The sequence below is a fragment of the Lathyrus oleraceus genome, chromosome 7, assembly GCF_024323335.1.
Source record: "Lathyrus oleraceus cultivar Zhongwan6 chromosome 7, CAAS_Psat_ZW6_1.0, whole genome shotgun sequence".
NCBI classification, from domain to species: Eukaryota; Viridiplantae; Streptophyta; class Magnoliopsida; order Fabales; family Fabaceae; genus Lathyrus; species Lathyrus oleraceus.
In genome coordinates, this window is record NC_066585.1 from 113,130,914 (window position 1) to 113,203,002 (window position 72,089).

At 35.0% G+C, this 72,089-nt stretch overlaps 3 protein-coding genes across 5 annotated transcripts; 1 reads left to right on the forward strand and 2 right to left on the reverse strand.

The window, feature by feature from the left end:
* Positions 1–6,319: 6,319 nt before the first annotated feature.
* LOC127106634 (sulfite exporter TauE/SafE family protein 3) lies at positions 6,320–23,983 on the forward strand. Its single transcript, XM_051043935.1, has 9 exons — positions 6,320–6,747; positions 6,880–7,039; positions 21,997–22,197; positions 22,287–22,351; positions 22,447–22,614; positions 22,696–22,968; positions 23,040–23,133; positions 23,209–23,349; positions 23,658–23,983. The coding sequence occupies exons 1-9, from the start codon at positions 6,523–6,525 to the stop codon at positions 23,747–23,749; spliced, it is 1,419 nt and encodes a 472-aa protein (XP_050899892.1). The 5' UTR covers positions 6,320–6,522; the 3' UTR covers positions 23,750–23,983.
* A 560-nt stretch (positions 23,984–24,543) lies between these two features.
* Positions 24,544–25,229, reverse strand: LOC127106635 (ubiquitin-40S ribosomal protein S27a). Its single transcript, XM_051043936.1, has one exon. It carries the CDS (start codon positions 25,149–25,151, stop codon positions 24,684–24,686), a length of 468 nt encoding a protein of 155 aa, XP_050899893.1. The 5' UTR covers positions 25,152–25,229; the 3' UTR covers positions 24,544–24,683.
* A 13,128-nt stretch (positions 25,230–38,357) lies between these two features.
* LOC127101435 (pre-mRNA-processing factor 39-2) lies at positions 38,358–49,275 on the reverse strand. Of its 3 annotated transcripts, none has more exons than XM_051038867.1 (13): positions 49,149–49,275; positions 48,932–49,029; positions 48,595–48,824; positions 48,246–48,413; positions 47,078–47,450; positions 46,823–46,966; positions 43,134–43,286; positions 42,913–43,029; positions 42,141–42,221; positions 41,183–41,332; positions 39,061–40,755; positions 38,921–38,971; positions 38,358–38,773 (listed from the first exon to the last, which is right to left on the reverse strand). In XM_051038867.1, the coding sequence occupies exons 1-13, from the start codon at positions 49,177–49,179 to the stop codon at positions 38,681–38,683; spliced, it is 3,384 nt and encodes a 1,127-aa protein (XP_050894824.1). In that variant the 5' UTR covers positions 49,180–49,275; the 3' UTR covers positions 38,358–38,680. The 3 variants fall into 3 exon arrangements, with proteins under 3 accessions (XP_050894824.1, XP_050894823.1, XP_050894825.1); XM_051038866.1 differs by having other exon boundaries at positions 38,358–38,782; XM_051038868.1 differs by lacking the exons at positions 48,595–48,824; positions 48,932–49,029; positions 49,149–49,275 and having other exon boundaries at positions 38,358–38,782; positions 47,078–47,466; positions 48,246–48,409.
* Positions 49,276–72,089: the final 22,814 nt, after the last annotated feature.

Genomic DNA, 72,089 nt, shown 5'->3' on the forward strand with positions numbered 1-72,089 from the left:
AATTTTTCTCCTCGACTATTTGAATACAAGTTTTCTTACTTGGTTAGTCAAATAATTGTCGTTCCTCCACAAACTTCTAAACCCGATTAAATCAAATTATTTTCATAATAAGCTAAATGAAAAGGGATATGACTTTGAGTTTTCAACTTCTCTCCTCAATTGTTTGAATACGAGTTCTCTTACTCGGTCAGTCGAACAATTGTCATTTTTTTCACAAACATACAATTTAATCAAATCATTTTCTTAACAAACTATACGAAAAAGGAGATGGTTTTGAGCTTTCAACTCCTCTTCTCAAATGCTTGGATATGAGTTGTTTTACTCAGTCATTCAGGTATTTGTCGTTCATACTAAAATACGTCAACCATATACCATCTTATTTTCATAAATATTCAGATAAAACAGAAAACGGTCTAGAGTCTTCTATTTCTTTTCCCGATTATTAGGATACGAGTTGTCTCACTCGATCATCCGAGTAATTGTCATCCATTCAAAACACCTTAATTATTATCCAATCCTTTTCATAATTACTCAGATGAAACAGAAAGCGGTCTAGAGTCTTCTATTCCCTTTCCCGACTATTGGGATACGAGTTGTCTTACTCGACTATCCGAGTAATCGTCATCCAACCAAAATATCTTAACCTATCAAGTTTATCCTTTCTCACCCTCGTGTGATCAAAACTATTTTAAAAAAAGAACACCATTTAATCTTTTCTAATGCGTATAACAAACCAATGCTTAAGCCTCCGCCGAGAGTAGACAGGCCAACGTTTAGCCTTTAGAATGCGATATAAACAGTTGTTCACTAAAAACACCAACCAACCGTAGTTCCCCGAACTACGAATGCTCTGATTTCCTTATTTAAGGATACGTAGGCAGGAGATTGTTGTATCTTCACGAGCACACTAATAAAAAACCTCCCCTTTCTCCTTTCTGAGGTTCTCATCCATTTCTATTTTCAATATTTTATAACTCAAAGATAACAAACAAACATAAATTAACACTTAAAATGCAAAGTAGAACTAAAAGGTTCCCGTTGAGTACAACGGACGTAAGGGGTGCTAATACCTTCTCCTTACGTAATCCACTCTCGAACCCGAATATGGTTGCGACGACCATTATTCTATTTCATAAAGGTTTTATCGATATTTTCCTATCCTTTTATTAGGATAAATAAAGTTCGGTGGCGACTCTGTTCGAACGTAAATTTTTCCGCGACCATCGCGAGGAATCGTATTTTTCGATATGCGACAAGTGGCATCAAAGGTCTTTGTCTGCTTCTTTTTCTTTTTGGCTTGTTTTCAGGTATATGGTGAGATATTACCATCATCTTATTCGACTACTGAACCTGAGGTTCCATGAGTTTTCGTTTCTTTGGTGCTGGTGGTGGATTTTGACTTTCCTAAAAAGAAATATATCAAATATTAAAATATGAAGAAATACATCAAGTGAAATAATAACAATATACGAAGTATACCTTTGTTGTTGTTGTTGTTGTTGTTGTTGTTGTTGTTTTTGTAGGTGCTTCTTCTTCTTCTTCGACTGCATCTTTGGTTGCAGTGGCTTTCTTTGCAGTACCTTTTGTTAGTGGTTTCCTTTCAACAACTGAAAGGAAAAAATAAGCCAAAACAATTACCACAGATAAAAAGGGGAGTCGAGAATTTGTTGGGAGAACAAGTAAATCGAAAAACCTACCATTCCACACCTTCATATATTGGATACCCTATGCCAATATGAAGATGTCATTTGAAACTGTCCAGAGTATGCTTAATAGGAACCACCCGTTTCGCAAGCTTTTGAGAGTCTTGTCGAAGATTTTTCATAAAATCCCCACAGACAAACTAGTATAGAAACGGAGGGCTGAAGGCCAACCGAAATCAGCAGATGGTAGTCGAGGGAATTTTCGTTTGTGAAGATTGAAAGCCAACTCATACTTGTGTTCCGGTTTAACATACGGAGGCAATTTTAAATCAGGGAGTTTCTTCATGAATTTTTCTCTCAAAGTAATTGCTGCTTCGTGGATGGTTCGACTAAGATCATCAGGTCTGTAGGCAGTTTCAAAGTATTTTTGGAATGCTTGGATTTCCTTGATATGAGTCTAAGTACCTTTCTTGGTTTTTTCCTGTACATAAGCAAACACATTTGTTAGATGTTGAGTAAAAGTTGTCACATCAAACATCTATGTGGATTAGTATTTCTTCCACCATGTATCATATTCTCGAGTACAAAAGAATGATGGATTAATGGGGACAGGGGTAAATTGTGTGATGCCAGAATATCTTTCCATTTCCTCGATGCATTCAGCTTCAGTATGGACCATGTTGTAGAGGATGACAACATTTTTCTTGGCGAAAATTGGTTTGGATAGGATCTAATTAATACCAAACTATCGAGAGACAAGATTCGGTTGATAACTGAGAAGAACAAACTGGTTCTTCGACGGTCTGAGTCTTGTGGTGATCATCTTGGGTGTGAGGAACACATCCCATATGGCTAGAGATTATGCCTCTTGATCTTTCGAATGAGGGGGAAATTTTCTAGTGAACCACTCTGGACCATGAATCATGTTGGAGAAGGGGGCCATAGAAGAGGTGAAGTTGTAGTGCTTGGCATACATCATCACGTATCCAGTGAAGGTTTTCTGCAAGCTAAGCCATTCGTCATTGGGAGTCAGTTGGGCGAGGCGTGTTCCTTCGACCCTCTTGTTCTTAATTTCATTAGCTTCTTCATTAATGGGATTGCGTATTAGCAATGACGCTTTGAAAGTGGTATTAAGCCACAGTTAAAGTAACCAGTATGGGCCAGAGAGTAGCAGATTCGACCTAGGTTGAAATCTCTTTAGGGTGTCGACATCTTCTCCTAAGGATTCATAAAGACAAGCCAGGATCATCTGGCTAAGGCAAAGTTTGTGCCCAACATGCAACTGGTTCGCCATAGGCAGATATTTATTTTCTACTTGAAGATACTTCGAGCAAAAAACACACCAGGATAGCAAGAGTGTAAGGAATTCAATATGCTTTATGTCAGAGACTTCTTTAGCGTCCTTCTTGTGGTAGTCTGCGATGTAGTTTGTGAAAGTGGCTCGATTGCCATCAAAGCCAACAGTGTCTTCATCCATGAAGTGGGGGTCATAGGTTTCTCTTGTTGGTCTAAGACCGGTAATTGAAGCCATGTCGAAGAGGGTTGGGGTCATCATCCCAAAAGGGAGGTGAAAGATATTGTGAGTATTATCCCAAAAATACAAGGAAGCTATTAACATAGCTTGACTATATCCAGGCCCAACCTTCGATAGTTGAATCATGTCGAAGACTCCCATATCCTTCCAGACTTGGTTTTTCCTTTTCTCTACTTTGGCTAGTCAGGCTAGGTAATCTTTGGGATCTTTGAATAAAAGGCAAGAGAGAAATACCCTAAAATTATTCATATAGTCTAAGTTTATGAGATTCTCTATATGCTCAGTCAAAGACTTGGCCTGGTTATCAGTTGGGGCATTCGGCTTAGAAGTAGTAACCTCAGTATTATCCCTAGGCTTCTTCCTATTTGCTATGGGTTTGTTACGATGATATTTTGGGGGAAATTCCTTAAGTTTGCAGGATTAACATTTACATCTGGTAAAGGACATAGAATTGTATGTTTCATACCAGAGATAGAGATAGGGATTAATACCTGGGATTGATAAATACAGTGTTTCTCCTCTTCAAGAGGAGGTTATGGGGTGTATTGTTGATTTCCCACTATTGTTGGACCAAGAATTATGTGAACTAGAGCAATGGTTGATTGTTTCTTGGAGTCTTTTGAGCTTTTTGTTGTTATTGACGCTGTTGATGGAGATTTGTTGAAGAAAATCTGGGTTTGAAATGAGAGAAATGAAGAGTTTTTCTTGTTTGAGAGTGTGAGAAAGTCAGAAGAGTGAAAAAGTGGAAAAGAAGTTGAAAAAGGTTATTTATAATGGAGTAAAGAGGGAACGTTTCACTTCAAGCATTAATGGTTGATGATGATCGTGGGACACATGTTCGATTAGAAGATGATTGAGAGGACGGTGACAGTTGGTGTGGCCCATGATCTCCTAGGAAATAGGAGTGTGATGATTAAAGTGGATTTTGTGCATGTCTGGATGAGACGTTTGAGAAAAGGTGGTCATGATGACCATGACGTCATAGTAGTAAAAGATGTTGTTGTGTCGAAACATTCTCAACAAATGCATTTTTCTTCATTCAGTCGAAAACAACATTTTGTGGGGCAATTTGTTAGCTGGAATTTCGACGCTAAGGAAATGTTTGAGATGAACTAGACAAGCTAAAGGAAATATTCTGAAAAGAATACATGAATATGATTCTTTCAACAGAAAGAGTTTTTAGTCGAAGAAACCCCCTTGCATAGAGGGAAATGTTGGTTTGGGACTTAGAAATGTTTTTAGGTTTAAACTGCAATTTGACAGAGCCATTTTGTTGGAGTTGTGTTCGACGAAGCGTAAATTCAAATAAGGCTCATAACTGTTTTTTGGTCTTATCTGTTTCTTTGGAAGAACACCTGGAAAGTTATGGATAGCGAAGTGCATGCAGATGAAAACGTGTCATCTTTTGGAGAAGAGATTGTTTGTTATAGTTATTTCGAATTAGTATAAATAGGGGTCTTGGTGTTAAGAATTTAGGGTGTTTCATCATGTACAAAACTCACAAATTTACTCTAAGTATTTGTGTATTGAGAAACGAGTTGCTGAGAAAATGTACGTGTGATCACCATACTTTTACATTTTTATGAACTCATTTACATTTCCGCCATTTATCTTCATTGCAATTTTACTTTGAAGTCTTCTTTACATTGTCTCTTTATATTTATTCATTTACTCTTAAATTTTGAATGTTATTTTCTAACCAAGAGCATTGTCGAAATGTTCATCATTTACAAAATCTAAATTAACAAAAGCATGTGTCTTAGGATCAATCTAGTCGATCCTGTGAGTAACCAAAGTATTTTCGAATTTGGAAGACCAGCGTTTGTTTACCAATTTTGACGGTAAACACATATTCCTCTCTTCAAGAACTGGTCTTGAGAGTATCTAATCATCATTGAGAGCTTTTAGAAGGTTAATCTCATGAACTCCTTTATACAAGGAAAAGAAGTCTCATGCTAACTTTCAACCGAATGGCAAACAGAGGAATGAATGAGTTGGTTTTCACTCTGAACAACGAGTAGAGCTTTGAGTGGTTAGTGTCTAAGTCAAACTAGGATTCTGCACAATATAATATCGATCCAAATTGTAGTTTTGATCACGAATCGAATCGAGATTTTTATCAGGCTGATCTTGAACCTACTTAGTTTTCACATTGTTTGAACTCATAAACTGAGTGAGATTTTATACCAGGTTGATCTTGAATCGATAGAGCTTTAAATCGGGCTGAGCTCAAGAACCCTTGTGAAAGTTTTTCTCTGGTTATTCTTTACAAACCAAAAGAGAGCTTTTCTTTAATGGTGGAGATCACAAACCAAACGGAGACTTGGACTAATCTGCAAAAGAGCTTTTACACTAGTTTGACTCCAAACCATGACTACTGCCTAAGGAAGAATGATTTACTCAAGCGGAAAAAGAAATCAAAAAATTTAAAATAAATTCCTCACCCAGAACCATTTCTTCACTAAACTCAAGAACCCTCTCAAAGCGATGTGATTAAAATATGTGAGAGAAAGAGAAATAATTTAGAGAGGTTGTGAGAAAGGAAAAGTAAAGTATTTCACGTAATTTGAAATGTTTTATGGTGTATTTTTTAAAATAATCCATGGTCAAATAAATGACCTAATCGATTAGATATTTATAACAATCGATTATTATTGTCCAAAATGGAAGGTTTTGATATAGATATGTTATCATTGATTAAGACTCAATCATAATTAATTATAGATTCGATTATCCTTATCTAATTGATTAGAGATCCGTTTTGCCCCACGTTCACCTTGTTCTTCCATTCTCTCACAATATTTTTTACTTAGAACATGGCTCTGCATCAATAGTTATTTCAGCTACGGCACTATAAATAAGGAACATGGGTAAAATGTTAAATTATATAGTTCCATCTGGCCTCAAGTGAGTCTAATGTCTCCCAGGCTCTTATGGACCTTAATAGACTTGAGAAAGGTCACTCACTCGTATTCAATTGCTTTCATATTCACTTAACCTTCTTTTGGCAATCAAAAAATTATATATGAACAATTTCATGTGATTAAATGTACATTGGTACATGTAAAAAAAAACTTAGAGAGAGTACAATTAATTTGAGTAATTTATTTGTATATAATAAGGTTTGCCTTGCGAAAGGCATACAAAGCATTTACTTAGATATTTGTTTTCTTACTCGAAACATTTACCAAGCAACTTTATAACATTTGACGTGAAAGTTTTGAAAATCTCTACATGCATAGTGTGGTTGTTTTAATCTTATCGAGTTATCCTTGAAGCAAAATATAGAAAACTACTCTTCATCTAACGATCTAGATCAGCTACAGCAGTATCTATATCTACAACATGATGATGGCTGTGCATGGATCAAAAAGAAGGGTCATGAAATGGTTAATTCCAGGAAGATCTAGGGTTCTGATAATTTCTTTTCTTCTTCTTCTTTCAGCTTATGTTACTTCTTCTCAGCAACACACCGACCAAAAAACAGCACCAGCTTCAACTTTAAGTAATGAAACCAAAGGAGTTGATGCTAATCACCATGCTAAAGTATTTTATAAACACACTTGGCCGGTAAGAGTGTTCAATATTCACAAATACTTCATAAAATTTCACATGTCTATGAGATTATTTTTTAGGGTTATGTATATATATATATAAGCATGTGGATATATACTGAATTGATAATCTTTGTGGTGCATGCAGGTGATGAAATTTGGGTGGAGAATAATAGTTGGTACCATAATTGGATTTCTAGGATCATCATTTGGAACTGTGGGAGGTGTTGGTGGAGGTGGCATATTTGTTCCCATGCTTACTCTTATTATTGGATTCGATGCAAAATCAGCAACAGCAATATCAAAATGTGAGTATAGGTTGCTTCTTTTGCCTCATGATGAATGCTTATATTTTTATATATTATAAAATAAATAAAAAGTTGTGAAAAAAAAGTAAATAATTGGCAATAAAAGATAATTCTATTTCATGCAAGTAGTATAAATTTGTTTTCCTTTTTTCTTCTTCTAAGTATTGCAACATCTTAAGTAACTACGTACTACTTTGTTGTCATGTTGTACCAGCATGAAATACAACATTGTTAAGTAACTTTTTTTCTTTAGGTAGTTTCCATTTTATTTGGTAGAATATCTTTGTTCCTTTTTATAACGTAACTGTCTTTGATCAAGAATAATAATATTTTTTATCTATTTAGTAGACTTCCTCTCTAAGCTGAGTTTACAATGTTTCATGTTGAACCTCTTTAGTACATTCCATGCATACTTTCTTTGATCACTAGCACTCTTTCTTTTTCCATTTCAAACTTTACTCCCAAGAAATAGCATAAAGCTATGAGATTAGATATATTAAATTCATTCATCATGCGTCTCTTGCATTTATCCATCTAAGATTCATCAATGGATCATGTCATCAACATACAAGCATGCAATCAACTTGTGCTTGTTTGTTGAATTCATGCCATATATGCATTGTGTTCATTTGTATATTCCACAAACCTTGAATTATGAATCATTCAATTCAATCTTATTTTTTCCATACTTTAGATGTTTGTTTCAAACCATATAGTCTTCCTCAACCTATCTGTGCTTTCGTTGCCTTTTATTTCAAAACCTAGTGGTTAACTTGCATATACCTCTTATTCTAATTCTCATTTGAGAAAAGTTGATTTCCCATCTACCAGTCGGTACATTGACAATCCCATCTACCAGTCGGTACATTGACAATCCCATCTACAAGCAATTGTAACAATTATTCTATTCATTTCAAATGTATCCACGTGTGCATATACTTCATTATAGTTTAGGCCATGTCTTTGCAGGAAAACCCTTTTCACTATTTTCCTACACCTCACCATTTGGCTTTAGTATTATAGACCGACTACATATCTATACACTTCTTATCACTAAGGAAATTTTGCCAGTTTCAAAGTATTATTCCCTTATATGGACTTCAACTCTTCTAAGATAACTTCCTTCAAATGTGACTCTTCTATTGCTTGCTCTAAACATATCATTTCTTTATTTCTTTCTTTGTGAGATTAAAAGGTTCAATGACATTAAAAAAAAATATATGTGTGAGGATAAAGAATAACGACAATTAAATAAATGGTCTTCGACAAAAATAATTTTCTATATAATAAGACATCAATTTAATTTGATAAAAGAAGAAATAAAATCAAAAAACGCAATAACTTATTTATCTCGTTCGATCAAACAATCTATTTACGAGGATATGGTAGTTCTCTGATTTACTATACTTCCAAGAATTATAACAAAAGATTACAAATGAGTTGTAAAAATATAGTCAATCAAGTTTTCAAGAACAACCTCTATTTTATATTCAAATGTCATTCAATCTCTCCAACTCTCTATATATGAATCATACAAACACAAGATATTTAGATGTCTTTCTCAATCTCCTTTAGATATCTCCAAAATTTTCTCAAATTTCATGAACACACTCTTAAAAATTTATTGTTGTCTCTTTAAGATTATTACTAGGATTCTCAAACTTATCTCTTTATCCTCCGCTCAAAAGTTCTAAATATTGTGATAACAAGAATGCAAGAGATACACATATTTATAATTATTGAAACGCAACGGATCCATAAAAGCTCCAAAACATAACATATTAAGGAACAGATCCATGGACCAATGGAGAAGACCAAAACACACGAACTGGGAAAAATCGAGTTGGATCACCGAAAACCTGAATCGCGGTCTGGACGAGCCTTCGTTGCCGATTGGAGCTCCCCCGCCGGTTGACTGACCAGCACCCTCCGTCGTGGTGGCCATACTGTTGTCGTGAGGTTCTGGTGCCTTTTGTCGACCTCCTGGCTGCTTTTACGGCTTTTTGAGTCATGTAATCTCGAAATATGTTTTCTTTCTCTTTATCACTTAAGGTTTTAAGACATACTTCAACAATCTCCACTTTGACTTGAAATTGTGGTGATGTCAATTTACCCATCAACCACCTTCTTGTTCTCTTCCAACTCAACATTTATTGAACAATTTTTATCAAGTTCAAACCTCGCTTAAACATTGATCTTTCCACTTGCATTCACTTGCTCTCAACCATATTTTTCTGCTTAAGTAGTCTAACAAACCCACGAGTATGGTTCTTCAACCATATTTGACTTCAATTTCTTTCTAATGCCTCCTTGAAGATCTATGTTTCTGATTTTTACAATCCTTCAACCATATTTAAAGCATAACATCTAAGGCTTTCATAATTGTCCATTTGACATGGTACAATATTCCTTCTTACCTTATCATGAGTCAAATGATAATCAAAGATCTATGTATTCATTCAATTACTACTACTAGTATTCATAGTATGAATCTCTCCCTCAAACTGAGTCTTCTCCACCATAGTTTCCTAAATCTTTATTCTTAGGTTTTTACTCTTCTTTCCCTGACGAATCTCACTAAAAGTAATACGTATTGATTGATTAAATTTGATCCTCCAGGTTCCACTCCCAACAACTCATAATCTTTCCTACCTCTTTGATAGTCATTGAAGACACAACCCACAACTTTACCATCAAGCTGAATTTTCTTAATTTGATCAATAAGTGAGTTTTAATGACCTTCAAAACATATTAGGTTACACTTTTCCTACTCCAAAGCTTCATAAGTGTTTGGCAGTCCATTCAAGTAAATGAATACCTATCGATCACGTAAGCTTATTTGGCATCAAGTTTATCCTAGAAACTCAATAAAAGCTCATCATTAACATGTGTTTTCATTCCCTGTCTTATGCAAAAATCATTAAAGTGATCCAGAATAATCTTCGAGCGTCCATCATGTCTTGACCTCAAATCCCACAGTTTTTTAATATCAAGAAAGTCTTCACTAGCTGATGATGAATGCACAACAACATTGGAACCTTCTAAGATATATAAACCATGTATTTTAGACCCTTTATCTATGATAACTTCACCATACAAGATCTTCAATACCCCAAGTTCAACTCTAGTGCAATAGACTAGAAGATTAGACATGCTTATGAATAAAAAATTCCGCCTGACCTCTAGACTGTATCAATACCATAGACCTTGTAAACCTTATTGTCACTAAGGATCACTATTCCACCTTGATCTAGCTTCAAAGTCTCAAAGTATTATTTTCTTGAACACATGTGATAGGAGGAACTTGATTCCATGACCCAACTCTCCTCAGTCTCGAAACTCAACACCACTGATGCATCAACACTCTCATTACTAGGCAGTTGTAATCTAAACAAAATCATCATTACTCATCTTTCGGGGATAATCCCTCATGAAGTGACTGGTTTTCAGATAAGTGGAGAATTTTACCCTTGACTTGTCAAACCTCTTTGATTTAGACATCCCTCTATGCTCACTAACTCCTCTTGAGACACTCAGGCCTTCACCATTATCATCCATCTTCAAATCTTTGACCATTGAAAATTCTTTGGATCTCACAGTCGTTTATACTTCATCTAAAGTAATAGTATTTTTCTTACCATAAAGAAAAGTATCCTTATAATGATAAAAATATATGGTTAATGAACTCATAAATAGTATAGTCTTTTCATATCATCATCATTAATCTCCACCTAATATTCTCAAGATCATAAATAATCTTATGAGATTTTGTCAACTGCTCCATTATGCATTTGTTTTCTACTATTTGGAATTATTATAGTTGTTGTTTCAAACATAACTTGTGAGACAAAGATTTAGTCATATATAGTGATTCAAGTTTTGACCACATCGAAGATGCAGTCTTCTCTTTATCGACTTCCCTTAGAAATTTATCCTCGTGGCACAAGATAATTGTACTTCACACCTAACTTTTGGAGACAACAATTTTAGATTATAGAATGTTAATATGAAAAAAATATTAATTCAAAAGAAATATATTGAAGTAATAAAGGGTGAGGGATCGATGTCTTCACACCTAACAGAAGCAGAGAAGGCCGAGATAGTGCATAAGGCTATAAATTTCATTATCTTGTGCCTCGAGAATTAAGTTATAAGAGAAGTCTCCATGAAGAAGACTATGGCTTCAATGTGGGAAAATTTTGAATTATTATATATGACCAAGTCTTTGCTTCATAGGTTGTGATTGAAACAACAACTTTACTCATTCCGAGTGGTATAGAACATATCCATTCTAGAGCAGTTGACCAAATTTCACAAGATTATTGATGATCTTGAAAATATTGAGGTCAAAATTGATGATGAGAACAAGGCTCTACTTTTGCTAAGCTCGTTATCCAGATCCTTTGATCACTTCAAAGATTCTCTTATTTATTGTAAGAAATATACTATTACTTTGAGTGAAATTCATACAGTTGTGAGATCCAAACAAAATTCAAAGGTGAAAGATTTGAATATTGACGATAGTGGTGAATGATTGAGTGTCTCAAGAGGAGGAAGTGAGCGTAAAGGGATGTCAAAATCAAATAGGTTTAACAAGTCAAGGGTAAAAAGTTTCACTTATCAGAAAATTTGTCACTTCATGAGGGATTGTCCCGGGAAAATGGGCACTAATGATTCTGTTCACAATGCAATTTCCTCTAATGAGGATAGTTATGAGTGTGATGGTGCATTAGTGGTGTCAAGTTGGAAGGTTGGAGAGGGTTCGGTCATTAATTCAAGTTGCTCTTATCACATGTGTCCAAGAAAAGAATACTTTGAGACTTTGAATTTGGAGCAAGGTGGAGTAGTTCTCCGTGGTGACAATAAAGCTTTCAAGGTTCATGGTATTGGTACGGAGCGTGAGTTTCTACTTCACAATGTGATGAATGTTTCAGAGCTTGGGAGAACTTTGTTATCCATAAACATGTTTGTTGATTTAGACTATTGCATTAGATTTGAACATTGGGGTGTTGAAGATTTTGCATTGTAAAGTGATTATAGCTAAATTGTCTAAAAGATGTGGTTTATATGTTTTAAAAGGCTCCAATGTTGTTGTTCATTCATCATCGGCTAATGAAGGCTTTCTTGACAAAAATAAATTATGGAATTTGAAGTCAGGAGATGATGGATCCCTGGAGGTTGTTTCATATCACTTTAATTAGTTTTGCAAAAGACAGGGGATAAAAACACATGTAAGAGTTATCTTTGAGTTTATGGGATAGCGTTGGTGCCAAAGCAGCTTACCTAGTTAGTGTTAAGAGTCCCACATCGGACAATATATGGCCTGAACATGTGTTTATAAATGGAGGCAGTCCTCACTCTACCAACCGGTTTTGTAGGGTTGAGTTAGGCCCAAATCACAAATTCTTAACATTTATTTCCACGCTCCAGATGTCCAGTCCTGGACGTGAGGGGGTGTGTTAAGAGTCCCACATCGGACAATATATGGCCTGAACATGTGTTTATAAATGGACAATATCGGGCCACCCACCATTTATTTCCACGCTCCAGATGTCCAGTCCTGGACGTGAGGGGGTCTGAACATGTGTTTATAAATGGAGGCAGTCCTCACTCTACCAACCGGTTTTGTAGGGTTGAGTTAGGCCCAAATCACACATTCTTAACAGTTAGCAAGTGTTCATTTACATGAATATACTTCTAAACATTTATGAATATTTATAGTAGGTAGACTGTAACCTACTCTGTTTTGAAAGTCGTCAAAACTTTGTCTATTATTTAAATTTAATTAATCCAACTTGATTGTAAAATTGTGGATTATGTCTTCTGTAACACCCTTCTAAAAATACCCCAATTATTTAATTAAAATAACAACATATATCAATCAGAGTAATTATGCAGTTAAGGGTGTCACACAAACAACTTCACGCATTTATCAAAATAGCTTGTCATGCTCATTTATTTATCAATTAAAACATTTGCATAATACGCAGCGGATAGAGATCAAATCGATCATTCAAAAACATGTAACTCATACATGTAAGATCATTCAACAACCAACAATGAAAATAAGACAAAACATCCCGTCCCGATGTTACATCTATCAGAGCATGACCCACTAAGGAAATTACACTAGACTCCGAACATTAGCTTCTACTCAAATCACTGCTCGTTACCTGAAAAAAATAGTTGTAAGGGTGAGTTCCTCAATCGATATAATAAGCATTATAAAACATCATGTAATGCTAAGTAATTTAACACATATCATCACCCTAATTAGATCACATATTCAGCAACGGCAATCATCAACTCATAATTATAATAATACTCAACACCAACACAAAACAACACGTATAATATTGGAATACATCCATTCATATTATACGCCATACATACATACATTATGCAATGAGACTCCATGCATGCGGTACCGACTATTTGTGAACATATAGTTCAACCTCACCGATCAAATCCAGATACGGCTACCAAGCTCACTAGTCCCACTCATTTGAGACCTAGTGACTCACTCACTAATTCCTCACCATGGGAATTAGCTACCACCCCCAAAGGGCTATGATATGCACGCTAATCACCTAGCATGCAAACATCAACAACAATCCACAACAACTCACTAATTCCTCACCATGGGAATTAGCTACCACCATAAAGGCCACAATATACATGCTAAATCACCTAGCATGCAAACATCAACAACAATTCAAAATAGACATATGCTCACACTCTAAGCCATAAACAGTCCATTTACAATTGCATACATAACAGATACATTCACAGCATTATGCATACAATCATACATCATCAGCATGTTTATCACATAATCATATCATGTCATACCACACAATCAATCACAGTATTAGCACACTCTACTAACACCTATACTGCTCAAAACAACGGGAAATGATCCCTACCATATCATACATCAGCTAAACTACATCACTCATCTGAAACGACCAAAACTGCACAACAACAGCTCAGGAAAACCAAAATTCTGCCCATACGCGTATGCCCCATGTCCATACGCGTATGGCCCATTTCCTGGCCAAGCCCATACGCGTATTGCCCATCTCATACGCGTATGCTACGCGTACTACTTCCTCATACGCGTACCAACAGAGACAAATTTACGTTGAAAACATCATCTTCTTCATCCATACGCGTATGGCCTCACCCCATACGCGTACCACCCACAGAATACGCGTAATGACGGCGTATGGCGCGTATCAACGCAAATCCCCTCCCTTCCAAGCCATCTCATACGCGTATTGCCTAGTGCCATACGCGTATGACCAGAACCAAAATTTCAGATCTGCAATGGGTTTTCTCTGCTACGAGATTCCTCAGATCCAACCTCCCACAGTCCAATTTTACACAGTATTCGTTCATATCATCTAACACGAATCATACCCTATCCAATTTCACAAATTCTAACATTTTTCCATCTAATTCTTACGAATTTCTTCAATTTCACAAATTCTAACATTCATCATTCTAATCAGGGACAATTCAATGGCTTATCACTACCCATTACATGTTAACCCATAATACCCATTAAACGACGATAAACCCCCCTTACCTGAGTTAATCCGGCAATCCCTCAGCTTCAAGCTCTTCCTCTCTTCAACCCTTGTTCTCTGGCTCTTTTTCCACTTTTCAGTCGCTTCTCTGTTTTCACGTGAAAACCTCTTTTTACCAAATGGGATATTTTCTAATTCCAACTTTTATATTCCAATAATAATAATTCCAAATAATAATAATCCAATTATTTAATTAAATTAATAAATATATTATTAACTTATTTTAAATAATTATCTTATTTTTATCGGGGTGTTACAACTCTCCCCCACTAAAAGAGTTTTCGTCCTCGAAAACATACCTCAAGCAAATAACTCTGGATAAGACTCTTTCATCTGACTCTCAAGTTCCCAAGTTACATTGCCACCTGCTGGTCCTCCCCAAGCTACCTTCACCAATGCAATCTCTTTACCCCGCAACTGCTTCAACTCTCGATCCTCGATCCTCATAGGTGATGTTTCAACAGTCAGGTTATCTCTCACCTGTACATCATCTACTTGGACTACATGCGACGGATCAGGAATGTACCTCCTCAACTGAGACACATGAAAAACCTCATGCAAATTCGCAAGTGATGGCGGTAAAGCGATACGATAGGCTACCTCCCCTATCCTCTCCAAAATCTGATAAGGACCAATAAATCGAGGTGTCAACTTCTTCGACTTCAAAGCTCGACCAACCCCAGTTATCGGAGTAACACGAAGAAACACATGATCTCCCTCTTGAAACTCAAGTGACTTCCTCCTCTTATCATGATAACTCTTCTGACGACTCTGAGCAATTCTCATCTTCTCCTGAATCATCTTAATCTTTTCCGTAGTTTGTTGAACAATCTCAGGTCCAACCACAGCACTCTCACCGGACTCATACCAACATAAAGGTGTCCGACATCTCCTACCATACAAAGCTTCAAACGGTGCCATACCAATGCTCGAATGAAAACTATTGTTGTAGGTAAACTCAATCAAAGGTAAGTAACAATCCCAAGCACCTCCCTTTTCCAAAACACAAGCCCTCAAAAGATCCTCTAGTGACTGAATCGTCCTCTCAGTCTGACCATCAGTCTGCGGATGATATGCAGAACTCAATCTCAGCTTAGTTCCCAAAGCCCTCTGCAAACCTTCCCAGAACTTCGATGTAAATCTAGGATCTCTGTCTGAAACAATACTCGACGGAATCCCATGCAAACTTACAATTTTCTCAATATACAACTCAGCTAATCTCTCTAACGGATAGTCCATTCTGATCGGAATGAAATGAGCCGATTTTGTCAATCTGTCAACAATCACCCAAATAGCTTCAAAATTCTTAATTGTCCTCGGTAAACCAGAAACAAAATCCATACTGATACTATCCCACTTCCACTCTGGAATAGTCAACGGTTGCATTAGCCCAGACGGCTTCTGATGCTCAATCTTTGACTTCTGACAAGTCAAACAAGAATAAACAAAACTCGCAATTTCCCTTTTCATTCCCGGCCACCAAAATAACTTTTTCAAATCATGATACATCTTCGTAGCCCCAGGATGAATACTCAGGCCACTACGATGTCCTTCCTCAAGAATACTCTTCTTAAGTTCGGTAACATCCGGAATACACACCCGATTACCAAATTTCAAAACACCATTCTCATCAACTCTGAATTCACCACCTTGACCTTGATTCACTAGATTCAACTTATCAACCAAAAGCACATCGGATTTCTGACCCTTTCTAATCTCGTCCAGAATACTACTCGTTAACTTCAACATTCCCAATTTAACACTATTGTGAGTACTCTCACACACCAAACTCAAGTCTCTAAACTGCTCAATTAAATCCAATTCCTTAACCATTAACATAGACATATGCAATGATTTCCGACTCAATGCATCAGCCACTACGTTTGCTTTACCCGGATGGTAATTCAAACCAAAGTCATAATCCTTCAGAAACTCTAACCATCTCCTCTGTCTCATATTCAGCTCTTTCTGATCAAACAAATACTTTAAACTTTTATGGTCACTGAAAACCTCAAACCTTGACCCGTACAAGTAATGCCTCCATAACTTCAGAACAAATACCACAGCTGCCAACTCTAAATCGTGTGTCGGATAGTTCCTCTCATGAACCCGCAGTTGTCTCGAAGCATAAGCTATAACCTGCTTATTCTGCATCAACACACCACCCAAACCCAACAATGAAGCATCACAGAAAACCTCAAATGGTTCCAACGAACTTGGTAATATCAGAATAGGAGCAGTAGTCAACCTTCTCTTTAACTCTTGGAAACCTTCTTCGCATTTTGAGTCCCAAACAAACGCTTGCCCCTTTCTAGTCAACATCGTCAACGGTAACGCCAACTTAGAAAATCCCTCAATGAACTTCCTATAATAACCTGCAAGTCCAAGAAAACTCCTTATCTCAGAAACTGACTTCGGAGCTTCCCACTTAGATACTGCTTCTATTTTAGAAGGATCAACAGCAACACCACCTCTTGAAATCACATGACCAAGGAAACTAACCTCTTCTAACCAAAATTCACACTTTGACAGTTTAGCAAATAACTTCTTTTCTCGCAGAACTCCTAGAACCACTCTCAAATGTTCAGCATGCTCTTCTTCAGATTTTGAATACACCAAAATATCGTCAATAAACACCACAACAAACTTGTCTAGGTACGGATGGAAAATTCTATTCATATACTCCATAAATACTCCAGGCGCATTAGTCACACCAAAAGGCATCACAGAATACTCATAATGTCCATACCTTGTTCTGAAGGCAGTCTTCTGAATATCCTCAGTTTTCACACGTATCTGATGATATCCCGATCTCAAATCTATCTTACTGAACACGCTCGCACCAACCAACTGATCCATTAAATCATCAATCCTCGGCAAAGGATACCGATTCTTGATCGTCACTTTATTCAGTTGCATGTAGTCCACACACAACCTCATAGTACCTTCTTTCTTCTTAACCAATAACACTGGTGCACCCCACGGTGACACACTCGGACGAATAAATTTCTTATCCAACAGATCTTCCAGCTGACTCTTCAATTCAGTTAACTCAACAGCAGACATACGGTACGGAGCCATCGATATCGGCCTAGTACCAGGTACCAAATCAATCGAGAACTCAACTTCACGCTCTGGCGGTAATTCATTCACTTCTTCAGGAAACACATCAGGGAAATCACACACCACGGCTAGATCGCAAATCACCAGTTTATCTTTAGCCCCCAAAGTCGCTAACAGCATAAACAACTCTGCCCCATCTACTACTGCCTCATTCACCTGCCTTGCTGATAGAAACAAACTCTTTCCTTCCTCGATCTCAGGAAAGATCACAGTCTTATCAAAGCAGTTGATATAAACTCGGTTACACACCAGCCAGTTCATACCCAGAATGACATCAATCTGCACTAGTGGAAGACACACAAGGTCCATCCCAAAGTCTCTACCAAAAATACTTAAAGGACAATTTAAACAAACTGAAGTAGTTGTTACTGAACCCTTCGCAGGAGTATCAATCACCATACTACCATGCATCTCAGATATCTCTAATTCAAGTTTCACAGCACAATCCAAAGATATAAAGGAATGAGTCGCACCTGTGTCAATAATAGCTACTAGAGGAAAGCCATTAATATAACACGTACCTCGGATCAAACGATCATCTGCAGAAGTCTCAGAACCCGATAAAGCAAAAACCTTGCCTCCCGACTGGTTCTCTTTCTTCGGCTTAGGACACTGTGGACTGATATGACCCACTTCTCCACAGTTGAAACAAGTCACAGTCTTCAACCGGCACTCTGCAGCCAAGTGACCACCTTTTCCACACTTGAAACATTTCTTCTCATTACTGGTACACTCATGGATACGATGTCCAGCCTGACCACATCTGAAACACTTAGCAGGGGCACTGGAGTCTCCCCCACTAGGCCTCTTCATCCCACTCTGTCTCTGGAAACCTTTGCCAACTGCATATGGTTTCCCACGATCATTCTGATTCTTGCCTTTCCTATCAATCCTCTGCTGATAGCTTTCCGCTCTGGCCTTGGTATCCTGTTCAAAAATCCTGCAACAGTCAACCAAGTCAGAAAACACTCTAATCCGCTGATACCCAATAGCCTGCTTGATCTCGGGACGTAACCCGTTCTCAAACTTCACACACTTTGAAAATTCCCCAGTAGCCTCATCATAGGGAGTGTAATACTTCGACAGCTCTGTGAACTTAGCAGCATACTCAGTAACAGACCGGTTGCCCTGCTTCAATTCCAAGAACTCTATCTCTTTCTTTCCTCTGACATCCTCTGGAAAGTACTTCCTCAGAAATCTCTCTCTGAACACAGCCCAAGTGATCTCAGCACTTCCAGCAGCTTCCAACTCAGTGCAGGTAGCAACCCACCAATCATCTGCTTCCTCTGACAGCATATGCGTACCGAACCTGACCTTCTGGTTATCGGCACACTCAGTCACTCGGAAGATCCTCTCGATCTCCTTCAACCACTTCTGAGCACCATCTGGATCGTATGCTCCCTTGAACATTGGAGGATTGTTCCTCTGGAACTCACTCAGTTGACGAGCAGCTCCCAGTCCCACAACATTCGGATTCCCTCCAAGTACTCCAGCTAGCATACCCAGAGCCTCAGCAATCGCAGCATCGTCTCTACCTCTTCCAGCCATCTCTATTCTGAAAACCCAACAAGCTAAAACAATAAGTACTGATAGGGTTACACAACACCTATCCCGTACAGGAAAACAGAATAATTACGACTCGACTCGACCGACTATGCTCTGATACCACTAATGTAACACCCTTCTAAAAATACCCCAATTATTTAATTAAAATAACAACATATATCAATCAGAGTAATTATGCAGTTAAGGGTGTCACACAAACAACTTCACGCATTTATCAAAATAGCTTGTCATGCTCATTTATTTATCAATTAAAACATTTGCATAATACGCAGCGGATAGAGATCAAATCGATCATTCAAAAACATGTAACTCATACATGTAAGATCATTCAACAACCAACAATGAAAATAAGACAAAACATCCTGTCCCGATGTTACATCTATCAGAGCATGACCCACTAAGGAAATTATACTAGACTCCGAACATTAGCTTCTACTCAAATCACTGCTCGTTACCTGAAAAAAATAGTTGTAAGGGTGAGTTCCTCAATCGATATAATAAGCATTATAAAACATCATGTAATGCTAAGTAATTTAACACATATCATCACCCTAATTAGATCACATATTCAGCAACGGCAATCATCAACTCATAATTATAATAATACTCAACACCAACACAAAACAACACGTATAATATTGGAATACATCCATTCATATTATACGCCATACATACATACATTATGCAATGAGACTCCATGCATGCGGTACCGACTATTTGTGAACATATAGTTCAACCTCACCGATCAAATCCAGATACGGCTACCAAGCTCACTAGTCCCACTCATTTGAGACCTAGTGACTCACTCACTAATTCCTCACCATGGGAATTAGCTACCACCCCCAAAGGGCTATGATATGCACGCTAATCACCTAGCATGCAAACATCAACAACAATCCACAACAACTCACTAATTCCTCACCATGGGAATTAGCTACCACCATAAAGGCCACAATATACATGCTAAATCACCTAGCATGCAAACATCAACAACAATTCAAAATAGACATATGCTCACACTCTAAGCCATAAACAGTCCATTTACAATTGCATACATAACAGATACATTCACAGCATTATGCATACAATCATACATCATCAGCATGTTTATCACATAATCATATCATGTCATACCACACAATCAATCACAGTATTAGCACACTCTACTAACACCTATACTGCTCAAAACAACGGGAAATGATCCCTACCATATCATACATCAGCTAAACTACATCACTCATCTGAAACGACCAAAACTGCACAACAACAGCTCAGGAAAACCAAAATTCTGCCCATACGCGTATGCCCCATGTCCATACGCGTATGGCCCATTTCCTGGCCAAGCCCATACGCGTATTGCCCATCTCATACGCGTATGCTACGCGTACTACTTCCTCATACGCGTACCAACAGAGACAAATTTACGTTGAAAACATCATCTTCTTCATCCATACGCGTATGGCCTCACCCCATACGCGTACCACCCACAGAATACGCGTAATGACGGCGTATGGCGCGTATCAACGCAAATCCCCTCCCTTCCAAGCCATCTCATACGCGTATTGCCTAGTGCCATACGCGTATGACCAGAACCAAAATTTCAGATCTGCAATGGGTTTTCTCTGCTACGAGATTCCTCATATCCAACCTCCCACAGTCCAATTTTACACAGTATTCGTTCATATCATCTAACACGAATCATACCCTATCCAATTTCACAAATTCTAACATTTTTCCATCTAATTCTTACGAATTTCTTCAATTTCACAAATTCTAACATTCATCATTCTAATCAGGGACAATTCAATGGCTTATCACTACCCATTACATGTTAACCCATAATACCCATTAAACGACGATAAACCCCCTTACCTGAGTTAATCCGGCAATCCCTCAGCTTCAAGCTCTTCCTCTCTTCAACCCTTGTTCTCTGGCTCTTTTTCCACTTTTCAGTCGCTTCTCTGTTTTCACGTGAAAACCTCTTTTTACCAAATGGGATATTTTCTAATTCCAACTTTTATATTCCAATAATAATAATTCCAAATAATAATAATCCAATTATTTAATTAAATTAATAAATATATTATTAACTTATTTTAAATAATTATCTTATTTTTATCGGGGTGTTACATCTTCAAATGGCTATCCAAGAGGTAGAAAGAATTATCAGTTGTTGGGAGTGAAATCTGGAGGGTCGAAGTTCATCGATCATAGATGTATTACTTTCACCATGTTTAGTTAGGGGAACAAGAGTAAGAACCTAGAGATGAAACTTTTAAAACCTATGGCGGAAAAAACTCATTTTGAAATGGAAATTTTTGAGATGGAAACTCCTACTATGAATATTAGTAGTAGTGAAGTAACAATTATAAAGGCCTTTTTTTGTCAAATTAAATTGATGTTTTATTTCATAGATAATTATTTTTGTTTAAGGCTATTTACTTTTGTTATAATTATTCTTTGTCCTTGTCCGTCAAAGTTTTTTAGTACGATTGAACTTTTCAATTTCACATCAATAACATCAATGACAATTACGGAACCAAACTCTATTTGAGGATTATAATGGATTGAAGAAAAATAAGAGAACGAGAGAATCGAATTATTGAATGAATAAATTTTATTCACTTAAGATACACACATGCTAAGCATCATAAAAAGCTTATATTTGTATTGAAGTTATGATTACTGGAGGAGCAGGAGCAACAGTTTTATACAACTTGAAGAAAAGACACCCAACACTTGACTTACCTGTAATTGACTATGATCTAGCACTTCTCTTCCAACCAATGCTAATGCTTGGTATCAGTCTTGGTGTTGCCTTCAATGTCATTTTTCCTGACTGGATGATAACAACTTTACTAATCATATTCTTCACTGGTAATTAATCATTCACTCTCTCTTCAAAATTGTTCTTTTCTTTATTACACTGCTTATTCATATTGATCTAGTTTTGATATGATCAACAGGCATTTCAATTAACGCTTTCTTAAAAGGAGTTAACACATGGAAAAAAGAAACACTTACTAAGAAGGTTGCTTAATCATCATTACTCATTCTTTATATTAATTAAACTTTTTTTTCTTCATTTCGATGGTTTTTTTAATGCGTTCCTGTTAACAATTCCAGGAAGCTAGGGAATCCGATGATAGAAGGATAGAAGATACGGTCAATGAAAGTGAAACCAATACAAATGTACCAAGAAAAAAGGTTTCTGTTATTGAGAATGTTTATTGGAAAGAACTTGGACTTCTTTTCGCTGTGTGGATCATGATACTTGCATTACAGATAGGAAAAGTAAGTATATATGTATTGATGTTTTTCATATTCTTGTATAAACAAAGAATGTTGATTGTGTATGCTTCTGTTTTGAATCAGAATTATACAAGAACTTGCTCGGTGGCGTATTGGATATTGAATCTGGTTCAGGTACCTATAACAGTAGGAGTGAGTTCATATGAGGCAGTGCTTTTATACAAAGGGAAAAGAGTTATAGCTTCCAAGGGAGATGAACAGACAAATTGGAGTGTGAAGCAGTTGATTATGTATTGTTCATGTGGCATTATTGCTGGCATAGTTGGTGGCTTGCTTGGTCTTGGTGGAGGATTTAACTTAGGGCCACTTTTCATTGGACTAGGAATCCCTCCTCAGGTACCTTGTTTGGTTCTGTCTTCCATAAAATTTATATATGTTTGTGTTGTGATTGAAGATTTTGTATGAAGGTGTCAAGTGCTACATCCACTTTTGCAATGACATTTTCTGCATCTATGTCTGTGGTGGAATATTACCTTCTCAAACGTTTTCCTATTCCATATGGTAAGTCCATGCACATCTACCAAATAAGGGAAAATTATGCACTTTTTAATATTCAATGTGTGATTATTCTTGCAGCTCTTTACTTTGTGGCTGTAGCGACTGTTGCTGCACTTGTTGGGCAGCATTTGGTGAGGAAGCTAATTGCCATATTAGGGAGAGCTTCAATCATCATTTTCATCCTTGCCCTCACAGTTTTTGTGAGTGGAATATCCCTAGGCAAGTGTTGACAATTTGTGAATTTGCTTTCTTTATTATGTGTGGGTACTCTCTTTGTAATTATGACTAGCAAAATAGGTTTTGCTTTATTGAATTTCAATTACAAAAAAACAAAATCTAAAATGAATTTGTTTACAGTAAAGTGAAAAAAATTAAGGTGATTGATCATCTTAATTTAAATTAAACCAAGATAATCGATTATGATAAATCCTAGTTAGTTTACTTTGATTTTAAGTAATTATTTTAGGAAATCGTACTTTAAATTTAAGTATATTGAGCTTAACCTCTTTGTCCCCTTGAAATGACAGGTGGAACAGGAATAGCAAATCTGATTAAAAGGCTTGAAAATAAGGAATACATGGGATTTGGAAACCTATGTGAGTACAGGGTTAGGAATTAAAGGTCATTGTTGTAAAACTTGCATGGGTTCAAAGCTAGTACGCGCTAGACTTGGGTTTGTTTGCCAACCAACTTGACTCCAATTTTACAAACTATGTAAAGTACATATTTCCTTTTAATTGAAAAACAAACATGTACATTAAATCGCTGTCCGCACAATAAACCTCCTACACTATGAGAAGAAACAAAAGATCAAGATTGCAAAACTTAGCATTATAAAAACATTTGTACAGAATTGTTTTCTAGAGAATCTATTTGAGTATTCCATTTGAGTAAAACAACAATTTTTTTTACAAAGACAAACAGTAATTGGTGTATGCTTTTTGTAGAAATTGCATTTTAGATATTCAACTTTAGTAAGAGTAATTGGTTCTTCCTTTAGGAAACTCAAATTACTTTAAAACCATTAAGATGAACAACATTTGAAGTTCTACTTGAAAACCATGATAGGATAAATAATATAAGAGTTTGAACACAAATAAGTTCGAGTGAAGGAAAATTAATTTTATGACAGTAAGCTACATAATGGATAAGCTTGTGAAAATCAGCTGAAATCATGATTCATACACAAATAAGTTCTTGCAAATGAATAGCCAAAATATCATGCATCATTCTTAACTAGATATTATCAAATCACAAATTGTTATACCCAAATTTCAAACACAATTAAATTGTAACCTCACTCAAAAACAATGGTTTTGCTAAGCCAAACAAAGAACTGAATTCCCTAACTAACCATTCAGAACATCATCCACATATTAGAGTATAACCGATGGCACTAAATAACACAAATCATAATCCAAAACAGAACAAAATCTGATTTATATTGAATCAACTAAGCAACATAATAAAAGTCTGAAAGTAACGCTATTAAATTAAATCCGCAACATTCAAAAGTTCAACAAAAACAAATCAAAACACTAGAAATTCAAAACTCAAGCTTCAGCCTTCTGGTAAACATAGGTAAGCCCACACTTACCACAGTAATGGCGATCAAAATGATTCGCCATGAAAGTCCCTGCACCACACTCCGCATTAGGGCACTCCTTCCTCAGCCTCTGCACCTTTCCAGAATCATCCACCTTGTAGAACTGGAGAACCGCAAGCTTCACCTTCCTGTGCTTATGCTTGATCTTCTTAGGCTTGGTGTAGGTCTTCTTCTTACGCTTCTTTGCGCCACCGCGAAGACGGAGGACCAGATGGAGAGTTGATTCCTTCTGGATGTTGTAGTCGGCGAGAGTGCGGCCGTCTTCCAACTGCTTTCCGGCGAAGATGAGACGCTGCTGGTCCGGAGGAATTCCTTCCTTGTCTTGGATCTTTGCCTTCACGTTGTCGATGGTGTCGGAAGACTCAACCTCGAGGGTTATCGTCTTCCCCGTTAGGGTTTTCACGAAGATCTGCATCTTGGGGGAAAATGTGAAGCGAGCAACAAAGGTTTCGGAATGAGGCGTTTAGGTTTCAGAGGAATTTATTTTCTAGGCAAATTAGGGTTTGGAGTATTGGGCTTTGTTCTTGTTGTTCGGTTTTGGGCCTCTCTAGACCCAGATTTGTTTCCATCCACTTCAAACTCCTAATAAATATAAAATTCACCAAAAAATATTTAAAATATAACCAAAAGTATTTAATTGAATTAATATAACAAAAGATATAATCAAAAATATAAATTAAAAACTTATCAAAAAATAATAGTATATTTAATTTAATATATATATATAGATAGATAGATAGCTAATTTGATAAAAGAAAAGTATATTATGTATGTATTTTTTTATTACTATTCATTATTATTTTATTGAATATGATTCAAAATACTTAATATGTTTTGTTAGTTTTGACGATAAACTTCCGCGTCAAAAAATATTGAGGGTTGTTCATTTCACCCTTATGAATTCTCTCGCACCTTGAAGAAAAATAAAAAATATCTCTTTTGCACCTTCAAGAATTTGAATTTCAAACGGACCACACGTTACAACAAGCTAAGTTTATCGAAAATGCAAGAATTCATTTCAAAGAAATATATGTCTAGATTACAATCTACCTATACACCCTTAGATATTAGAATCCGGACACACCCTTTTAAATGACACGACCACTTTTTCCCTCGTTATCATGCATTTTAGATCAATTATAAAGAACATGAAAATACCCTTTGAAAAATTCGGATTCAACATTTTTTAACCATGTCTCAATTTCTACTTTAATTTATACTCTTTTTCATTCAAACTAAACACTTTCACCTCTCACATTGGAAGAATATTATGTAAGTTTCTCATCCTCGCCTTGCTTTTTATGATTTTGATGCATGCAATTTCTTCATATATTCTAACTAAGCTACATTATATTTCATTCAATATAAATGTAATCTTTTTTTCTTACTTATATTTGGTTTGAATTTGAGACATTTGGATTAGGGTTATGTTGTTGGCAAGAATTTTGATGCGTTTTTTAACTTTAAAATACGGATTGTCCATCCAAATTTCAAAATACAAATTGTTTCTTTAATTATTGAAAATAGTGTTTGTCGTTTTGTTTATGTTGTATTTGTTAAATTTTGAAGTATGTCATAATTATGATTATGTTATGCCTTGTCTTATGTGATTATAGAAAAATTGTGGACGTACAACCAAGGTACATACATAGTCGACTGTCTCAAGATGCTTTATTGCGTAGGGAGAAAGTTAGATCCCCGTGTGTAGTTGAATAATCATCTATTGTTGAGGGATCGTCATCCCATGGTCATGGATCTCCAACATATGACGATGCATCTGTTATTATCATACATACTCTTTATATTGCTATACATGTGTATGATCCACATCCTCAAGTTGGATTTAATACTCCTGCACCTGACGGGTTTTCTTGATGCCTATATGACATGTCACTACTCTTTCAATATGCAAACCATATTGTTAGGCATGTGTAGGAAGGAGAGGTAGCATAAATATTTAATTATGCTTTGAACATTTATTTTATACTAATTGAATCTTTTGACGTTGATATATTTATTGTTGCAGTATCGTAACACGCTAAAGTGTATAAACCATGCTAGAAAGATAGCAAAGTTGTCGCAGCCATATGAACCATGGCTTCAGAAAGTATTTGAGCTATCTGGACTGAAGAACTTCTATATAACAGAATAAGGTTATATTAACCATGTTCTTTTTTCGGAATTTTGTTGAGAGATGGCATGTAGAGACGTCATCATTTCCTTTTCCCATTTGTGAGATGAGTATTAAGCTTGATGATGTATTGTGCATCCTCCATCTTCCGATCATGGGAAGATTGTTGGATCACATTTCAATTCAGTGATCTGAGGCACTAGACATAATGGTAATATAATTTGGATTTGATCTGAGTGATACCCAAAAGGATAATCTAGATACTAATGGATGTCTTGCCAAATTTTCATTTTTGAAGAAAAATTATTATGGTCACTTGGATGTTATTGAAAATAATGTTGGTGACGATATGCGTGTTGCATATCATAGAAAATGTACATTTAAGACATATTTTATGTTTTTTCTTAGCATGACCATTTTTGTGGAAAAAAATGTGACATATGTTGATGTTGTCTACCTTAAATACTCTATTGACTTATACATGATTCACAAGTATAACTTTAGGGTATCTTGTTTGGTTTACCTATACTCCAAATTCGATGAAGCTAGTCAATGGAAGACGAGACGTGTGACAAAAAATAACTATGTATTTTTGGTAACTTACTTACATGTCAGTTATTAATTTTATAATACATGTACTAAATTATTACTTATTTTCATCTAGGCCATTTTAAGACATGGATCCTTTAGCATTTTCTAGGTATCGTTGGGTGGGAGTATGTTCTGACTACACCGAAAAGTTTCCATGTGCATGCTCGATTATCCCACTCATAGGGAATCTCGTGACTAAGTTGTAAAAACTTTTTGTTGATCTTATTTTGGCGAATGATATTTGTTTCACACCATACGACGAGCATCGTCATACACGACTATTAGAGGTGATATGTTGGTATTTGGATGGTAGGATGATGGATCTCTACATATGTACACACATCTACCTGAGTGAGTATTGTGATAGTTCGGGTATACTCAAGGTATACTTAGTGGCTCCGCATTGGATGCTCCTACCATTATCCTCCATAGAGATGATGACGAGATATGTATGGAGTACCATGAGAATCTGGTATTATAGTATGTATGTGGGGTTCCAGTTCCTCGTTCATGGAGTACGGCATACGGTTACATCCAATGGTTTTATAGGGTTTCTCATCGATATATGACACCAGTTCCAAATTGATATCCTTCTAGGTCAGCTTATCAAGAAATACTAAATGAAGAACAGACAAGGACGGGACATGTTGTGTATGCATTTCCTATATACCAACGTATTGTTGTTATTGGAAAATATGCCATCAGTAGAGGAGAGTTTCAGGAAGGCACCCATGAGAAGGTCATTTTACATGCGATATTATCAAAGACTTAATTTTCACTACAGTGTATGAGGCAAAGGAGAAGCAGGGGTGTGTGATATACCCATTTTATTTCTATATATGACTAGGTTTGACCATTTCTCGCATTCACCCTTGAATTATTTTGTCTCTATCGTAAGCTTAAGTTTGCCTCTCACATTTTTTTTCATATGATATATACAAAGTAAAGCATATGATGTTAAAAATACCTTCGCAATCGACCTCATCTGTTTGGTATCGATCTGTGACAATCACCCATGGCGTGTTTTTTGGGTCTTTAATTATATTCTGGCACATTTTCATAGCCCGTGTAACATTATCATTTTTTTCACATTCCAAACATGCAAAGTCAATTGAATAAGTCATCTCTATAGAAGTAACACTAATAATTTTTCAGAAGAGGAAGTCAATACTTGTTGGTCTTATATGTTGAATTAATCATCAGTATTGTGAGAAATTTGTTGAACAACTCAATGGAATCATGATGAGTCCAAAATATATCTCAAACAACTTTTTCATCCTCACACACTTTGTACTTAGATACACAATGATGCTTATCCAAAAATTTCAACAATTATTGCATTTTAAATCTTTGACCTCTTATTGTCTTGTTGTTTCGGTTGCGAACATTGTATACTGGCTTAATATTTGAGATATTTTTGGATATTTTCCTTTTCAAAGTTGCGAGTATGTTTTATGGCTCAACCATGTTCAATGTCATGTCAAAAACATGTTTATTCTCTTAAAGATTCAAACGATTGTCAATCAGATGACCGAATAATATGTGATCATGATTATGTATATCATAAATCATACTAAATATCCATGTATTATTCAATTTATCGTATCTGCACAACTTAAAAGGACATTTACACATTTTCTTCTTCTGGTGTCAGCTCGTTTCAACTTCATGATAAGTTCTTTATATTGACCATTTATTTCGCATCTCATCTTAACAAATGTTTGTCTTCTATCAAAACCTTAATTCAACCTCCCGATAACAATGTCAAAACCTAATTTGGCAACTTTCCTACAGACCCATTGAAGAACGTAAAGTAAACTCATATTTATTGGTAAATTATTTTCCAACACATATGTGTGCAACACCTGGTGATGAATGTTTCAAATCACCATACTTTAATGCATTAGATTTATTGACATTATTATAGTGAGCCATACTTACAACGAATTAAAAAATAAGACAATTGCAATCATCATTCAACGAATCAGGAATTCTATTTCATGCACGATTTGGATTTCTTAGGGACACATACGAGTTCCATTTAATTGTTTGTTGTTACCCATTATGGTGATTATGTACTGGTCAATTATCACAGACAATGTGCATTTAAGATATATGTCTTCTACTTGGTGAACACAACCATATTTGTGGGAAAAAGTATGACATTTGTGTATTTCGTATATGTGTGTTACTTTACAGATCTTGAGAGGTTTCATGAGTTTAATTGTGTAACTTCATGTTTGTTATACTTGTACTCCTAGTTGGATGAAGCAAGTAAGTTAAAGACAAGAATAATGACATGAAACAGCGGTCTCTTTTAAGTAATATACATGTATCTTATTAGTTTTATATTGATTCTGAATATTCCCTATCTAAATACTAAAATTCTTTATTTGAACTATTTTTTTTCAGTATTATATCCTCTCGCATTTTCTTGACATTAGCATGTGGCAGATTATTGTTGAATACGATGTAGAGTTGTCTCGTGTTTGCCTCACTAATCCATATTTGGGGTGTTTATATATAGAGAATTACAATCATTCCATTGATTATATTCTAGAAAAATATATTTGTTTCACCACATACGCGCGAGCACCTTTAAAGGATACTTGTTGGTACTCTAGATGACTAGCATATAAGACTCAACTCATGTACCCTTATCTACCAGATTTTTTATTGATATAATTTAGGTATGTGAAGATTATTCTTAGGGACCAAAAGTTGATACATTTGTTACAGTGTATCATATAAATGTTGATGATATATTTGACAACTACCGTGAACATTTGGTACTGCCGAATATATGAAATGTGACAACTAATAGTTATGGACTAAAATATACAAATACACTTAATGGTATTACATAGTTTCATATGATTACATATCGCCAACGTTATAGGGGGATTCCCCAAGATCATGTTATTATGAGACTTTAGAGAAGAAACAAGTTAGATCTGACCATGTTGTGGATGTGTTGTCTATATGCCATCGTATTGTCACTTTAGTATTGTCACTTTAGTTGAGGGTGTCATTAGTAAAATAAAGTTTCAAGAATGCACCCATTTGTGGGACACCATCAAGGCAACATTATTATATGCATAAGGTACATTTCAATATATGAGGCAAATGAGTGGTAGGGGTGTGCAATTGATTTAGTGGATATGTTATTTGTTTATTGTTTATTTCTTAAACAATTATATACATTTGTAATTAATGTATATACTTTCTAATGAAAATTATATAAACCATTAGATATAGTATTTTATGATTGATATATTTTATGATTGTAACATTTAGGTAACATTTTATTTATGATTGATTACAAAATGCATTTTGTTGGATATTTTAATTTGAACTTATTATTCTTACTTAATTTTCTAATTTATGATAGCTTAAATGGTGTGTTCGGAACATATCTTCCTAACACATACTTTATATATTTTTTGTCATGTCTTGCATAGAAATAGTCACATGGGTGTGCCCAAAAATTATCATTCAAGCACACAATTTTATACCACTTGATTTGTTATGTCTCGCATAGAAATAAACTCAGGGGTATGTCTTGAAGTTATCATTATACCACACCCTTTTTTACCATTTTATTTGTTATGTCTCACATACTATTAGTCTTAGAGACGTGTCTAAAAGTTATCATTCATACACACAACAATAACCTTTTACAAAGTAACTATATGTAATTTTCAACAATCAATCAAATTTAAAAGGGTATATAATGCAAAACTAGCCTCATTTTTATAAATGCAATATACAATGCACACAAAAAACTGCATAATTTAAAACACATCAAAATCGATGAAACCATCTAAATCTATTGGAAATTCCACATTATATTTTTTTCTATTTAATTCCTTTTTAATACTCCCTTCGTTCCAAAATAATTCTCATAGTTGATCATTTCACACAGATTAAGAAAATATAATAAATGAAAGAAAGAATATACTACTTTACCAAACTATCCTTGTTTACTATTGGTGTATTCGAATTATCAAAAATGCAAAGTGAAAGATAAATATTGGAATTGCATTGGAAACTAAAAGTGACACTTATTTTGGGACATATAATTTTATAAGATGCGACAATTATTTTGGGACAGAGGGAGTATCGTTTTGTGACTCATCCCTCACAACCAAAAAATGAAAATCTCAATCGTTTGTTTCTTCTTTCACATGGTCTCTCTATTTTACAAATGTCCGTGGTAAAGGAATGATAAGTGTTAAACATGCATAAAATCCATAAACACTTGTTAACTTCTTTTGCAAGTAATAAAAGAAAAAAAAACAATTTTTTACTAAAGTATGATAAAATACTTGCATGAACTTTTTAACAGTGTATTTACTAAGTACAATTAAAAAGGACCAAGAAAGTAACAAAAACAGACAAAATGAACCATTCAAGCACCAAAGATTTCTTAGTCAAGAACAAGACCTTGCTAAGCTAGAAGAGGCGGCAAAAGAATGTTTAAAATTCAAGTAACTTTAAAGCTAAGCCACAAAGCTCGTTTAACAAAGTATCATGTGTGTTAAACGAGGTATGACAATTCATAAGACTTAAGGATTAAGTTACTTCATGTAAAATAAAGGGTTTCTCCCTAACTGGTCTTTAAGGTGCGTTAATCGAGGAAAGGCGACAAATATCACTTGCATAATGAGATGGAAATACTTAATGATGAAGAAAGTATGCGCACTAAGCGAGCTCTGAGCCTCACTTAGCAAGAATGGCAGGTCATGACTCTATAAATAGGGGTTGATATAGTTTAGTTGAAGATAACTTATTGTAAATTAGTAGGGGTAATGGTATGGAGTGAGAGAAGTCTGTTGTATACTAGAAACACAACAGGAGAGAAAAATATATGAATATTTAGGGCGAAAGCGTTGTTAGTGGAATCGACAACAATGATTTTCAATATATTTCTTCTGGGGCTTAATGATAAAGCTATAATGAATAGGTGTAGATAATTTCTCTTTTGTTGGAGTTAGATGTAGTCACCCTTATTGTTTTATGTAATTTTTCTTATGCTTTAATATTGATGAATTATCTGCTTTTAATGTTTGTTTTGGATTAGCTACCTAAAACATGTTTTAATGGTGTAATTTGATATTCAAAAGATACTTGTCATTACTAGAATCAAGCTTTTCATCTATTAGATATGTTAAAGTCTAGACATAAGTTTAGGATCTCTATCTATATGAACCATTGAAATTTAATGTTATTGTATTTGTTAATACATAGGCTGAGAGTTCGTCTATTAGTTAATACAATTGATATCATGTCCTTGACTCAGACATGAGTTGCGATGAGATAAATGAATGATAATATTAAAATGTCGCATACTTGAAAGTCATCTAATACAGATAACCCGCCCGACATAATTTTTTTGAGGATGACTTCTTAGAGAGAAAAAAGTTTTCAAAAAACCATCTTTTATTAACTCAACAAATCAAACAATCCCAATTATTTTCATTTCTCGACATCTACAAAAATGTCATAACTATGAGAGAGTCAGGAGTTGCACGCACACGAACACACACCAAGAAAGAGAATGAGCACGAAGTACCATTCTCGATAACACTTGAGGCACATATCATGGTTAAAGTTGGGCAACACAATTTTACTATTCATCTCAGTCATCATCATCTCTTCAAAGGTACCTCTCCATACATACAACCTTTTATTTTTTATGCTCACAATTAGTGACACCTTTTTCAAGTCACACATGAAACAAAGTTGGAGGTCTAGTGTGAATTTTGTTTTTTAGTATAGTCTCACATTGATTTTTTAATAAATGTAATTAGTGTTTATATATCTCATTAATACTATTACTTACAAACTTGAATATTGGGTTATTGTTGAAATGAGATGGGCTTAAGGCCTAAAGGACTTTTCAAAAAACTTAATTAAATTATTAATTAATTATGTAAAAAAATATTAAATAATAAATCATCCTAATCATCATTAAAAAATATTAAAAATAATTTTTAAATCCGGATCATCACTACCACATATGCAAAAGTGGACGGACCATAAAAATCCAAAGACCATCAAAATTAAGGGACTAAAATAGTTGATTTTGTAATAGGGGGACAATTATTTAAAACGTCCAAACTAGAGGGACTAAAAGTGCATTTAAGCCTATTTTTAATTATTTTAAAAGATACCTTAAATCTATGATATAAATAGAAAGTAACATAGATCAAGTTATATTTGCATAGAGGCAGATGTGATGTTGTTGTTTTAGATGTTTTGATGCGTCTATTGCGACGTTATGATGCAGCGTAGATCAAGTAATATTTACATATAGGCTGATGTTGTTTTAGATGTTTTTATGCGTCTATTGCGATGTTATGATGCATGTTTTAGTGTGATTTAGAGAGAGAGAGAGAGAGAGAGAGAGAGAGAGAGAGAGAGAGAGAAGACATAAACTCGTTAGCGTAATAAAAAAACTGACAGACGGACACTCACATACTCGTATGAATGCTAGTAGTCTATAATGAGAATTCCCCTTGAATTTTTTTGTGTGAATGTGGCAATTAGTCGGAGAGTTCATTACCGATGCATATTCATCAAACTTTAGAGCAGTTAGCAAGGGATGGGTCCATAACATAGTGATCAATGTGCTGCGCTATAATGGTGTGGCTATTCGGTTTGGATTACGCTTAACGTGATGAATGCAAAAACTTTGACAAGCTCACAAAAAGTTATTTATCGGAACTTTGAATGTCATTTTATGGTGAAAGATATTAAAACATCTAGAAGTATCATGACATATGTGGTCATTGTGCTTACATCTTCTCTTCTACGTAAAGTTGTTTATAGTATTCATACATTTTCCAAACAGGTCAATCATGTTTCAAATCTAAAAAGAGCATGCATAATTGTGGGTATTGAAAGCGCAATTGATATAAAAGGCATAGCTCAATCCGCTCAACTTGTTTAAGTTGAGATGACACACTGAATAGAGATATAGTAAAAGTAATCCTTAAAATTGTTTACTGATCCTCACTCTTCAAATATTAAAAATGCCAAAAATATTTTGTTTATTTCTTGACTTCCAATCTTCATCTCATTTCTGATTTTTTGGGTTTGACCTTGATCCTCCCTATCTTTGGTCAACATTTATGGATTGGTACATTCCTTTTCATTTGATGCATTTTATTTTCTTCATTTCCATTATCCTTCTTCTTCTTCTTCTTCTTCTCTTTTTCTTTTTGATCAATGAGTTAAAGGTTGATAAGTTAGCATTGATTATGGAGGTTTAATCTTCCTTGATTCAAATCTAATTCATCTTGATCAAATGATCAAGTGAATGGCTTTGCATTAAGGATATATTGCTTCTTAAATCATGCAAAGGACTTAAACCAATACAAGATCATTTCTCTTCTTCTTTTTGGCATGACAAGTTGTTGGAACTTGGTTCACTAATCAAGACTTCTAACTTGTGTTGTTGCCTACATTATTATTGACCGGCCTCAGATAATTGTGACTTCTACATAAGTCCAATTACGATTGCTTAACATAGCGTTAAATTTGCCTTATGGCACACTAACTACTAACACTAACCATTAACAATTAACATTTACTTTTTGCTCTTTACTTTTATGCAATTTACTATTCTTGTACATATTATTTATTTGCTTTTTCCTTTGCTCATTTGAGCACATGTTTATGTTAATGCAATTTGCCTTTTGCTCACTTGAGCACATAATTGTATATATATTATTGTGTTTGTGCTTTTGTTTTGATTGTTGTGGACCAAAATGCAAAGAAATGGACAAATGGACTTAGTTTCTAGGACTTTCCCTATGCAAATTGGAGTAAAAGGATCTTAATGTGAATATGGATTAGAAGGACCAAACCTCTAAACTCACTCTTGTCCATTCTTGATTTGTTTCATAAAACTTTTATGTGTGTGCTCTTGTGCTAGGGAATCCTATGAGAGCTCAAATTGAAGAACCATTGTCACGTTCATCCCAAGTGAAGGACACAAGATGCATTGAGGATCCCTTAAGAGACTTGTTTGATTGTTGCTTGAGCTTACTATTATTTTGCTTGCATATTCCAAAGGATGAGAGCTACTTGGATCATCAATATGATCTCAAGAGAGGAACTCCATTTGTGGTCTTGTTCTCTTATCCCTTATCTCTTGTATGTCTAGGACTTTAGCCATTCTTCTTCTTCCCTCCACTCTAACCCAAGCCAAAACTTTTGTGCAAACATTTAACACTTCTTTTTCAAACATTAGAAACCTAAGCCTTATGCTTTTGATTTTCAAACTTTCTTTTCATAACACTTATTTTGAATTAAATCTTTAAGTCAACTTTGACAATATTTTGTATATACTTTTCATTGGTAAATATAATCCATTCAAATGTCTTTTTGTGGTTTCAATGACCACTTTCTTAGTCAAACTTTTTCATAACCTTTAGCTATTAGGTTTGAGTTATCCTTGAGGTAGATGTAATACTCACCTATATCACTATGGACAATGAGTCTTCCATGCTTATTATAGGGTTAACCCCTCACTAGCATGTCGAAGCTATCCTCACATGGTGGATTTGTGGTTTTAGGTTGAGTTTTCTCCCTTGGATAACAAAAGACCTTAAGGCTTTTGGACCAATCAATTCACCAACTTATTTTTGAGATTTTTACCCCGAACTACGAGGTTTTGATCCTAATCCTTTTTAAGATGGTACGTAGGCAATGGGTTTATCCATCCAAACATAAAATGTAAATAAACTTGTATATTCTCTTCTCATCTCTTCAATCATGTTTGCACAAATAAATTTTCACAAAATACCAACCTTACAACAAGTATGAAAAGGGCTCCCTAGGAGTACCTAGGATGTTTTGGGTGCTTAAAACCTTCTCATTGCATAACCAACCCCTTACCCAGATCTCTGATATTTTTACTAGTTTTTTATTTGATAAAACTTTTAGGTTTTTGTTCGCTTTCTAACCATTCCTTTGGATAAATAGAAGTGCGGTGGCGACTCGACTTGTATGGTTTACCTTGGATTTAGTCAATATCTCTAATGGTAACGAATACCCCGCTACAGTAATTAGTGTTTATATATCTCATTAATACTATTACTTACAAACTTGAATATTGGGTTATTGTTGAAATGAGATGGGCTTAAGGTCTAAAGGACTTTTCAAAAAACTTAATTAAATTATTAATTAATTATGTAAAAAAATATTAAATAATATATCATCCTAATCATCATTAAAAAATATTAAAAATAATTTTTAAATCTGGATCATCACTACCACATATGCAAAAGTGGACGGACCATAAAAATCCAAAGACCGTCAAAATTAAGGGACTAAAATAGCTGATTTTGTAATAGGGGGACAATTATTTAAAACGTCCAAACTAGAGGGACTAAAAGTGCATTTAAGCCTATTTTTAATTATTTTAAAAGATACCTTAAATCTATGATATAAATAGAAAGTAACGTAGATCAAGTTATATTTGCATAGAGGCAGATGTATGTGATGTTGTTGTTTTAGATGTTTTGATGTGTCTATTGCGACGTTATGATGCAGCGTAGATCAAGTAATATTTACATTTAGGCTGATGTTGTTTTAGATGTTTTTATGCGTCTATTGCGATGTTATGATGCAGTTTTTAGTGTGATTTGAGAGAGAGAGAGAGAGAGAGAGAGAGAGGACATAAACTCGTTAGCGTAATAAAAAAACTGACAGACGGACACTCACATACTCATCTGAACGCTAGCAAGGGGTGAGTCCATAACATAGTGATCAATGTGTTGCGTTATAATGGTGTGGCTATTTGGTTTGGATCACGCTTAACGTGATGAATGCAAAAACTTTGGCAAGCTCACAAAAACTTATTTATTGTAACTTTGAACGCCATTTTATGGTGAAAGATATTAAAACATCTAGAAGTATCATGACATATGTGGTCATTGTGCTTACATCTTCTCTTCTACATAAAGTTGTTTATAGTATTCATATATTTCCCAAACAGATCAATCATACTTCAAATCTAAAAAGATCATGCATAATTGTGGGTATTGAAAGTCATATACAATTGATATAAAAGGCATAACTCAATTCGTTCAACTTGTTTAAGTTGAGATGACACACTGATTAGAGATATAGTAAAAGTAATCCTTAAAATTGTTTACTGATCCTCACTCTTCAAACCAATTTATGGTTTAAGTTGAGATGACACGCTGATTAGAGATATAGTAAAAATAATCCTTAAAATTTTCTATTAGTCCTCCCTCTTCAAACTAACTTATGGTTTAAGTTGAGATAGTACACTTATTAGAATAATCCTTAAAGTTTTTTACTAATCTTCACTCTTCAAACCAACTTATGGTTTAAGTTGAGATGACACACTGATTAGAGATATGGTCAAACTAACTTATGGTTTAAGTTGAGATGGTACACTAATTAGAGTAATCCTTAAAGTTTTTTTACTGATCCTCACTCTTCAAACCAATTTATGGTTTAAATTGAGATGACACGCTGATTAGAGATATGGTAAAAGTAATCTTTAAAGTTTTTGATAGATACTCACTCTACAAATCAACTTATGATTTAAGTTGAGATGACACACTAATTAGAGATATAGTAAAAGTAATCCTTAAAGTTTTTGACTAATCCTCCCTCTTCAAACCAATTTATGGTTTAAGTTGAGATGACACACAGATTAGAGATGTAAAAGTAATCTTTAAAAATTTTGACTGATTCTCACTCTTCAAACCAACTTATGGTTTAAGTTGAGATGACACACTTATTAGATATATGGTAAACTGATCCTCACTTTTCAAACCAACTTATGGTTTAAGTTGAGATGGCATGCTGATTAGAGATATTGTAAAAGTAATCCTTAAAACTTTTGACCGATCATGACTCTTCAAACTAACTTATGATTTAAGTCGAGATATGATGCATATTTCAGTTTATAAAATCATTCATACCTTTTGTGCTACAAATTTATATATAACTACCCCTGCTATGTATAATTTATGGTGCGTCGGCTGGCATATGAAGATGTGCCGTCAGAACTCAGCAGCCCACTAGAATGACCAAACAACTCTGACATACTCTTACACTATAAGTGCAAACTACTGTGAACATTTTTCCTTTTAGTTGGGCACTGCTAAAAAATTATGTTTCGAAAGTAGTAAATTCTGAATTTTACAACTAAAAAACTATCAAATCTACAAATGTTACTCTTCTTGGGTGGGTTTTTCTTGAGGATGGTGCAGAGCAGGAGAAGAAATTAACCCCGGGTTGCCTGATTGTTGTGATGATACTGCTTCCTGGCCGCCCTACATGATCAAAATACAAAAATCAGTTTGGTGTCAAAGGACATGTGAAAATTAAGATCCAGAGAAAGTTAAACAAAAAACAGCCAGGTCTCCAGCTACAAAACCGATTTTTTTCAGTAAGAATTCAATTTAACTGGCCTGCGGTATCACTACTGCCTGAGCTTGGTCTTCTGCGGGATTGCTGCTGCTCTGTCATTGCAGAGAAATAATTAGAACAGAAGGAACAAGTTGAATAAAAAAATGAGTCACAATTTCAGTATAACAAAACTGTTCAATACTTGTGTTGACGGCTGTAGCTGCTGAAGGTAAACAGAATGCTCTTGCTGCTGTGGTTGCTGCTGCTGCAGAACCTGTTGTAGTTGGAAGTGCAACTGTTGCAGCTGTTGTGGTTGAAGAGGTTCTGGTTTACTTTGTTGTTGAAGTTGTTGCGACAATTCCGGTTGGAATGACTGTTGTTGAAGTTGTTGCGACATTTCCGGTTGGAATGATTGTTGTTGAAGTTGTTGCGACAATTCCGGTTGGAACGGTTGTTGTTGAAGTTGTTCTGACAATTCCGGTTGGAATGATTGTTGTTGCAATTGAGTATAATGTTGTTGTAGTTGCAACTGCTGCTGCTGGTAGTAATAATGATGCCACATCTGATTATAGTCTTGGCCATTCTGCATATATCCATATTGATCATTACCTTGCATTGCATGCTGCGACACGCTTGATATGGTACTAGCTTGTAATTGGGACTGAGATAAAGAGTTTTGCGTCTGAATGTTTTGTATAGGCCAACTTTGAGCAGCCACAAAATCAGCAGGAGGAGCAGTGGCTTGAGATTGGCCTGGTCCTTGATTGCATTGCTGAACTTGCAATGCAGATTGAGAACACACAGGAATTACGGGAAAATATGCTCCCGCATCAGCTGTATGCATTTGCTGTAGAGACAAATGCTGGTGCTGGTGCTCTTTTCTATGTGTATACTCACGATTACCATATCTGGGACCTCCACGTCCACGGTTACCATATTTAGGACCTCCACGGAATTTACCATTATTGTTCATTGGACCCCAATTTCCACCTCTATTTCTAGAAAATCTAGATGGAAAAAGTGGTCTTTTTGTTCTATGGTCCAGATGAGAGGATGAATTCGGCCTGTTTCTCTCATCATGAGTTTGGGCATAATCAGAATCTTGTGTACTTATTGAAGAGTTGTACCAATTTGCGGTATTTGACTGGCAGCTTTCTGGAATTATCTCGCACTCCACCTGAGATGCTGTTAGTCCTGAATCAGGGCATGTACTTTCCTGGGGGTTCAGTGACGCACTTGTCACAGAAACTGGCTTCAAGTCTTCAGTCTCAAGCTCACACTTTCCCTGAGGAAAAACAGATTTTTCATTTGACGATGCTTGCAAAGCTTCGGAGGGTTGATTTCCACTGGCTGTTGGATGCAATAAATTTTCTGATGAAATGTCAGGTCCAGAACAATTTTTTTTTAAATTCTCCTGTTTGGTAGATTCCTCTTTCATTCCAACTAAATCTGCAGACGACAAATACCTTTCAGGATCACTGTCTCTTGGCTCTTCTGAAACTGAGATAGGTAATTCCCTTGCATTATCTTCTGCTTTGTCATCTGACTCCATAATTTGAAGACAGGCTGAATCTGTATCATTAGGCTGAGTTGTATTATTCTCCATTAAGACCAATCCATCATTGGCAGCATCAGACTGCGTATCACAATATTTCTCCAACGACATTTTCTTGTTTTGTTGAGGTAAATGCACTTGCAAGTTAGAACTAGGATCTCTAGGTGCTTCGTCAGACATGGCAACAGAAGTCTCTTCTCTCTTGTTCTTGACCAAATTGAGAGGCCTTTTACTTTTGGCTGAGTACTGACATGAATTTATTCGTGCAGAGTCTGGAAATAATCTTATGTGTCGATTCAATGCCTTCCTTACATCATTTATGGTTCCACAATAGTCAACAAACTGGTATAACATACTGGTGTTAGTATCAAAACTTCTAGGAACCTGAGCCTAGCCCAAGTGAAAGAGGTTTACTTCAGAAATCCAAACAAACTATCAAGAGCTCAAAATACTTTGCTTTCATCTCTTGGATAAATAACTACAAGTTTTCTTTTGAAGTGAAAATTACTACAAGTTACTTGCCTTTTCTAAAACTAAGAAATATTTAGAGAATAAACAAAATGTAAGTGTCATCCGTATTTACTTTCTAAAGACAGCGGCTCTATAGCATAAACAAACAGCAATGACCTGTACATGCAAAATGTTTTAAAATTGGTGGAAACATCAGAAAATTAACTGATAAAAAAACAGATCAACCAACATATATTACTGCATTCCTAACTCATAATAATGAACTCTAGAATAATTCAGTTCATACAAATAGTATAACCTCTAGGTATAAGTTCGATATATCCTCCGCATCCTCTGCACTCAGACCTTGAGATCTATCAGACTTTGGAGATAATGCACCTGCAATAATTGAATCTATTACATCCATGTGTTTTTTCCCTCCATGCATCATAGAGAACTTTATCAATTCCTGTAAAAGTACATCAAGACCGGTGAATAAATTTTACTATAATTTAAACTCGCATATGATGATTTTATCTTCCAAAAAAGATTGATGCCTGTTATAATAAAATCATTCCTAGGCATGTACATGACAGCTCATGATTTACAAAACCATTCTCAGGTGACCAAAACTTTAATTTTTCCAATTAAGCACTACTTAATGATGAGTCTATGCTACACCAGCTCAAAAGCAGTTTTCCTTGATGGGTGTAGGTGAATTGGTTTTTGGCAATGCTGCAATCTGGATAGAAAATGAACTGCCCTTTTCTAGTTCCTAACTTCAGTTTGGCTGAAAATTCAAATACTTGTTCACTCGTAGGGTTCGTTTTGGGTGTGGGGAAGTAAAGAGAAAAGCTCCTTGTCCATGAAGGTCAGTAGTAGCTGTTGAAGTTGTATTTGTGTCGTTGAAGTTGTATTGGAGTCTCAAATTGCTTAGGTTCCCAGACTGTTGGATGTAATGTGTTTTGGACAACCACATCTTTTGAGCTAGCTTTTGGGATGAGATCCAAGCCCATTTAAAAAACAATTAAAAACAAGGTTATTTTATCTGGTGTGATTGGGTATTATGACGTCAATTGATCAACTTCAGCAACTCCACATAGTGGAAAGAAGTATTGATTTGTTGTCTGAGGTGTCGGTAGGCTTTGTATAATCAGTCGATACTAGATAACCGAGACAGGTGTATTTGCGAGCATGCATACTGAATTCCTGCTTAAATGTAGCTCTCTTTGCAAAACATGCAGTAATAATATAGGGGAAAAGACAGACAGACATACCTCCAGAAGCAATTTGTTTTGAGGCAAAGTTCTGATACCATCAGTTAAGACAACTCTAGCAGCATCCACGTTGTTTGTACTCTTAAAACCATGGAAGGAGCAAACAACAAAAATTAGTTACTACAGCTTGAGTTGTATATGTGACTTTTCTTATTTTATTTTAAAGAACTTTTTGTATAATTCTGATATGCTTGCTTGAATCAGTTAAAAGAACTAGTGTAACAGGCAACTATAACCTTAAGGTACCCTGACCAATCCTCTAACTCCAACTAAAGTTATTCTCTTTGAACTATGATCCACAAAGTGAAATTTGTTGCCAGCATGCAGAAAGAAAAATATCAACTGAGGAAAAACTTTCCAAACAATCCCATCGATTATGCTAGTTACAAGAAAAAGAAAACAAAGGGATACTAAATTGCCATGATAAGGATGCTACTAAACTGACATGGTGCAGTAACTAAATCTGTACTTCCCAGGAAAATTTTAAATCTCTGACACGGCATAGTTGTTGTATTTCAATTATATGTTTCTTTTTCCTAATTGCTCTACCACTAAATTAGACACAGTTTGGAATTAGGACTCGGTGAAATGAAATATCTTATGCAGAAGAAGAATTTTTACATTAAATTAAGGAACTAAATGATGTATAAGTTATTACCTCTCCAATGAATGTTTCCAAAAACTTGATAGGGTGATTTTAATCATAAAAATTAGAATCACGCCGTTTAAGAAGAAAGTTAAGACCTAATGCAGACAAGCATAGACTACCTACCATATATTTTAGCCGAGAGAAATGAACATATAAAATGGGGAGGGCCTGTAGCTTTTCCTCTGTTGCAGCTATTTCAAGTGCTTCTTTGTATATACTGAAAGCCGACTCTGTATTTCCCTGCATTAAAGATATAAAGCAGCACATGCAGTAACTTTATTACTGCATCTGGGCATTGCAGAGCTAATTTTTCTTCAATGGCAGTACACAAGCGAATTGCATACCAAACGTTTTTCCATATTAGCTTTTGATATAACATTCTCCACAAAGTCTGAATCTGTCTCTTTACAACGACGAATATATGCAGCACGAGCAGCTAAAACATCTCCTATTTGCTCCTTAAACCTAGCATTAAATAAATGGATTGCTGGCACACTCTGTAACAAACATATAGTGGAGCTACAGTCAAACATAAAGCTGCGAAGTTAAAGCCAAGAAGAAAGCATTAATTAACAAATGGGAAGAAACCACACAACTCAACAAAACAAATAGCCAACATGTTTTGACTAGGATTTCATTTTATAATTAGTAACCTTCCCATTATAAACCACTCAGTAGAATCATGAAAAACAAGGTTATCTATGATTTCAATTATTATGTGTAAACTGTGGTACTTTTTTGGCTCTATTAGAATAGAGGAGGATCAAGAAAAAAATGCGCTAGCAATATTGTGGTTCATCACTTGCATTTTTAACGGAACTGCTATGAGTGCCTATATAGCCTATAGGCATTCACTAGTAGCTTAATTGAGTGAGTTCAAATGAGAGAAAACTGTGGTTTCTGTTTAATGTTCAGTATTTGAAGTACCAAAAAAGTAAAATTACAAAAAAAATGGCAATGACAACTTCAATAAATTTTAAATTAAAAGTGTAGACAAATTAAGCTCCCCTGAGACCAAATGTGCAACCTCTAGAGAAAAACAACTAAAGACTTGTTTCAAGCATAGTTTCCATCCTATGTTTTTTTTATATTAAAAATCATTTGTAGGTGTCATGACATGTGTTGATTATTCTCTATTAATTATGGTTTATATAGTTTCCTTATTTGTCCTTTCTTGAGAGATTCTCTCTTGTATTTACATTTGCACAACCTCATTGTGAAATCAAGTCACTGATTCTAAATTAATCAAGTTGATACCAGAGCAAGGTTATGATATACTGGCTCTAGGTATTTGGGGTTGGCCGCCGTCAAGGCTAACCATAGTATTTTATTTTTGGTTGTTGTCAAGCCCCGGATTAGTTTTTAAGATACAGAGGAGCCATGAGGAAGCAGGGGACTTAATTTGTCTACACCTTACTTTGTAATGAATGAAATTCTGGTGTAGTCAGAGTTCAGATGTTCTACTCCAAGCCATGACATCTGATCCAACATTGTTACTAATACAGCAAGACAGTTATACAAATTAAAACCCAGTACTGATATGCACACATTCACAGATGTCACGACATCTGCTACTGTATCACCATAGAATGGAAGAACACCCAGTTCTGTCCATCTGGTACAAAGACACAACAGAGATCAAACATAGCACTTACTTCTGTTGAGCCTGCACAGTTATCAGCATGATGTCTCAACATTGATTTAAACATCACCTGTTACAGCATTACAGTTTCACCTTATTTTATAACAGACAGAATTATAACGTGCAGAAGGTAAAGACACAAGTAATTGTTAACCCAGTTCGATGCAACATCACCTACTCTGGGGGCATACCAAGCCAGGAAGAAGATCCACTATCAGCAGTATTAATTCAGAGTTAAACTCCCCCGTTTACAACTCTTCACTTAATCCCTACCCAATGCAATCTATACCTAGGAACTCCTAGATAGAAACCTTCAGTTTCCATTCCTATCACTACAAATACAATTAATGCTAAACAACTTGAACTTGCTTCACAGTTTCGTTCAAGACCATAACAAACTCTTACCTACAGGCTTTGAGTTACAAATAATCTCATGCCTTCGAGCACTGAGAAACACATGGTAACCTTCCCACAGGTTGGGAGGTTTACCTCACACACACCCCTAATTTTACATTATTTGAGGCTTACAAAACCTAGGTTACAATCTTCTATTTATAACCTAAACACCCAACTGGATTTGGGCCTTGTACTTGTATTTCCTAAAATTAAGGTTAGACAAGTTAACCTAATTTCCACATATTAGGGTGCTAACAAATAGACTATTTGTTAGGTTCATTAATTGTAGCTTAGTTGTTAGTTTCCTGGATTTTAGCTCGGCTGTTGACTTCCTGAAGAATAGCCTGAGAAAACTGCCGAAACAGAAAAACTAACCAACCTATAATTTAGCATATGCTGTCAGGAATGAATGTCACAACATTCAGTTTGACGTCCACATCATAGACCATATGCTAAGTCTGTTTTTCCTGAAAACAGACTGTACAAATTTGTTGTATTCTATAGAACCAATCCGTCCATACTTCAGTATCAGCTTACATTAATAAATGTCACAATATCCAATTTGACATTTACACATAAGGCCTTATGCCATGGTCTGTTGTTCTCCTGAAGAACAGACAGAGATACATACTGAAGTGTAGCAGAAAACCAACCTGCCTATTATTCAGTATATGCTGTCAATGATGAATGTCATAACATCCAATTTGACATTCAGACAGTAGTCCTTGTGCCAGGTCTGTTATTCCCTTCATAAACAAACTGAAAATAAATACTGAGTTATAGAAGAACACCAACTGTTCTATTCCTCAGTATCTGCTGACAGGGATGAATGTCATAACATCTAGTTTGACATTCAGTAAGTCCTGTATTAGCTAAACTTGCAGCATACTACTCAAGTATGTCATGACATCAGTCAAGACATCAGAGTACAGTTAGATGATCTAACACACAATGCAGTCAAACAAACATCTCCACAGCATGTCATGACATCAGTCAAGACATTAGAATCCAGCTAGTGTTTTACCATAAAATGCAGTCAATCAAACATCTACAATGAATGTGAACATCCGCATCCAAATCACCAAATGTCACCGATGAGCACATACAGTAAAATTTCTGCTGAATCCTACCCAATACATACCGATATACCCTTCGATACGTCTATATATGTATCGAAAGAGTATCCAAAAAATTTATTTAAGAAAAACAAAAATTTCCGATATGTTGCAATATGGCGGCGACACGTCATGATACACTGATGACACATCTCCGATACGCCACGTCCAATTTATCTCATGACTGTTCATTTTTCTAGAACATGAATCAAAATTCCCTCTCCTTACTTACTCTTCTCAACTTTAATTACCTCATAAGTGTTCATTTTTCTATAACAAGAGTCAAACTTTCCCCTCCTTAATTACTCTTCTCTCAACTTTATATACCTCTTCTCTCTCCTATGTAATTTGTAATGCACCCATTTAATATTCACTCGGCGATTACTATTTTTTAAGACCGGTTTCTTTTTTTCATAACTCCTATACTAGTTATCAAATTTTGCTAATTTAATTGGTTTTAGGCGTTTTAGCCAACTCCACTTTGTGGGATAAGGCTTGGTTGTTGTTTTGTTGGACAATGATTTAACTAATGTATAATTTTAATTCGTATATATGTATTGTAACCTACATTTTTAAATGACTGACGTATCGGATACATATTGTATCTGATACCCGCATTGTGTCTGTGCTTCATGATTTCACTTATTCATTTTCATACGTGAAGTGCTATTACAAGTTAGTTTTTGGATATTGGAGTCTATAGCCATATGACATTTATTTTAATGCTTCATACTTGTGTTCTTTAAAATCCCTAAACCTTTGCAAGTGCTTGTTTGATCCCTGAAGAGATACTTGGAAGGTGAAAGTAAACATGCAGAAGCTAACCATTAACATGACATTCAAGATATTTGATCAACATAACATGTAATTGGGAAAATACCTTCAAATAAATTCCGGTTGCTCGGTCTAGAGAATAATTTGCTATTTCTCTTCCTCCCTTGGCTTCCATGAAGTCCGCATATCGCATCCAGTAATCAGGATAATTGGCGCATACAATCAAGCATCTCTCATAAAGTTTCACAGCCTATGCTTAATGGAAGAAATGGAAGAAATGGAAGAATTAGCTAATAGTGTTCAACTAAAAAACAATAGTAAGCAATTGGAAAACTGTGTTGGAATAATGTGCTGAGACTACCCAGTCAAAATCCCCTTGAAGTTCAATAAAATCCAGATAATCATGCCAATTCTGCAATTGATTTGCATCAAGTGGCCGGACATCAAAGTAATATCTTGGAATATTTGCCTCAAAAGAACTAATCTTTGAATACAGTTCACTAGCCTTATGATAAAGTTGTTCTCCAATGATCCTGTACTTTTTTAGGGCTATTGAACTGGTCAATCCAACAGACGAATCCACCATATCTTTGATAATACAATAAATCTTGTCATCATTGCAACACGTAGTCATGGGAATTTCACCATCAAAACATGATTCAGACTGTAATTCCGTTTGGGGATTGTCCTGGCTTGTTATGCCTTCTTCCAAAAAGGATATCAGCTTTTTAAAACTGAAGAAATATAGAACTAATACATGGTAAGTGTATCAATAAAATATATATGGAAAAAATCACAATATTTACACCCATATGGCCATACACATGTTATTGTTAAGCACTCTTTCTACCATTCAATAAGCAGAACGATCATCCATATCAATAAGTCGTGTCAGAATTCAGTTGCACATTAAATGAAGGTTGTGTTTTAGAAATTGAAATGGAAAAGTGATAGAAAGAATTGAAAGAAAATAACAACTTAATTGAGTGAATAGTTGATCATAGGAGAGAGAACTCTCCTCCAAGAATTTCCCCTTCACAAAAGATGTTTCTTTTTTAAACTATCTAATTCACAAGTTGAACCCCTAACCTTACATCCCCTATTTGCTTATCTAACCAATCCCCTCTTACTAACTAACTGCCCTAATTGTCCAGAACTGATTTTTCCTTGTAGAAATAAACGAGCATATCTAAAAGCACTACAGTATAAGGCCTTCAAAAATGTCAATAATAGAAGCAAATATTTACTCAAGTTTGCCTACAAATCCCCTCAACTCCCTCTTCTGCTGCCCACAACCAGGTATATAAGTTGTCATTGAATTTGTAAACATAAAAAAGTACAGGAGAGCTCGTGTGTAGCACAGCTACCCGGTTCATTTCAGACTTCATAGCAATACATGTTATTGACTCAGAATAATCCTAATGGGCCTGACATTTATTAAAAACTATGTGAACATAGCCATGTAAAACATCATTGTTTTAATACCAGATTTTCACCAACTTCTCAGATTTACACAGTGCAAGACATACCTATCATAATACTGGTGTAACTTTTTGGTTGGAAATTTAAGGGTCTGGATATAAATGTGAGCCAGAGAAATCCACTGCTGCTGGGAAAACGCAAAATGGATATACTTGTCCCACAAGGTATGACATAAGTAGTCCTTCCCAACAAAGGAAATGGCTCTCTTGAACAATCTAGCAAAAATAAAGCAACAAAATCATCTCATTTCCTTTCAGTAGTGAAAATTTTCAAAGAATATAAAGAGGTAAGAATGTGGAATGATATGGAAAATAAAAGTATCCAACCTAAATCATTTACTTTTACAGTCCCTACAACTACAATGTGTGTGCGCGCGTCAGATTTAACTATATTTACCTCTGAATATCAGATGCATCCTCAAAAGCAGACATACCAAAGCTACAGTAGTCAACCCACAAGCCAACCGAATATGTTGCAGCCGACACAGCTCGTTCAAAGACTTCAACAACCTTATCCATGGTGCATAACCGTGACATGTGTGCCGCATACTTCTTCCAATACCCATGACACAAAGGGAATTCAGACAAGAAATGATCGTAAAGTAGACATATTTTCTCCACATTATCCTGCAAAAAATAAACCCAATAACCAGTTCGCATTTTGTTATGGTGATCTCATCTATAATTGGAAGAAAGAAAACATAAATGAATTGCCATATAGGTATCAAACTTACAGGATATGTTTTCTCAGTCTCTAAGATGAGTGAAACCCATTCATCAAAATGTAATGAACCCTTAGAAATAATTCCAAGTTCAAGATTGTCATTGCTAGCTGCAAAGATAAAATAAAATGGATAACAAGCAACTATTGATGGATTGAATGAAGAAATAACACTTGCATAACAATGATGAACAAAAAAACATTAAGAAGCAGCGTGAAGAATTAGTTACCGGGTGATTTTGTAGGACAGTGCGACACCATTAGAAGGCGATGAGGATACCCGCACCACCGTACTTCAGCCGAGATAGAATAGAGGTTTTGGTTCAAATCTCTATTTTCTTTCCTAATCACACCCGTTTTACACAAATTATTTAATAATATATTAATAATATTCAAAATTAAATTTTAATTTTCTATTGTGTTGTAAAAATAGTTATTGGTTAATAAGTTAGTTAATAGCTTATAGTTTATGAGTGATGGTTAATGACTTAAAGTTTATAGTTTAAAGTTGATGAATGATGATTTATAGTAGATAAGTTAATTGAAGTGTTTTATAAAATTAACGGTTTAATTAATTAATAAATTAAAATGACATAAAAGATATTTAATATATAATAATTATTCTATTTTAATTAAAATAAATTATAAAGGATATAAGTGGATTTTAGTTAAAATAATAAATAAAAAAATAGAAGAAAAAATAAGGTATAACCTATAAGATAAAACGTTATTTAAACGTTTGAAAAATAAATTAGCATTTTAAAGTATAAGCTATAAGATAAATTAGTGATGAAATGACCGTTATCAAACGGGTCTTTTATTATCATATGAGTTTATAAGATATAAGTTATAAGCTCAAAAATGTAATGTCAAACATAGTCTAAATACTCCATTAGTCAAAAAAATTATCCAAATAACTCATTTCCCATGTATTTTCCAAATTAGCTCACTTTCAAACAAACAAAAATTCAACACAAAAGAGGTGTCAATCTCATATAGGAGAAAGAGTGTACTCTCTCTCTCCTATATTTTTGTGCATTGTCGTTAATTAAATTAACATCTCCTTTTGTGTGTTGTACACTGTCATCAATTGGATTGATGTCTCTTTTGCGTTGAAACTTTTTTTTATTAAAAGTGAGTTAGTTTGAAAAATACGGGGGAAAAGTGGGTTAGATTGTGTATTTATTTGAAAATATGGATTATTTGAGTAAAAAAATTCTATTAATCTCTTATTTTAATACTTATTATAAATTAATATTATTTTTAGATTTTTTTAAATAATCATGTTTTTCAAATTAAAACAAAAATACTCAAACCAAGATTTCGATTTCAAATGATTTATCAAAGTAATAATTTTAAAATAAAAAAATTGTGACATGCGCCTACTTATAATGCATGCATTCTAAATTGCTCCTAGGCATCATTGTCTTGGGCGCATGCTCTTGTATCGTGCAAGTGGCAGTGTACATGTAAGGGTGTAAGTGGATTAGAAAAAACCAATTAAATCGACAATTCAAATCAAACCAAACCGAAATAAAATTGATTGTTTTTTGTTCGGTTCTAAAACCAAATTGAACCAATGAAATCAATGTGGTTTGGTTCGGTTCTTAGTTTTAGTTTTTAGTAACCACCAAACCGATGAACTAAACCAATTGATATAATTACGCTCTAAATATATTATTTCACCCATATTAAGCTCTAAATATTTTATTTCACTCATCATTAAGTCCAAATTTTATATCAGTTCAACCATTCTCCATATTCATTTACACTTCTTTCCTTTCAATAAAACACACATCTAAAACAAAAGTCCAAAATATAAAAAGTATAAACCATAAGTCAAACTTACTTTCATTGAACGGCTGCTTTCGCTGCCTATAATAGGGTGTTTCTATTTCTATCTTCGTTTTAATTTGGTATGGTCTTCTTCTTCATGTCTTTTTACCTTTTTTGTTTCTTCTTCGTCAACAAAATTCCTTCTAGTCTTGCTACAAAATAGTTTTTATGCGTATTTGAGATGCGAAACATGTTAATTGGTGTATGTTTTGTTATGTTCTAATTGTTAAGCTTTCAAATCTCTTTCCAACCTTCTAATTCCAAGTGTCAATTTTTAGGATAGTGAACTTATTTCATGATACGTTTGAAAAAATAGAGCATTAAATAAATTACATGAAATATATTATTTAAAAAAATAATAGCATAAAATACATCAAAAAATATGATAGCGAAGAATAAATTGATGAATATAATATTTTAAAAAGGAAAAACATTGTAAACCGATCAATCGAACCAAACCAAACCACTTAGTTTCGTTCGCATCCATTTTTGAAAAATGTTAAAAACCAAACCAAACTAAATCGATGAAGATATCATCAATTCAGACCTTTTTTTGACCAAAAATCAGTCCAAATTGAACCGATTACACCCTTACGTGCATGTATGTTGGCAATAGGAGCATCTGTTATCCCTCCTGAGTCCAATGTTGTATTGTTTTCTTTATAAATAGGCCATTCCCTCCCCACCATTTTCACGCATCTTCTCGTTCTCTCCTTAAATTTTCTTCAAAATGTCTTATATTATCAAAAGAAATGTAAATTTGTTTTATTCGACAGTAACGCCTCTGATGAAGATTCGACTTTAGAACATGGATACTTTCAAGCATCTTGAAAGGAACTTGATTCACTGGTTAGATGGATACATTGGAGACAGTGAAAATATTAGAAGAATTAAAAGGCTTGTTACGGTGTTCAACAATAATGGAGAACATCGTGTTTGGGAGTTAGTTAAAACTGATAGTGATTGTTATTATGATGCATAATTCAAATTATATTGTCTTGATGGTTGTAATATACTAGATATGTTGTTGTATTTAGTCGTTTTATTTGTTTTCCGTGTTGTTATTTTAATTTTTGTAATCGAAAGTTGTAATCTCCTATTATGAAAAGAACATTGTTTTCAATATGAAGTTAAATGGTTACATGAAATAAATTACATATCAAAAGCAGTATTAAAAGTGGATATAATAATTATGCTATGGAGTTTGCTCCAACATTGAGAGAGTTTGTATGATTGTGTACGGGATGACGGCATGTACTATATAGTCTTAGTATTTTATTTGTCGTATCCATTTCGGTTAGAATACGTGTGCTGTTAAGGCGACCCTTTTTATTTCTTCGCATATTTTTGTTGTGCCAAAACATGTCGCCTTGATATATAGACCAATAATCCTCTTTTGTTAACACCAGAAAGCAATTGTTTTACACATTGTATACATTTATGACTTTGTAAATGATGGATAGTAGGTTGGAAGGGTCCTGGCGAGCATGTGAACATGTCGCTATGACATGGGGTAAGACATACAGAAGGCTTGAAACTTTCTGCAATTGTACCAACTTCTATCTAGTTTGGCCCGGTAGTATTCTTTTGGCATCCCCTCATTATATTGTCTCCTCTACACTAAATCAACCTCTACAACAGTCAAACATTATAACCACATATGTGTTAGCTTTAGTAGTTTCCTCCTTAATAAACTTCATATAACTTTCATTGAACAACGACCCTAATTGTAACACCGAACTTCATTTTGAACCTCTGGTCTCAAACAGTGACACTAACCTAAAACAGGTTGCTCTCACCAACGCGGTTATCGGTAGATTTATGATGCCTTTGAAGACAAAGTTCATTGATTCCAAAAGATTTATTATCATATGGCCTCGTCATTGACCATTGTCGAATGCCCTGGTTCACTTCTCCATTGGAATATTATCGATCCACGTTAACACATTTGCATTTGTCAATCTGGTCTCTTTGTGGTAGTGTTGGAATAATGGTTTTGTTAATGCTTAACTTGCGTTCACAATTTTCCCCCGAAGTGTCTTGTCTTTTATCTCCCGTATGAAATTTTGAACGATATATCTAATATAGTAGACATGTGTAGAAGGAGGATCTTAGCAACTGTTATCAAGGTTATTGTATGCACTCTCAATAGATGGATGTCTATCTGAAATCAAACATAAGTTAGGTTGGAGAGCAATGTGTAATCGGAGATTCTTGAGAAAGAAACTTCATCCACCAGCAGTCTCCCTTCAACCAGAGCGAAGGCGATTGGAAAAACATTGTTGTTGTTATCTCGTGTCACTTCCATGTGTAACGTTCCTTTATATTTCTCGTACAATCATGTTCAATTAATTTGAATAATAGGTTCGCATAATGCAAAATCTTTAATGCATTATTCATACGCTCATAAGATTCGATGGAATATTCTATTTCCACTAACACAAGTTCTGCCTGGTGTAACACCTCAAAATTTGCCCTCCTCTCTCGGGACTAGCTTAGCATATTGCATTTCATCTTTTAGGACATTAGTGATTGCATCTTTGCATGTCATGTGGAAACATTGAGCAAGTCATCCTCCTAAGTCTTGCTCAGAAGATAGAGAGGTTAAAAGATTCAAGCCTGAGGGTTTTGTGGAATTGATCACTAGCCATCTGAGGGTTTGTGTTCCAATTAGGGTTTCTTGTTTCCTCAAGGAGATTGATCATAATCTTGGTTGAAATGGTACATCATCATCATCATGGTCTTATCATCACCAAGAGGTTCATTGTGCCTAATCATTTTCCTTGGGATTAGGGTTTTGACCTCTGGTCAACCCTAATCAGTTGTATTATGCCAATCAGGGTTTTGCAAGGAGATGAGGTCTTCATTGAGATGGGGATCATCACATGGTTTTGGAGCTTGTGTAAGCTAGGGTTTCATTTTGGAGTCATTTCATCAGGAGATTGAGGCTCAAATTCATCTGTGCATGACCAAGTCATCTATCAACTGAAAAGTCAACCAAAAGTCAACTGTTGGATTTGGAGGTGGGAAGTGGTTAGAAATACTTCATTCATGTTCAAACAAGTCTCATTTGACATTTCCAACATCAACATTGAAGAAAATAAAGTCAGGACAAAACTTTCCAAAAATAGAAAGTGACTTGTAATTCAAAATTGCCAAAATGGAAAGGTTTTCTCCTCAAGATTACATCATCAAAAATGCTTCAAATGAAATTCTGTCCAACATGAAAGTTGAATATATTTCTCTCCCCTTTCCAAAAAGTCCAAAAACATGAATTTCTCATGTATGGTTGGAAAGTTATGGATCAATCATGGTCAAAGGAATTTGAACTTCACAAGTGCATAACTTTCAAACCATAAGGCCAAATGAAGTGGTTATTTTTGCAACATTTCTCTCTTGACATGTACTATCCAATTCATGCATCATATGCCATGCATTTTGATCACAAAAATATTTGACTTTTCATTTGAATTTTGGAGGGAAAGTTATAATTTGAATTTGGCTCATTGTTTTCACTTCCAAGCATTGCATTTGGCTTCCACATAGCATTTTAAGTTGATTTCCAAGCAGAAACGTGCACTGTTCCATTGGTCATTATATGCATAAGGTGCATTTGCAAATTTGCATCAAGACTTGGTTTTCACTAATCCACTTGCATTAGCTTAATTGTGATTAACCAACATCATTAGCACACCATATAAAAGCTAAAGCATAACTGTTTTCATGATTAACAACACCAGAATTCAGATCTAGATCCAATCTTCACAATTTTCTCTCTCACTTTTCTTCAATTTTTTTCATATCCATTGCTTTGTTCTTGATTAATCCTTCATCCACAAGCATTGAAGAGCATTTTGGAAGCAGGCTTCGAAGGATTTCATGCAAATTGGAGGACTGTTGAAGCTCACATCCATTAATGGCAGTTGGAGATTCAAGCAAAATCGTGCAAGCTTAACCTCAAAACCTTCATCCATTCATTCATCCAAGAGCTAAGGATCAACTGTTTGGACTTCTCAAGGCTTGAAATCACCTGTTCCAGTTCTGTAGCTTCTTGAAGGTTAGAATTTGATTCTCACAATTCATGAAATAGTTATATGCGTATGGTAGATCTTTCAACACTGAGTGCATTGAGCTTTGGATCATCAATTTCTATGGAGAAACGAGTTAGATATTGTGATTTTAAGTTTGACCTAGGAAACTTCTTTTGCTCGATCCGTTCATGTTAATGAGAGTTAGGTCGAATTGAGCATGGCATGTTAATGTACGTGGAAAGATGAACGCAATGGTGTGATTGTTTTGAATTTCTGAACGATTTTGTTCTTGAGCTCAAGAACACATTGAATCTGTATGAAGATCCTAGGGTTTAATTCCAGAACTGCGTTTGATCCATGATACCGCTGGTTGCATGCGATTTGGTGTTTAAGGCCATGCATTGGTCCAGCATAGTGTTCACGTGGCTAATTGATTGGTCCACACGATTTTGCCTTGCCACGTAACTTTAATGAAACGGCGCGTTTCATATGTTGAGCGCCACAATTCAAATTCCTCTTCAGTTCGAATCTGGTTGAGGACGGTTTCAATTATTGCTTTGCATATTATTTCATCTTATGCCATGCCATTCATACTAGCCTTGTTCATGTTTTTTTATTTTTCCATTCACTTAGAAAATTCATAACTTCATGATTAATGATCCAAATGACCTGGGAATTTTTGCATGTTGTTCCTCATGATTTCTAGTTTTTTATGACTATTTTTCCAGAAATTGTGCTTGGATGGAATTTAATTTTGCTTAGGGATTGTGTATGTGTGTGTTTTCTTGACCTACCTTGCCATATGCTTTGTGAAATGATGAGATTTTATCCAATGCTCTTGAAACTTTGCATGATTAAACTGGACATCTTTAGGGACCTGTTGGTGTTGAGTTTGCATTTTTAGCATTTCTGGTTGTTGAGATATGATCTGGTTAATGTAGGTGTGACAATGTGTGTCACACCATTGCTTGCTCAATTTGATGATTTTCTTTTCCATGCCAAATAAATGACAAATGATGTGATTTTTTGCATGATGCTTATTCTGGATGTTAGGATTGATCATGAATTTTTGTGGAATTTTTGGATTCATTCCTGATTTATTTGGTATTTGTCTTGCTGGATGACCATTTATGGGCTTTTAGATAGTCATGAACTTCAATGATTTGTGAAATGCTGGTTGTGTATCATATGGATTTGAAATTTTGCACATTGTTTATAGACACATTGAAGTTTATTGTGGCTTTGGTTTGAGACATTTATCATTTGTAAATTTTGTTTTAGGCTTGTGCTAAGTTGATGTAGCATTTTGTGCCCTAATTGAGCTTGTTTGTGCTTGCCTTGCCTTATGGAATTTGTTTACCATGCTTAAACTTGTCCAAATGCTTTGATTTTTGGTATGATGATCATGTGATGTGTGATGTTTAGCCATGATTTTTCTTGGGATTTATTGAATCATTTTTGAATTAATGTGGATTTGTTCATTCTGTTGCTTCAATGAGCTTTCAACTTGCATGCTTTGCCTTATTTGACTTGTGAAATGATTTTGGTGAATGCTATTGACATGAGGCCTTTTGGATGATGTTCTTATTGGATTGAAGTTGATTCATGTCAATTTACATGTTCTGTTTTGAATTATTTCTCCCTCTTTGACCCTAGGCCTTGTCCTAGTGGTTTGTGCTTATGTTTGAGCTTTGTTTTCAGGATAAGAAGCTTATGGCCATGAGGAGGTTGATTCACATTGCTTGAGTTGGATTATTTGGTTGATGTTGACTAACCTTGACTTGTTTTGTAGGTTGCTTTTAGCTCCTTTGAGTTGAGCTTGTGCATTGCACATTGTTGCATTGCTTGCTTGTCTGTTTGACTATGTCTGTTGACTGTTGACTATTGGATTGTCTGTTTGACTTTTTGACTTATATACTGACTGAGTTAGATTGTTTTCAGGTACTTTAGTTGCTTAAGTTCTTTTAAACTTGATTTTTCTGTTGCTTGGTTGCTTAACCATTAGAGGTATAACTTCTCTGACTTCATGTAGTCTGGAAGACCTGTCCTGTTACTTGGGCAGGCACCTGTCTGAAGTCCTCCTTAAGAGGCAATGCTTGTGTTTGTTTATCTTTGTGCCAAGCAGGAAAAGACCTCTATGAGGCAATTGGCAGATAAAAGAGATGTGTAATACATCTTCTGCTATTAAGTGTGTCATCCATTTTGCTCACACACCTTGTGTTGATGCATTGTGGATATTAACCCAAGATCTTTGTTGAGTCAGTCATATGTGGATAGAAGAGTTCCTGCTTTCTGAACTCCCACACCTTCTATTTGAGTCAAGCTCTCCCAGGCCAGGGATAAGAGCTGTGAGGCACACCCCTCACTTCCCATTTCATCTGCTTCACCCTAACTCTCAATGTTAGGGTTAAGAGCTAACTACACCCGATTCCAGTTGGCTTGTGTTTCACAGCCTAACCTTGTGTGAGCCCACTTTGTTTGTATATAGTGTGTGCTAATCGTGTGTATGCTTGCTTTGCTTTGCCTGTTTAGGATAGCTTGCTGCCTGTGCAAGTTAGATAGAAACCTCAACCTAGGACCATTGTGGATTGCATGATAACTATTAGGCTCGAGTCAGTCTCCCTTCTAGTTTGTCATTTCCCAGTCTCTTGTTAGGAGAAAGTTTCTCCCCTGTTAAGGGGAACTACGTTGCCCTGATCCTCATACCAGATGAGGTACGTAGGCAGGAGGTCATACGAGATCTCTCCGGGCACCCTTTTTCTTTTTGTGTGTGTTTGCTTGACAGTTGCTAGGCTCGAGTGCCAGACTCCTTAGTAACTTGTTTGTTTGTCACCTTCTTGTGTGTGTTAGGACATGGATGTAAGCCCAGCGATTGGCATTCCGTATCCTATTGTTGTGTGCTTGGAGTCCGATATAAGTCCAGCGATTGGCAGTCGGTTTCCTGCGTGTGGTTTGTTTGGCGTGCGTGAGCCGAACTACGGTAGCTCTGATTCTCATTCCAGATGAGATACGTAGGCATAGGATGCGATATCCTAGCGAGCCCTTTCCCCTCTTTTCCCACCTGTGTTGTTTCAGTGCGTGTGTGTGTGTGATGTTTGTGAGCATTTTCTTTTAGCAACCTTTTCTTCTATCTTTCTGAGCGTGGATCCCGTCGAGTACGACGGATGCGTAGGGGTGCTAATACCTTCCCTTCGCATAACCGACTCCCGATCCCATCTCTCTTTGGTCGCGAGACCATGTCTTTTCCAGGTTTACTTCGAGCGTTTCCTCTCCCTCTTTGGGATAAATAACGCACGGTGGCGGCTCTGTTTGTTTTGTTTTAGCCCGCCGGTTATTTTTCGCGGATGCGACACCTGGGGTAAACATCGACAATGTCTCTAAAATTGCAACAGTTCCTGGAGCATAATGCTTAAATACCACCAGATATTGTGGAAGTTCTTTGTACCAATCCTCCCTATTCTTGTATACCCGTTCAACAACCTTAGTTATTGTTATTCATGCCTTAATGTACGAGGGAGTATAATTGTACTGTGTAACGATATGAGAGATTATTGTACTCACCTTCAATGACGGATCTTTGCTAATTATATGTAATATTTCATCGCATATTATATGAGAGCTTAGTTTACGATGATCCTACATCGGGTTGTTGATAATGCATATGTGAGGTGGATCCATAGAACTATTTCATAATAATCACTCCTCTTCTGATAAGATGCTGTCAGTCGGAACATGCATAGCATGTTACGACACAGAATGACGTACATCGTCGCATTAGTGTGATCGATGGTATAATCAACTAATATTTTTATGTGAAACTTTTTTATAGCTCTCACACAGTCATCTTTTGTGAAAAACATGTCTCCCACTTTTAACGATCCATATGTATGCATATACGGATTGTAAGAGATATAAAGGACGGTTTGCCTCCACCCAAGTTCAAATTTGTCATGTGCTCAGGCGGACAATACACATGGCTCGAAGGTAATGGTTTTTGTCTGTGGTCCACTTACTTACTTTATACCATGAATAATGGTAAATAATTTATTTTTACTATTTCCGGCTTAGGTGGTCCGTTTGAGGGATAAATTACAACAAATGTCCTAAACACGCTATAACGATCTATATAAATCTCCTGGATCACCTTGGATTAAATTATGTATTACAACTAAACAACTCATCATCTCGTTAATTTAGTTTTAATATTATCAATGTACTAATCTTCTAATAATGTATTTTTTTCTATACAGTTTATTTGAAGGTCGTGCAGGGGTCTCAACCATGAGATTAACCCCCAAGGATGATGTAGTTTATACTGCAAAAACAACAACCATCAAGTTCATTACTATGGAGATGCACCAAAGTGATTGTGTCAAACTGCAGGTCGGCATTCAACAATAAATCTCATATCCCCCGACGTATTTAGGACAATGGCATCAACTAATAGTCGATGCATAATGGAATTTTTCCAATTGGAGAGACTTCGCTAGGGAGATGTGTCGTCAATGGAAGCACCGACATCAACGAACCATAAACTAACCTATCATGTCAGAGGATGTTAAACCAACTCGAAATTATATGAATTGGTATAAATCGATCACAACAACACAATTTGTGTTTGTCCTAAGGTATTTGATCGATCCACGCCTACGAGTTTCATCACCATACGCCCAACAACCAACCTCATAACATTATCAAACCTAACAACTAACCCCACAACATTGTCACATCATATACACCCAACAACCAACCGAACATGATTACAAAACCACATACACCCAAACATGTGATCAATTCATGCCACACACTCAAACACAAAACTAAAAGCATGACACATACCACCAACAACCATGTGCCGCCGTCACATCTTGCCATAGCACCTATGAGGCATATGATACCGCCAGATCCTACCATAGCATCCAACCAATATACACCCAAACATCACACCACAAAACACTAAAACATCACACTGCCAAAGCACTCAACCAACACATGTATTTCAGACACCACAAGACCATTGCTTTGTTTAAAAATGAATGAATGTCTCAATTTAACTAACCAGACCGCCAACACGTAACTCAACCAACGCGCCCCAACTACGACAACATAGACACCAAACTCGATTACGGTAGCGTCGGCTACTAGGGAGATATTATCGATAATTTGTTAGATGACACTAATATCACAAGAACCTCGCACCAAACACCTCCGGCTCAAACGGATATTAGGAGACCTCAAACATCTCAGAGAAATCGTGGGCCTCAAAAGTATCTGGATGTGGAATCGATAGACGTTACGATCGAGCAGCTCATTAAAATTCTCTCTAATTATTGTGTAATTCTATTATATGGAATGATATTATAATTTAACTTTTTTTATTTAAGATTTTTTATTATTATTATTTTGTTGTTAAAATAATTATATAAAAAAATTAATCAAATACAACATAATAGATATTAGGGATGTTGCATGCTCGTATTGCTAACATACATGCACCATTATGATTGACATGGCACAAAAGTATGCATCTAAGACAATGGCGTCTAAAATCAGTTTAGAGTGCATGTCGACATATAGGGACATATCCTTTATATTATAATTTTTTTGTTTGAAAATGAATTACTTTAATAAATTATTTGAAGAATATGATTATTTTTAAAAAAATTGTGTAAAACTCACACATGTTTATTATAAAGAGAGTTTAAATATTTGTGTTAGTGACCAATCTAATAATATTAACATTTTTGTATCATTGAGTCTTACAAATTTCACTACTATTGAAAATTATTAGTAATAATAAATTTTATAAAGAAAAGTTTGAAATTTCTATAACTATTTTTATAGTTGATAATATAATAAGAGAACTAAAAAAATTCCGTGTTTCTTAATCATAAATCTAATCTCGATAGTTTTGTAAGAGAATTATTTAATCCAAATTAAAATTCAAAGAAGATCTTATACTAAGAGATAACAAAAATAAAAAAGTGAATTTTATATTTAAATATATAGGAGGTATACTTTTCTATCCAAGTAATTATATGTTTCATTTGGTAAAATTAAGCTAAAAAAGCAACTTAAAATTAATAACCGAAAAGCAAGTTGATTGGAATTATAATTTTAACAAACTTAGTTGTTGTAAATTTAAAATGATATAAAAGTATATGATTATTTGATTATAAGTATATTTTATTTTATAAATTTAAATAAATAAGATTACGAAAAGTACAGTTGTTTATCGATTGAACAAAAAATATATGTGATGAGGGACAAATTTTTTAGTGCGACATCAGGAGTTTTCGATGCGACAGAGCGAGGAGGATCTACAAGTAGAATTGTTTGCGGTGCGGTCTATATCGATTTTGAGGTAATATGTTATATGACCTAAAATAAATTTATTTATGGTTTGGTTTGATTTTTCGTAATTGAAAAATCAAATTAGATCCGATCAAATTTCATGCAATTTATTTGATATAGATTTTTTAATATCCAAATTACAAATCATATTCTTTTATTAAAATTATAAAAATGTTAATAATAATTATTTTGATATAATATATAACATATAATATATTAGTAATTAATATAACAAAATAATAATCATCAATTATGATTGAAACAAATTAAATAATAAAAATAAATATATTAAATTAAACTAAGAAATAGTATTAAAATAAAGTATCGTCAAATAATAAATTAACACAGTATATCATATTAATAAAATATAAATAAGTATAAAAATATATACATGTAGTTTTGTTGGGTTTTGATCAATTCTGAAAAATCAATAAGAAATCTCCAATAATATTCAGTTTTTTGCCATTTTCAATTTTTTTTATTATCAATTTGCAGTTTTTATTCGGATCTGTTTGAATTTGAATACCCCTACCTCACTACAACAAATAAGACATTTTCACGATGAAGATTTCACATCAGACAATAAAAAATTGAGGGGATATATCTTGGGAGCGCCATGTTCTATTTAAAAAATATATATACAACATATTCCATCGATTTTCTTAAAAATGAGGAAATATAGTTATAGGGAAGCTCACTTCAAATCTCAAATAATGCATTTTATGTTTGTTTTTTCAATGGTTTAATCTTTTTTTTCAGTTGACATCTTTCTAACTTCCCTTTTTTCTTTGTTATATTTTTTTTTATTAGTATTAACTTCGTTTACATGGTCAAACTGAGAGGTAGTATATTTTGCATTAATATTTTCAAATCAATTTTTTCAATAATCCTTTTTAATTTTTAATTTTATATATTCAAATCTCTCGGTTTTTCTAAAAAACTGATGTGATAGATATTCTAAATGTATTTCCAGAATATGACGCTATGGTGCTTTTTTTTAATTAAAACATATATGTCGGTTTTTCTTTGAAAAACCGACGTGATTTCTCTTTTGCATAAAATACTTCAAGGACCATACTCTAACTTTTCATTACTTATCAACGCTCTAACTTCATATCGTCATTATCTTCGCAAAAATCCTAGGCGATTTTCATCGTAACTCTCATCAAAACTCTTCTAACAATTGACATTCATCAACACTCAGACATCAAAAGTCATCACGTTTGAGGTACATTTGTTCTTCTTTTTCACGTTTGTTCTTCTTCCAAAAGTCATCATGTTTGCTCTTCACGTTTAAGGTTTATATCATTGAAATGCCTTTAGTTTCTCTTGATCATTTGTTTTTCCATTTTGATCACTAAAATGGTTTATGTCGTCACTAAAATGGGTTTAATATCACTAACTTTAGTTTCTCTTGATCATTTGTTTTTCCATTTTGATCACTAAAATGTTGTTAGTCAGTATGTTTCTACGTGTTGTTTATCACTAAAGTGATGTTAATTAGTATGTTTCTTTATTTAGATAGTCATGATCGATTCGACAAGCACCTCAGATACACCATATGTTGTATCCTCTGTTAATACAAAATGTAAACGAAAAACTAGATGTGTCACGGTGTATACTAAGGTGAAAAAAAACCCACGAAAAGGGTATTCACTACCTCTGTTGCAACCGGCAGGGCTTATGGTGAAAATACTGACGACTTTATGGGTTACATTGTGTTATAAGGTAGAAGTAAAGTGAGTATTTTGATATGTAGTTGACATAATGTTGGCGATGATTTACAAAATAACATATTTAAAGATATTACAGTATTTATTTTGAAATTTATTATGATCATTACCTTTTTTGTTTAATACTAATAAAAATTGTATTGTGTAAACATATGAGGTATTTGATATTAGTCCAGATGATATAGTATGGAGAGAAAAATTGATTACATATATTGGTGAGCGTTGGAAGGGCTTTAAGACGCAACTCATCCGTGATTATATTACTCATCCAAGAGATGAAGATAAGTCTGAAGATAAGCCTCCATACTTTATGTATTCATTTATTGATTGGGATGTTTGGAGAAATTTGTAAATTCTCACACCACTCCCGAATTCTTGGCTAAGAGAAAAAAGGGAAAGGATAATAGATCTAGAAATATTTATCCACATAGGTTGTCTCATAGAGGATATGAAAAACTTGAAAAGAATATGATCGGAGAAAAAAGAAAACAAATGGAATTGGAGCTAGGAGATTCTATATGCCTTGATCGCGCTTCATCTCCACCATCACGCCATGAGAAATGGAAGATGGCACGTCAAAGAAAAGGCGACAAGTTCACATAAGAGGCTACACGCGAAGTGGCTGAAAAGATTGTAAGTAGATACTTATTTCAATAATATTTATTTTAGTTAAATCAATTTGGTAAAGATTAAATTTTATATGTGTTGTAGGATGTACTGGTTGAAGAAATCCAAAGTCGGCCTCTTCGTTCCACAAGATCTTCATGACATCTTGGTATAAGCGATTGAAATCGAGGAGCATCTTGGGTGTGTTTGTGGTCTTGGAAGAGGTGTTGGCTTCAAGTCACATTTTGGACCATCTAAATCATATAGGAAAGTGAATCATATGAGATAGATTGAAGAGATAATTTCTCTAAAGGTGGGGGAGGTAAGGGAGAAGCGGAATTATGAGGAGAGAGAGAGTTTATTGCAGTAGATGCGAGAGACTGTCCAAAAAGAGCAATAGGAGCGAGAGAGGTTGGTCGAGGAGAAGCGAAAAAATTCGAATGTGGAAAAGCTTTAGAAGATGTCTAAGAAGTGCATCCACTATCCACGATGTGCTTGAGGTAGAAGTATAAGTTAAAAAATTTATGTTGTATGTTGTTGTTATTATTGCTTGCGTATTTTAATTTTTGTATTTATGTTGTTTCTATGATGCAGAAGTTGAATTCATTGGGTCTAGTCAAACAAAAAAAATCAAATGCTTAGTGTGCATTCATAATAAAGTTATGAGTGGTACAAGCACAAAAGGAAGTTATTCTGCCAACTAGGACAATATTGAAACTACATCACCACAACTAGCTAACACTAAGAGACCTTCAATGGACATTAGGTAGTATTCTAGACATCTGTCAGACTATTAAATTAAGTCATGGTTCATATCAGTTTTTCGTACTTCCTAAGACTTCTATTATGGAAATTTTGAAGGGGGGTGAATGACTATATAATACCATATTACAATTGTGGTGCTCGTAAGTATAATTTTTACATTGATTTCTATTTATATTCATACATTATCGTAATTTAACATAAAGATTTGACACTTGCAGGTTCTTGTATGAGATGTGTGCTGAAAGGAATTTAAGAAAGTATTGTTTCATAGATCCAACGCCTGTTAGCCATCATGGTGGTATGGTAGCAAACAATATCACGCCTTACGTAAAAGAGAAGTTGTTGAACAAGAATAGAGAATGTTATTTGACCCCATTTTTTCGCCCGTAAGTATTAATTTATGTTTTCACTTATGAATCAATTTTACACATATTACTAAATATTCTGAATGTTTATGCAATAAACATTGGTAACTAATAATTGTATATCTGAAGCAAAGTGATGTAGTTATGTTTTGCGCGTTGCACAAGGAACTTGAAGAAGTTACAATTAACGCTTTGAGTGGGTAAGTGGTATTATTTTTAATACTCAAAATTTACCTTTAGTTTTGAATAGTTTTTATTCATGTTTAATTTTAACCGACGTGTGTATAACGGTGGAGAAATACAATGCAATCAAACGTAATGTACTTGGTAGAAAGTCAGGGTTCTATTACCCAAAAGTAAGTATATTACTTGTATTTTTTGATATTCTTTTATTTGTGTGTATTAGTGATATAAATATATGTAAATCATTCATAGTTGTAAAAAAAAACTCGACAACTATTCTTGTGGATACGACGTTGATATTTGTAAATATAGTAATAATATTTGTAAATATGTTGATGTTCCCACCAACCTTCTAACAAACTAACCCTACTAGCAGAAGCGTCTCTTTTGATCCATATATTCCCCACTTTTTCACCGGTAGAAACTTCTGCATGCATCCACATGTGCCACCTTCATCTCTACGCGTGGGCCTCACACGGGGCACCTGAACCGCACATGATAGTCCGTCCGACAAACGATCCCGGTAATTTTCCCTCTACTCCACTCGCCATTGTGCAATTGTTTCAGATCCAGTCTCAAACTTTATTTTCCACTTGCGGAAAGTTGTGATCCAGTTCAACATAGCATTTTCACCCGATTTGCGTGATATTTTTTCTCTTCGGATACTCATGCCTTTTTCTCAAAACTTTACGCCAAACTACGATGATTTCCTCAAATGGTATCAAAATTATCATAACTCATATTCTACTACTTCGGTAGCACACACTGGTAATTCATTTGTTTGCCTCTCTCAATCATCTTCTCATGGATCTTCATCCTTGATTATGGTACGTATGATCATGTTGTTGGTAATAAAAATCTTTTCTCTTACCTCTCTACCTCTGCTTTCTTACCTATTATAACTTCTGTCAATGATTCTCAAACCTAACCCGAACGGATTGGTGTAACAACCCATTTTTTTAGTATTTAATTATTATACTATTATTATTATATTTTAATTTAATTATTTGGAGTGTTAAGTAATTAAGCGGCTGTGAGGTAGTATAATAATGGATTAATTAATTTAATTAGTGTGGTAATTAATTATTTAGTTGATATGAGATATAATTAAATAATTATTAATTAACCTAGTGTGCATAGTGAGTGGTTAATTATTTGAATTTAAATAGAGGTATTTAAATATTAGGTATTATTGGGCATAGTGATTAAATTAGATTATTTAAGCCCAACTAGAATACTATTATAAATAGTAAAAGTGAAGGAAGTGAGAATTAGAATTCACTTGAGCACTGAAGGCAATAGAGAAAGAGGAGAGGAAAGCGAGAGGAGTCAAGGTTTCCATCAAATTGACAAGGTAAGGGGGGAAATCCTTATCATTATGGGTTAGTATGATTGGGTCAATGGGTAGGAACATGTTTTAGGTTGAAATCCTTAATTGGCATGGTTTGGAATTATTAGGTCTTGATAAATACTCTTGAATTGTGATGATTAAATTATGCTAAAACTGTGAATGAATATATAATTGGATGAGTCATAATTTTCTGAACGTGTAGCTTTTTACGGAATCGAAATCGGAGGTCCGGAAGTCCTCCAACGATGAAAAATGCGGGGAAATCTGCATTCTGTTTCGTGTTAGCGCAGGAACAGCATTCTGTTTTGCGTTAACCGGTTAACCCAGGGCGTTAACCGGTTAACACTGTTATAATATTGAAAAAATTGCATTCTGTCTTGCGTTAACCGGTTAACCCAGGGCGTTAACCGGTTAACACTGTTAAAAATTGCCAAGAAGCGCATTCTGTTTTACGTTAACCGATTAACCATATGCCGGTTAACACTGTTTGAAAAATGAAAAACTGATATTTAAATGTTGTGTGCGTTTTAGAATGAAATCTATGTGCACATATTTGATGATTGACCTATATTGGTGAATAATATATTGTATGAATGTGTATGTATACCATTATTGAATTGTGAATGATTTATGGTTATGGATGTGTATATGTAATCATGAATGATGTGTGGTGATGGATGTGTATATGTGTCAATTGTGAGTTATGGTGATATGTGGAATGTTAAGATGGTATAGATCTTAATTGCATATGTGTTGGTATGTGTGCATTCATTCATAGCATGGTTGACTTCATTGTGGAAGTGGTGAAACTGTGGGTTCACATGAGCAGACGTTGATTCTCAATTGGAATCAGGCGTAGTATTAAGCGGTGATCCTTCATTAGAAACAGACGTAGCAGACGTTAATCCTTAATTGGGATTAGGCGTAGTATTAAGCGGTGATCCTTCATTGGAAACAGACGTAGCAGACGTTAATCCTTAATTGGGATTAGTCGTAGTATTAAGCGGTGATCCTTCATTGGAAACAGACGTAGTGCTTTGGTCTTGTCCGGATCGGAAGCGTGGCTTGGATTCTAGATATTGAATCGGAAAGCGGTGAAACTTTGAGTTCATATTGAGGTACCGCATGCATGGAGTCACATTGTCTTACATTTAGTCGTTTATAGTTATGTGATCATTGAATGCATGTATTGATGTGGGTGTGATATGTGAGATGATTGTTGGTTAATATTATTGACATGATTATATAAAGTGTGATGAATTCTTGAATTGTTGTTTTCATTCATTGTGCCTTATTATGCTATTTCATAATGATTTGAATTCTCACCCTTTCTGATTGAATGTTACCTTTACATGGGTATCGTGCAGATACTACAGAGTAGTATTGCTGGAGTAGGTGGACGGTAGCTCGGTCAAAGTTAGCTGAAGAGTTTCCGTATTTAGTTTGAAATTAGGTAATGAGTCAATGCTCTGGTCATGTAACACTGGGTAGATTAGTGGTATTGAACTCGTGACTTATTTGGATATGTTTTATGTCATTACTTGTTTATCTGAATTTGAAGTGATTATTGAGAGATGATCATGGTATGGGACATGGATCATTTTATGAAATACATGAGTATTCTTTATTTTCTGCTGCGAACGCATATTGCTTGAATATTCATGATAATTGAGATGTGTTATTTTGAATGACCAGGTGTATTGTTGGTTTTTGAAAGTTTTAACTTTTGAAAACGTCGATGTGACGCCCTTTTCTTTATATGCGTGCTTATTTACTCTGATTATATGATAAATAATTTGGGGTAGAAAAATGGGTGTTACAATTGGTACTATTCAAATTCTACATTTTCTTTATGTTACTTATGTCCTTTATATACCTAATTGTCCATTTAATTTACTTTCAATCAACCGTTTAACTCATTCTCTTGATTGTAGTGTCACTTTCACTAACAACAATGTTGCCCTGCATGATTGGATTTTGGGATGGACGATTGGTGTGGGATGTGAGCCCCAAGACCTTTATTACCTCTCAATGTCATCTCAGACATGCCCAACCAAAGATTCTCCATTCATTATCCATTCCCAGTTAGGTCATCCCAGTCTTCCCAAACTACATAAGTCGGTGCCAAATTTATCAAAAGGTATCTAAGTTACATTACAAGTCATGTTAGTTAGGAAAACACACTTGTAGTCAATTTCCCAACCGAGTCAATAAACGAGCTTCATCCCCTTTTGCTTTAGTTCATATCGGTGTTTTGGGTACCTCACATATTGTCTTTACTCTTTAGTATATGTATTTTATCACATTTATTGATGATATTTTACATTGAACGTGGTTATTTTTAATGAAGAATATATCTGAATTATTTTCTATTTTTGAACAATTTTATCGAGAAATAAGAACTCAATTCGGTGTGTTTATCTGTACCTTAAGAAGTGACAATGCACATAAATATTTATCCTAACAATTTCAAAATTTTATGTCACACAATGGTATTCTCTATCAAACATCTTGCCCTCACACACCTAACAAAACGGGATACTCAAACACAAGATCGATATCTTGTAAACCCACTTGGATCGTTCTTCTATGCAGTAATGTTCCACTTCAGTTTTTGGGGGATGTTGTGATAAGGACATCTTACCTTATAAATTGTATGCCACCATATGTCCTTAACAATAAAATCCCTCATTCAATCTTTTTTCCCAATTCCCCATTTCACCCAATTCCTCCCTGAGTCTTCGGATCCACGTGTTTTGTACACAATCTCTCTCCTAGTCTTGATGAACTATCAACTCGATCACTAAAGTATGTCTTTCTTGGTTACAATCGATCCCAAAAAGGTTATCATTATTATTCAAATACTCTACAATGATACCTCATATCGATTGATGTTACCTTCTTCGAGTCTATTCCATATTTCAAGTCCAACCACGTACCTCGGAAGCCCCTTCAAGAGAGTACTCACACACCTTTTCCGGCAGTTACTAATGTCCTATCTACCATTATCCCCCACCAGTTTATAGCTCCTGACCCCCCCCCCCCCATACACACTTCTCAACTACTTTAAACATATTAACATCGTCATCGAACGTTTGTCGTCTTAATCCTTGAGGTCATACATGTCCATGAGGTCATTACGGACTCTCCTCTAACGCCTCCGCCATCACCAAATCTGATCATACAACCTGAGTTTGATCTTCCAATTACCCTTAGCAAGGGTATACGTCAAACACAGATTTTCTCTCCATATTATATTGATGTATGTTATCCTCGTTCTTACCTTTTCCATTGTACTTGCTTGTCCTTTTTATCTTTCATCTATATTCTTAAAACTCCAGGCAAAGCGTTATCTCACCCTGAGTGGAGGCAAGCGATGATTGATGATATGTGTTCTCTTCAAAGAAGTGGTACCTGGGAGTTAGTTCCTTTTCCCCCTGAGAAATCTTTGGTATGTTTTCGTTGGCTTTATACATTTAAGGTTGGTCCAGATGGTAAGATTAATTGATTTAAAGCTTGCTTGGTAGCCAAGGGATACACTCAAATTTTTGGATTGGATTATAGTTATACTTTATTGCTTGTGGCTAAGATGACATTAATCATACTTCTTCTTCCCTATAACATGTGAGTTTTCAGGTCGAATCTAAGGTAAACATAATGGTTAAACTGGCTTATAGGGAAACCTATGTGTGCCATGAACTTGTCGAATCTCATATTTCATTATCGAGGAGATTGTTTTAGGCCATATAATGACCTATTCAACTTGCACACATACTCTTCCTTTCCCTTTTTTTTCATACCATTCAGGTTGCCTCATCAAGATTATTTCATCTAGATTATCATACAGGAGGATTGTCTTCACATCCATCTATTCAAGTTCTATATCAAACATCACTGCCATATCAAGTAGAATTCAAATGGATCCATGCTTTACAACATGTGTGAACACATCATTGAAGTTGACACATTCCTTTTGAGTGAACCCTCTAGCAATCGACCTTGCCTTAAATCTCTTCGACGTCACTCCTTTGATTCCTTCCCGAACCTTGAAAACCCACTTACAGATGACTAACCTGGCTCCTGCATGTTTCTCGATCAGCTCCCAAGTGTGATATCATGGAGAAATTCCATCTTATCATCCATGGATTCCAACCATTCAGTCTTGTTTAGACTCTTCACAACTTCCTTATAAGCTTTAAGTTCTTCATTAAGGACCTCACTTACAAAGATTAAGGTGAATGCTATGAGATCTGCATAACTAAGTCTTTGAAGTGACATTATGACTTTTATCAATCTGTCACTTTCCAGTAGGTAGTCATTTTCGGTCTCCCCATCTTCATCAGCAACTTGTGCATCTTCTTATAATTCATATGGGTTATGCAATTCCACACCACCATGCTCTACCTCAATAGGAATTTCTTCCTGTTCCAACTTCTATTCAGATATCTCTATATTTCGACTAACATCATGAGTTTTCTTAAATGCATTTTTACTTTATTGAAAATTACATCTCGACTTGTGATACACCTCCTGTGATCTGGCTCTAGGCACCACAACTGTAACGCACCAGATTACGATCCAAGACATTACTTAAGAGCACTATATTTACTTTAAAATGCTCAAGTTTATATAAATTTATAATTACAAGTTTGGAAAGATGTGTAATTTAAAGTAAAATGAATGAGTTTGATTAAAAAAAACAATTTTCTCCTCGCGATCACGTGAAACATTACACCATTTTCACTTCACATCTTCAAGTTTATTGATACCTAAAATGTTGATCGTAAAGGATCCATCTCCCATCATCCACATCAAATCAAACAAAACATATAGCATATTATTATAAAACAAATCATACAAAACATAATGGCTTAAGAGAAATCAAATTCACAAAAAAATCATTATTTTACAAATATCAATACGTATGTGTCATACCCCAATTTTGTCCGGGCATATTTAAATTTTCATACAATTGATTTCATTTTTATTTTGCATCATATACATACCATAACATTTCAAATCATTTCTTTTAAAATCAACTACAAATTCCAAATTCTTTTAATTACTTCCGATAATTAAGGATATGAGGCATTCGCCTCATTATCTTTCGATTATTCGAATAATTGGCGTACGCCACATTGTTCGGATTTTCGTCATCAATTTAAAACCACAATCGAATAAACTCAAATCATCTCTTATATCAAACACAATTTCGCAAAATAAACTTTAACTTAAACTTCAATAGAGAATGGGAGGCGTTCGCCTCACCATTCCTTGATTATTTGAATAATTGGCGTACGCCACATTGCTCAAATCATCGACTTTTCAAAACCTACCAATTCAAAATTCAAACTATTTTCGCAAATCAAATACAATATCTAAAAACATATCTTTTACAATTTAAACCTCAGATGATAAAAGATGAGAGGCGTTCGCCTCGCCATCTCTCGATATTTGAATAATTGGCGATCGCCATATTGCACAAATCATCGACTTCCGATTAATACATTTTAATTAAACTTGGATAAAGGAATAAGTGGCACACACCTCATTATTCTTTGAATAAGCAAGTAGGAGGCGTACGCCTCACTACCGTGCGTATTCGACATCCGCAAACAAACTTTCAAAATAATTCGAACGAAAAAGGAGTAGAAGGCGGTTGCCTTATTATTCCTCAAAAGAATTGGACGATTGGTGTGCACCACATTGCTCAATCTTTCGTCGTTCGTCAAAAATATCTCAAACACATTAAACCTAACTTCTCGCCCCCGCGCGATCGAAACCAATCAAACACCCAAACACGTCAATTCAACCTGTCACCCCCGCATGACCAAAACCCTTTCAAAAAGAACATTGTTAATCCTTTCTAATGCGCACAACAAACCAATGCTTAAGCCTCCACCGAGAGTAGACAAGTCAGCGTTTAGCCGTTAGAACGCCGACCTAC

Excerpts from the sequence above, each read along its gene's own strand:
- LOC127106634 (XM_051043935.1), top strand. The coding sequence starts at position 6,523 with ATGATGATGGCTGTGCATGGATCAAAAAGAAGGGTCATGAAATGGTTA. Across the intron at positions 22,969-23,039 it reads GACTAGGAATCCCTCCTCAG|GTGTCAAGTGCTACATCCAC; the intron begins GTACCTTGTTTG and ends TTTTGTATGAAG. Across the intron at positions 23,350-23,657 it reads TGTGAGTGGAATATCCCTAG|GTGGAACAGGAATAGCAAAT; the intron begins GCAAGTGTTGAC and ends TTGAAATGACAG.
- LOC127106635 (XM_051043936.1), bottom strand. The coding sequence starts at position 25,151 with ATGCAGATCTTCGTGAAAACCCTAACGGGGAAGACGATAACCCTCGAG.
- LOC127101435 (XM_051038866.1), bottom strand. The coding sequence starts at position 49,179 with ATGGTGTCGCACTGTCCTACAAAATCACCCG. Across the intron at positions 48,825-48,931 it reads AGACTGAGAAAACATATCCT|GATAATGTGGAGAAAATATG; the intron begins GTAAGTTTGATA and ends TATTTTTTGCAG. Across the intron at positions 38,972-39,060 it reads AGCTACAGCCGTCAACACAA|AGCAGCAGCAATCCCGCAGA; the intron begins GTATTGAACAGT and ends CTGCAATGACAG.